This window comes from Xenopus laevis, chromosome 4L (assembly GCF_017654675.1).
Source record: "Xenopus laevis strain J_2021 chromosome 4L, Xenopus_laevis_v10.1, whole genome shotgun sequence".
NCBI classification, from domain to species: Eukaryota; Metazoa; Chordata; class Amphibia; order Anura; family Pipidae; genus Xenopus; species Xenopus laevis.
In genome coordinates, this window is record NC_054377.1 from 102374088 (window position 1) to 102446176 (window position 72089).

Genomic DNA, 72089 nt, shown 5'->3' on the forward strand with positions numbered 1-72089 from the left:
AGAATGCAAGGGAACTGGCCTATATATTATATGATCAAAGTAATGCATATGTTACAAATTCAAGGTATAGATAAGAAATATCAGATGAAATTCAGTGTATCAAATATTAGGACATTTCTGTAAAACATAAACATGTGTAAAAAAATAAATAAAGGCAAGAAAAGTAGAAAAGTTGTTGCAAGTCTTAAAAAAAAAAGGGGGATACACAAAGCCATGTATCTAACATTCTGTAACAACATGGAAGCAGAAATACATCTATATGAATGTCACAGCAAGTGATTTCCTATAATAGCAAGTATTAAGCATTAAAGATCCCTTAATATTTTAATCAATGAATTTAATGTAAATTGAAACGTGTATCATCTGTTCCTCGGCTCGTGTCATACGAATTCATTTTCTCGCATGTCATATGCCATCTGAAAGTAATCCCGTTTTGGTAAATCTTCTGGATTATGTTAGTTAACTGGTATGAGTTAAGCTGGTATATATCTGAATTTCGTACAAAAACAGCACAGATATATCAACCTGCTGTATAATTACACATTTACACACATGCATGTCGGTATAATTTTATACTGGCGAACTGCATTAGCTTTCATCATTGTGATTCTGAATGTTCCAGAGTGGAGGATAAAGTACATAATGAACAAGGCTGTTGGCTGGTGATATGCAACACAGAATATAGAAAGAAAAAGATTAGAGGTTTTCGAATATTGCGCTTGTTGCTACTGCAGCTTCTCAGAGAGGAGAGAGATTTTGCTTAATCTCTGTAATAATGGGAAAACTTCCTAAATCCCAAGAACCTGAGCACAGTATTCTTTATTCTTGTTTTCTTTATACTTATAACCAGAACTGTCTTTAGGGCCACCCAACCCGGGTCCCTTTCCCAGTTGGTGGTCCTAAAGTAGAAGCTCTGTACAGAGGGAAAATAAACTCCTCGGTGCCTTAACAGCTTGCAACTGTGGTAGTGTATAGTAAAGCAAGATGGTGTTAGTAAAGCTTTAATATTACACAAAGCCATTTTCAACCTGTAAACTGTAACCTCTTAAGCAGTGTTTATTATCCCCGCCGAATTGTGTGAGTTACCCTCCCATTTAGACGGTAAGTCCTATGGGGTAGGATCCTCCATCCTTTTGTCTCCTTGACACTGAGCACTTAATCTGTATTGTAATTATATTTTATATTTAGGTGAATTGTATTTCTAATAATGCACTTATTGTTACCTATTAGTTTTGCTGTACAGTGCTTTACCCTTAAAGGACAAGTTAAACTAAAAACGTAGACTAGAATTGTTGTACATTATGTTTTGGGCTTCTGTACCAGCCCCAGGCAACCAAAGCCCTTTAGCAGTAAAGATCTGTGTCTCAAAAGATGCCCCAGTAGCTCCCTATCTTCTTTTCTGCTGATTCACTGCACATGCTCTGTGCTGCTGTCAGTTACTGAGCTAAGGGACCGACACAAAATATACAATACACATAACTGTCGCAGTATAAGGCTGATTAGTAATTAATTTGAATAATTACTACATAGCAGCACATAAACCAGTGCAACTAGCATCAGAATTTAATAATCAGCCCTGTAGCATCAGCTTATATGACAGGCCAACCTCATTTTGTGCATGATAATTTGCATTGACATCTAAGCTTAGCTTCCCAACAGCTGCTCAGAGCCCACTGAGCATGTGAGTGTCACAGACACTTTCCAAGATGGTGACCCCCTGTGACAAATTTGAAGTCCTGGATCATTGCTGCTATTGAGAAGCTGAAACTTTAGGCTGGTGCAATAAGTTCAATATATAAAACATGGCATTTTAAGCCCTATTGATTTTTAGGGTTTGGTTCTCCTTTAAAGGGGATGTTCGCCTTCCAGCGCTTTTTTTAGTTTAGTTGATTTCAGGTAGTTTACCAGAAATAAAGATGGTTTCCAATTACTTACTATTTTCTATGTGTGACTGTTTGTCTAATATTGAAGTGTAAAGTGTAATTTTTCACCTTGTAAAGCAGCTCTGGGAGGGGTGTCGCCGACCCTGTAAACTGTTCTAAATTGATACATTTAGTTGATATATGTGTTATCTTTGTCCTTGCATCTGAATTACTGAGCTGCCAGACTGAAACACCAGAGACAGGGACATTAAACTTTAAAGTTAGATTTTGGAAAATTGGTAAAAAATAGAACGTAATTTCAGGAGAACAATATAAAAACAATTAAACTGAAAAAAGTGTTTGGAAGGTGAACAACCCCATTAAGGAGCGCTATACAAATAAAAATATACATACATGCATTGATGTCATCAGTGTTTAGTGTCACATAACAAACTTGACATGACAAACTTGTATATTAAAAAAATAATGCCCCTTACCCAGGTTAAAAAAAATAGATATTAAACGCCCCCTTGGACATGCAACTTCTTGGATCCAACTTCTTGGATACTTATAATATTATTTTTCAAAGAGGAGATCAGTTTTTCCTATATCTGAACAGTCAAACATGCAGCCTCTAGTTGTCATTAAACTACAACTTCCAGTATCCACTAAGTTGCCAGGGTATGTTGGGAGTTGTAGTTGAAGAGAACTGGTGATTGTATTAAAATGAATCCACTGCATATGTTTCTATGGGCCTAACCAACACTAAAGACAGGCGTTCTCATACTTATTCTATGGAATATAAATTTAAAACTCCTAAAATACACTGAAAATTAAGTGGAAAATGAAACCCTCATTTTTGTATCTGTAAGCAATCCTAGTTACGGACCATACGATGTTTTTGGTGATTCATCTATTCCTCACATATACAACAATTAAAGTGTAAACAGAAAAGCAGTTGCTAAGTGAGAAATCAGCAGAAATAAGGATGTAATTAAAGGTATAATCTGTTCCGTTTGAACGGCGTCTGGTTAGCTCTTCTTAAAATGACAATTAATAATATTAAGTTGTTCATTTGCAATATATTTGCTTCATTTATCAGCCTATAAAGACTGACTGGGGCAGCAAAAACAAAGTGGGAAAATAACAGTGGGGAATGCAAAGTGAAAAACAGCTTCTCAGCATCATTAGCTCATGTAATACAGCACATTGTGGCTCTGCTCTTACAGACACACAGAAAGAACATTTTTGAAAAAGAAAACAATGTTGTTTTATTGATAGTGTGGCTATTTTGTAAAATTAATTTATTGGTCTCATTTGTTAGTCATTCTGTAATGGGTATTACTGATGTCAAATTGTGGCTAGCATGTTGCTCCTAAAATCCCAGTTTAGCAGCTATACAGTAGAGTGGTTAAACTCCATTTCTTAAAGGAACTTGTGTCAAACTCCATATAGGTACTTGCTTCAATTCTCAGTCCTTCCTGCTTTCCATTCCAAACTAATCACTGCTGCACCTATTGACACAGGGGAACCCAGCTACTGCCACCTCCTAAACAGGAAGTAGCTCCGGGGTTCCCTTTGCACCCAGTGTCAGTAGGCGCAGCACAGTAAACCCTTTCTACTAAAATCCCCTACTCCCCTACCCTACATAACCCCCCCTGCTCCCCCTCAGCCTAGGTGCTACCTTTGCTAAATGCCCTAACTCTTTACTTAACCCTCAGTACAGATTCTGTCGATGGTTCACAGCAAACCATATTCTTCTCTTCGGTAATCTTTGTGAAGTAAGTGCCGTATCGGCACATGCAACAACTGTGCATGCGCCGAAAGTCACGGAAATTGCAGAATCGCCGCTCTTTTCCCGAAGATTATCGAAGCAGCTGAAGATGGTGCCCGTGAACTCCACTGGACAGATTCTGCACCAAGGGGTAAGTAAAGAGTTAGGGCCATTTAGCAAAGGTAGCACCTAGGCTGGGGGGGAGCAGGGAGGAGGGTCTATTTAGGGTAGGGGATTTTAGTAGCTATGGTTTGTTTCTCCTCTAAGAATCTCGCATGACAAACACCAGAAATGACAGGCTTCCACACAATTGCATCCATTTTGCAGCAAAGTGCATATACACTTGTAATAATTTTGGTGAATCAGATACATTAGCACCAGGGACAAGTATTTGCATCAGCAACACCCCTTTGCTCCCAAAACATTGCTGGAATTCTGGGACAAAACACTGAATTATGGGGTAAAAAACATGGCGATTACTCATGAAATCGCACTACGCTCACTGCACTTGCAACCGTAAATGAGTCATAATATGTTTATAGGCTTTGGTACTTCTTGCTCAGTTTATGGCAGTGGTTCCCAGACCGAGTAGCAAGCATGCCTTTAGTGACCAAAAGAAAGTTATGGGGCCAAGCCTAATGGTGAGATTTAAAATGAGATTGGAGGTGGGCAGTTGTTTTTGGGGATGATGGCTTAATTGTATGCATTTCAGGAAAAATGCAGCAATTATACAATTTCTCTTGGGGAGTAGGGCCTGAAGAAACAAGGCCAGAAGCAACTAGTGGGCCCACGTGTGCATGCTTGCACCTAGGAGCACATTTCGTATTTTGTCACTGCGAATTGTGACATATTTATATCATAACTTATATAGGCTAACCATGTAATAACCTGGGCCACAAACCCCTGGCCTCTAAAGTCAATGTCCTTCAGTAAACACAATATTCTAGGGTATATAGTGGGGAAAAAGAATGCTGCTTTTACAGTTTTCAAAAGGAAGGGCGGGAAAACAAAAGACAAGAAAAAAGGCTACAAAAAGAAAAACATAAAGATGAGAAGGGTTCAGGGAAAATTGGTATTTTTATTATGAAATCATATGCATCAGCTCTGGAAAAATAACATGTGTTGCAACATCAATTTCAATTATAATCTTTCAGCATGACATATACCAAGACCAGGTCACAAGTGTCTACCATCTGTAGATCAACAGCACTTACCAAATGAACATCAGCAAATCCTTCAAAGCTCATCAAAAATCTATATCTGGTAAAAATATGCAGGATGCCTGCCAAAGCCATATTCATCTCTATTGGTCAGAACATTAACCAGAGGAAAAAAAATATTTTACCAAGATATTTCCTATCATGAACCACCTGCAGTTTCTGTGATTCAGATTTTGGATTACACTATGTTTGCAACATTAAAATATATCACAACTCAAGGTCACTGCATGCTTCATCTTTAGGCAACAGCAAAAAATACATAGTAGCATAATTAACTAGTAAAGAGAAAAGTATTTAAAGAGCCTCTTTACCAGCCGAAACACAGAGTGGGTTTCAGCACAAAAATGCATACTTTTGTGTTTTTGCACCAAAATCTGTTCCATGTGTGTACACACAGGCCAACAAAGTGCCTGTTACTGCATAAGTTTGAGCAAGTAATTTACTAGCCAAGAAAGTGCTTTTCTTTTATTCAGAATAGGTAAAAATGAATTATAAGAATTGACTCGTTTTAAAAACTAAATTCCCCAGTGTAAGGTCTGATTTATTATAGATCTAACCAAGGAATTCTGCAGGATTCCCAGGTCACTGGTTTAATTTCCAGACTGTTTTAATGAATTGATACATTTAGCAAAGCAGGTACCGCTGTTAGTTCAACAGAATGTGTTTCACTACTTTAAGAAGTCAAATGCCTTTCTGCTCTGCGGGATGGTAGTGCTCAGTGCTTATTACTATTACTCATCCAAATGTTTGCTCCCTGATGCATATCGCTTTCATGGTGATATGAGTCAGAAAATTATTTTGTTCCTGAACTAATTGTTTCAGTACAGAATGTAAACTGTTAAATGAAATCATTAACTTTTTCACATAGGATACTTATCGGTAATGCTTCTATAAAAATAAAATGATAAATAAAGCACCCCCCAAATGTCCCTTTACAAAACTGACCTTACAAAAATCAATAAAGTAGATATAATCTTCATTGAACTACAGGAGGTCATACATCAGTGTCAGACTGGGGAGCCCAGGGCCCCCTGGGATTGCCACCTCAGGGGCCTCCACATACCCCTGGGCCTGACTCCTTAATCATGGAGTCTTCCACTTACTGGTGCTGCGCCCCTCCCCTTCCATGTTCTCTTCACTTTCAGCCGCAATCAGGGAGAGGTAAAGCTGTTGTGTCAGGGCCAGGGCCCACTGGGTTTTTTTCCCGGTGTCCTGCCAGCCCAGTCCAACTTTGCCATACATGGACCAATATTCTCTAGCAGTTCGATTTTTTTGATTACTATTGTAGGGGACATGAGGAATCCTACCCCTTGTTGTCTGCCTGTGACATCACCCAGCCCAGTTGCATGCTGGATAGCGACCGATTGGCTGGGAACCCCAGTGCATCCTTGGGAGAAAGGGTGTGCCTGACTTTGGAGCAAAAAGCACGGGGTCTCCCAGAGATAGGGTTGCCACCTTTTAAAAAAATCTCTACCGGCTGGTGGAGGGGGCGGGAATAAAAGGGCGGGCCCTGGCTGCAAAGGGGCGGGCCGCAACAATTAAGGGGGTTGATCCATGGCGCATGATTGGCTGGGCCGGTCGCGACGTCAAAGGGGGCGGGGTCACAGCACGCGTTTGGACTCAAGCCAGCAGCAAAAAGGTTAGTTTTTACTAGGCTGGGTGCAGGCCACGGTCATTTGTTTGATGTATTACAAATTTACCGGCAGCTACATTGCCAGTAAATTTGTAATTCTGGCTACAGCCTTGGCTGGTGTTTTACCGGCTAGGCCGGTAAAATACCAGCCAGGTGGCAACACTACCCAGAGAGAGAGCCAGTGTGAGTAGCTGCAATACTGTAAGGTACAGAGAAGAAGCTGCTGAATCTGGGGAGATTGAGCCCAGCCTGTGATCTCCAGTGTGTGTGATCTCCAGTGTGAATTCCTCTGAAAGCACCCCGGTGATTGAGCCACCCAAGGGATGATACTGGCACGGATACAAGCGTGGGGCCCCATACTGAAGACAGCGTTTAACCATTTACCTGCTGCGAGGGAGCTGCTGCCAACTTCAAAAGCGAGAGGTACTTTTTGGGAATAAGGTAGCGCTACCTGCGGAATAAGAGCTCTGGGGAAGGGACAATCATTTGAACTGTGTGGTTATTAACCCGTTCTGGAGGATTGGACTGTGATATTTACCAAGGACTGTGTTAAGCACCTAATAGTGGCTTAGGTAGACTCCCACGTGTCCCCAGTGTAGGAGTGAAGTCTGTATTAGTTTGCCCTAGTGTTAAACTGTTTATATAAAGTTTATATTTGTTCATTTGCAAACTGTGTGTTTTATTATTCCTAGTGGAACCCCCTGAGGTGTTTTCCTCAGTGTTCACTAGGTGGAGGCACTGCGCTGTAATTCCCAGTTCCCAGTACTTTTCATATGCAAAAGGGACTCAGGGCCCCTGGATTGCCACGGGTAAATTGCTATTTAAAGAGACAATAACCAAATTAGTGTTACACTATCTTATTGCACAAATGTTTAGGCTAGTGCCATAAAGGCCCGAAATCAACCTGCTGAAATCTGAGGTCCGATTTCAGCCCATACCATGGGCAGTAGCCTCCAGTTTCTTGTAACCATTACACACTTGGCGGATTTTGGCAAAGAGACTTTGAGACTTTGCAATTTGCGCTGAATTCTGTTGAGTGTTTTATTCCAGACGTGAAATAAAAAGGAGGCTACTTCCTGCAGTAGAAGCTCAAAATGGTCGGCGAATTTCAGCAGGCTGATTTCAGCCCCGTGTGGCTTTTGCCTTAGTGCTTTAGTGAGCAGTTTGGACAACCTTTGCTACAGTCCCACTGAATCATAATCTGATCTCCTGATAATTTTTTGAAACAATGGCAGAACTGCTCAGATATAGTGATGGGTGAATTTGCGAAACGCATTGAAGTCAACGGACGTCAAAATTAATTTGATGCACGTCAATTTTGACGCCCACGACAATTTTTATACACGAGTCTATTTTGGCCAAATGCATTAAAGCCAATGGGTGTCTGAATCATTTTGATGCGCATCAGTGTTTATGCACACAACTATTCTGAAGCGTGCCCAAATATTTTCGGTGCGCCGGATTTTTCCGTGGCAAATTTTCGCAGCAGTTTCCCAAATTTAGTCGTTTTCCCAAATTTAGCGTTTTGTTTTTTAAAACTTTGTTTTCATACAGAAATGCATTTTCCCTTTAAATGCAATTTAAAACCCAAATATGCCAAAATAGGCCATAATTATTCACACAGACACCTTTAAATCTGTAAAAACGGATTCTTTTCTTTTGTCTGATCTTATCCAGTTCCCATAATAATAATATTGTGGTTCATTTTTTCAATATAAATCAATTTCATTCCATTAAATGCTTTATAGTTGTTCAATATCATAGTCCTTTTTTGATACTAATATTACATCAAGCACGAGCACAGTGAAAAGACATTTTCTACAAATTTCTCACAAAACATTCTACAGCCTATTCACGTAAAGGGTATTCAGAGAATTTTGTGAAGAATTGCTCCTTCATTTAAAATCCTATGGCAGGAGGTAAGTACGCAGTTTCCAGTTGCCTTTCATGTACCAGTTCTTTTTAGTATGTCTGTCTTTGAAGGAATTTCAGGAGAAGCCCTTGTGCCACCTCCTCTGGATAAAACACCACCAAGAAAAGAGTGCGGTATTCATAGTAAGACACTTTAATTTAAGAGCACAAAGAACTGGACATCAGGGTGACACCTGTAGGGTGAGGTGTAAAGTGAAGGATGAACAGGGTGCTTGCACTTGCTTTTTCGCACACTGCCATGCCAGGGGTTTGTAAATGAGGCCTAACAATTCTCCCGCCTTCTTTGGAAATGTTTTAGTCTGGTGGTTAGTTCACTTCTTTCTTTATCTGGCAATAACATGCTTTAATAAACTAAATAAACAAGGAAAAGAATGTACTGTTAGATGGTTAAGCTTGACAGTTTTACATGTGCAAGCATGATGGGAATTATTTAATCTTAGATTCTTCCTGCCTCACTTCATGAGCACAGCCTAACCACTTCAATTTGTACCACATGTTTTTATTGGTAGAAGTTAAATGAACCTTAGTTTGAGGAGCATTCAGGTTTTACTCTGCTACTCATTATAAACAATTTCAGCACAGGGTTAAAACATGCATCTGCTTTCATAATAGCAACGTGCATGAACCTGCACCGTCTAATTGACTGTAATTCTTTTGCTTCCAAAATCCATCTGAGGTTTAACATTTTTTCTGTGTGAGCTGTAAGGAAACAGCTGCTAGACACTGTGTGGAGCTAGGGAAAATATGCGAATGGTTAAACATTCTATGATTTGAATTTATTTTATTTTGTTTCACTGCATATCAGTCATCTTTCTTTTTCACTCCTTCAGAATGGAGTTTTCAAATAAATAAGTTTGCTTTAGTCCAAGTACCCACTACCAGCATTTGCTGGTTTGCTATTTTATAGCATATATCTGATTGTTTTGCCATGGGTAAGTACATATATATTGAGCAAACTTCCCATCTGTAATATATTGCTTACTTGGGGCAGATTTATCAAGGGTCGAATTGAAAATTCGAAGTAAAAAAATTTGAATTTCAAACTATTTTTGTATACTTCGACAAGGGAATAGTCCAAATTCGATTCGAAAATTTGAATATCGAAATTTATCATGAACTGTCTCTTTAAAAATTTGACTTCGACCATTCACCATCTAAAACCTGCCGAATTACTGGTTTAGCCTATGGGGGACCTCCTAGAACCTATTTGGCATCAATTGAAAAATCAAAGTTTTTTTTTTTTAAAATACTTTGAATCTAATTTGATCGAATACGACCTTACTTCGATTCGAACAATTAAATACAGCCTATTCACCCGCAAAAAAAAAACTTTTTTTTTATAATAAATTTCAGTTGGTCTTTTTTTTATTCAAATTTCGAAGTTATGGGAGTTCAAAAAAACTCCCATTACTTTGAAATTTGACCCTTGATAAATCTGCCCCTTAATGTGTGAAAAGATAATTGCATTGTGTAGCAATCTTTGTGTAGCAATCTTTACAGTGATTGTGCTCCCCATGTATAAGCAACATTATAGCAGATTCCATATACCTGGTATGTTCCAAGAATTGAACTCCATCCAAGTTGGTTCGTGCTATATGCTACTGCAGTGACTATTACATATTTGCTTCCAGATATTGGTTCCTTAATACACTTACTGAGTGGCTCTGAGCCACTATAATTATGCATAAAAGCATTTTAGCACAGGCACCAGTGACCTCTAAGGGATTAAGAGAGATATTCATCTAGCTTTATGTAGTGCACCCTCTTATAATTGGAATGCTAACACTGCATGATGTATGGTATTAAAAACATGTACCTAATGGTGATATTTAAATGTTTGATTTTGTAAACTAATAATTATACTGGTCACCTTCTGACAAATGACTTGCCTCTCAATGACAAAACCATGGCACCATCTGCAAGGAGTTTGTATATTCTCTCCATGGTTGCCTCTTCAAAAACATACAAACATGCTTCCATTGTACCACCTGTTATGTTATAAAAAAAACTCTCCTGCTTAGAGAGGAGTTGTCAGCATGGAGTCTATATTTTATTCAGTGGAGGCATATTTCATAATTTTCATATTTCTGCATTTAAGATTATATGTGGAGGTGCATAAGACCCAGAAATTATGTTTTTGCCTCCACTGAATAAACTATAATGCTCTGTGCCTTCCACTCTTGATAAGGGAAATGATTGCCCTGCTTTTGTCAGTTATATAGTGAATAAAGTACCCCCTTTTGTAAAATATAGGGATATTATAAGTTACCGAGGAGTTTCATGACCATATAAAAACACGAGGCCGAAGGCCGAGTGTTTTTATACAGGTCATGGAACTGCGAGGTAACTTCTAATATCCTCATATTTTACAACAGAGGGTACTTTATTTATTATAATACACAAATTTCAATGAGTCATGTGACAGAAATGACATCAGAACTCACCGTTTATAACTGATGACATCAGAACTCACCGTTTATAAGGATATAATTTACAGGATATTCATGGCTTTTGTGTATTATAATAAGTTACATGGTCGTATTAGACTGGACAGTTTAGGAGCACCTGGATATCACTGATGTGTGAAAAATGCAAGTCGTATTAAAACATAACAGCAAAAAGTTGTGAGTCATCTATTTTTTATCTGTATGTCCTAATAAATTCTTTGATTTTTTTATCATAATTTTGGTCTTTACTTTTGGAGAGAACTTTTTGCTGTTTTGGATTCTTGTGCCCATGGACTGGGGTGAACTGTCAGTATTCTCTCCCTTTATTTTTTATCATTTTTGGATCCTTTTTCCTTCTATTAATAATGGTACAATTATTGACATTGTGCACGAATTTCTTTAATTTTTTGTCATATTAAAACATACACTTATGCCTCCTTCCCTGTGGATAACATAGCACCCCCCAGCACATTATTAAAGACCTTAGGAGCCTCTAACAACAGTTTCCAAATGCTAACAAACCCCCAGAACAAACCCCAACCAGGCTCAAGTTCCCTCGGGAAGCATAGGGCAGGCAGAGTATGGCACACAGAGGGAGCATTGGGCAGGCAGAGTATGACACACACACACACAGAGAGCATAGGGCAGGCAGATTATGGCACACACAGGGAGCATAGGACAGGCAGAGTATGACACACACAGGGAGCATAGGGCAGACAGACTATGGCACACACAGGGAGCATTCGGCAGGCAGATTATGGCACACACATGCAGCATAGGGCAGAGCAGAGTATGACACACACAGGGAGCATAAGACAGGCATAGTTTGGCACACACAGGGAGCATAGGACAGACAGAGTATGGTGTACACATGCAGCATAGAGCAGAGTATGACACACACAGGGAGCATAGGGCAGGCAGAGTTTGACACACACAGGGAGCATAGGACTGGCAGAGTTTGGCACACACAGTGAGCATAGGGCAGGCAGAGTATGGCACACATAGGGAGATTAGGGCAGGCAGAGTATGGCACACATAGGGAGCCTAGGGCAGGCAGAGTATGGCACACATAGGGAGCATAGGGCCTCCAGAGTATGGCACACACAGGGAGCATGGGGAAGGCAGAGTATGAACCCACAGAGAGCATAGGGCAGGCACACTATGGCATGCACAGGGAGCATACTGTAGGTCTGGAGCAGGAGACAGGGAAACCTAGCACTCTATGATGAGTGCTGCATACAGTGACACAATGCTGGTGCCCCTCCAGTTTGTATGAGGGGAGAACAGGTGAATAATGTGGGCAGTTTCAGTATGGGTCTCAGGTGTAAACAGTACGGGGTTTTAGGGTAATGAACAATAGAGGTGTTACGAGTGTGAACAGAGGGAATTACTAGTGTGAACAATGCAGGTGGTATTACAGGTGTTAACAATGCAGGATTTTACTTTCTGAAATTGAGGGGTAAACAATGCAGGGGCAAATTAATCTCAGTACTGATACATTTTAAATCTTAAACAAGGTAAGCAGTCATAGCAGGCAGACTTTCATGGGGAGGGGGGCCCGCGGGCTGCCAGTTGGACAGCACTGATCTACATCATACATTTTACATGCCCTAGTTTAAAAACATTTTTTATTTACAAATATACCTGATATTATAAACATAGTTTATTTATTCAATTTGATGGACTGTGAGTGCATAGCTTATTTCCAAATCTGCATTTATATATACACAATGTTGCTTGCTTCCGTTATAGACTCCTCAGTAAATAAAGGAATGTATTTGATCATAAGGGACACTTTTCATTGCCTATCTCTCGGATATGGCTCTTCAAATCACAGTTTCTACTAGTAAGTAAAATGAAAATGTTCATAAAAGGAAAGGTATGCACACACAATAAGCCATGTCCTCTCTTTAAACTGTATTTAGAAGCCTTTTATCCCTTTCTATTATTGGAGAAAAAAATATATGGTGCAGACTTCTAGCTCATAAAGACAATAGTGTCTGCCAATTCTGGCAGATGCTTCATTCAAACATTCATCAGTTTCAAACACCAATGTTTGGCAGCATAAATCAGAATTTAGCACAGTTCAGTTAAAGCCCTATGAAAAAAGTCAACAAACCTATTTTTCAGTAACTGTAATAATTTATGAAGTATCTCCCAGAAATGCCAGCGCCCCCTTGTTCTGGAATGTCTGTGTAAGTTAAGGTTACCAGATCATGTTCAAAATTAGTGCCACCTTCTAAAAATGTAAGTTGCTGGCCTGCAACAGGAATGCATTAAATGTAAATACCATTAGTATTGTAGCTGGACTTTCTAGTAGCATCCCAGATTTTGCATATCAACTTGGTAACCCTGATGTCGGAAAACTAGTCATAAGTTTGTCATAAATCAGTTATCGGTCCATTGTCCTCAAATGTCCACAAAAAATATAATTGTACATAATGTAGGAATATTTAATTATAATATACAGAGATTAAGAGTTTATAATGGTTTTAAAGTTATTTTTAAATGTACCTGCTATTCAAAGCAGTATTTGGCAGTATTCACTGCTGGTTTTGACTTCTGAAACAATGAAACAGAAGCTAGCTATTAGTGGACCTTGGCTGGGGGGAACAGACTTATGCTATATTGTATCAATAGACAGAGCCATAGAACAGAAAGAGATATAAAAAAAAACAAAGCACTGCTTTCGGGCCGGATTCTTCGGGCGGGCGCCGCTAGGCCGCACTCCCCGCGAGAGCAAGGGCCGGCGAACGGGGGATGCACAGGTCCCCATAATGTGGCTGAGCGACGTGCCCAGTCGCATTATACAATACAAAACTCTTTTGGGTGGACGTCCCCTTTAAAGGAAAACTTTACCCTCAAAATGAATATTTAAGCAACAGATATATCATATAAAGCAGCATATTAAAGAATCTTACCAAACTGGTATATATATATATAAGTAAATATTGCCCTTTTATATCTCTTGCCTTGAGCCACCATTTCGTGATGGTCTGTGTGCTGCCTCAGAGATCACCTGACCAGAAATACTGCAACTCTAACAGGAAGAAGTGTAGAAGCAAAAGACACAACTCTGTCTGTTATTTGGCTCATGTGACCTAACATGTATGGTTTGTTTGGTTTGTTTGTGTGCACCGTGAATCCTACAATCCCAGGGGGCGGCCCTTATTTTTTAAAATGCCAATTTTCTATTTATGATTACCCAATCGCACATTTCAGTTAAAGCCCTATGAAAAAAGTCAACAAACCTATTTTTCAGTAACTGTAATAATTTATGAAGTATCTCCCAGAAATGCCAGCGCCCCCTTGTTCTGGAATGTCTGTGTAAGTTAAGGTTACCAGATCATGTTCAAAATTAGTGCCACCTTCTAAAAATGTAAGTTGCTGGCCTGCAACAGGAATGCATTAAATGTAAATACCATTAGTATTGTAGCTGGACTTTCTAGTAGCATCCCAGATTTTGCATATCAACTTGGTAACCCTGATGTCGGAAAACTAGTCATAAGTTTGTCATAAATCAGTTATCGGTCCATTGTCCTCAAATGTCCACAAAAAATATAATTGTACATAATGTAGGAATATTTAATTATAATATACAGAGATTAAGAGTTTATAATGGTTTTAAAGTTATTTTTAAATGTACCTGCTATTCAAAGCAGTATTTGGCAGTATTCACTGCTGGTTTTGACTTCTGAAACAATGAAACAGAAGCTAGCTATTAGTGGACCTTGGCTGGGGGGAACAGACTTATGCTATATTGTATCAATAGACAGAGCCATAGAACAGAAAGAGATATAAAAAAAAAACAAAGCACTGCTTTCGGGCCGGATTCTTCGGGCGGGCGCCGCTAGGCCGCACTCCCCGCGAGAGCAAGGGCCGGCGAACGGGGGATGCACAGGTCCCCATAATGTGGCTGAGCGACGTGCCCAGTCGCATTATACAATACAAAACTCTTTTGGGTGGACGTCCCCTTTAAAGGAAAACTTTACCCTCAAAATGAATATTTAAGCAACAGATATATCATATAAAGCAGCATATTAAAGAATCTTACCAAACTGGTATATATATATATAAGTAAATATTGCCCTTTTATATCTCTTGCCTTGAGCCACCATTTCGTGATGGTCTGTGTGCTGCCTCAGAGATCACCTGACCAGAAATACTGCAACTCTAACAGGAAGAAGTGTAGAAGCAAAAGACACAACTCTGTCTGTTATTTGGCTCATGTGACCTAACATGTATGGTTTGTTTGGTTTGTTTGTGTGCACCGTGAATCCTACAATCCCAGGGGGCGGCCCTTATTTTTTAAAATGCCAATTTTCTATTTATGATTACCCAATCGCACATAATTTTAAACAAGTAAATCATTATGAAAATGGTTTATTTACATGACTCAGGGTTTTAGAATGAGCTGTTTTGTGCTATATATTTTTATAGAGACCTACATTGTTCGGGGGGGGGGTATAGTTTTCCTTTAAGTGTTACATTTAACCTTGTGGTCTAAATAACGTTCAGCAACAATAAAGGGCCATGGCTTGTTTCATCTAGAAACACGTTCAACATAAGTTCAAAATGTTTCACTAACAATTCCAATATCATCCAGCCTGCCACGGAGATAGGTGAGAGTGTCTCACTAACCCATTATGCATATTTCAGCCTTTAGAGCAACAGAGCTGTTCCCTATTTAACATGCATCCAAAGTATTTCTCAGCTAAAGTGGCTTCTCAGCATTCCCTTAATTATGTCTTAATGGAAACAAATTGATAGTTATCTACCATAAGCATTTCTCTGATTGGGATGACCTAACAACAGGTAAAAAAAAATCACTAACTACATAATGAAACTTGCTCTATCTATTATGCTGCAATTTAGCTTAAATAAAGGGGAAAATAAAGTAGAAGGAAAAAAAAGACAATCCTGCTGCAGTAATAGGGGAATAAGAAAAAACAAAGCGTGCACAGAGATTTTAATGGTTGATATTGCCATAGAAGGCATAGGATTCACAGTATAAAGGAATAATATATTAATGAATGTTTTCTTTAATTATATTAACATAGGGATTATTACAAAATGCATATTTTCATATAGATTATACAGGTATGGGACCTCTTATCTAAAATGCTCTGGACCTGGGGTTTTTCGGATAACAGATCTTTCCATAATTTGGATCTTCATTCCTTAAGTCTACTAGAAAATCAGGTCATATAACCAATGAAAAAATAGTAGAATCTGCTTACATATATGTGTGGTGCTCAATCCGGGATCCCTGCTGCAAACCTTGGCATCCGCAATCCAAACTTTAGTCAAAAAATCAGATGGCACTCACATTAGCATTCGTGCTAAACAGTAGAAAATATTTATTGAGATCCCCACAACGTTTCAGAGGCGCAGCCTCCTTTCTCAAGTGCTCTCGCTACTAGAAAATCATGTAAACATTAAAGGAAAACTATACCCCCCAAATAATGTAGGTCTCTATAAAAAGATATTGCATACAACAGCTCATATGTAAAATCCTGCTTCATGTAAATAAACCATTTTCATAATAATATACTTTTCTAGTAGTATATGCCATTGGGTAATCATAAATAGAAAATTGCCATTTTAAAAAATAAGGGCCGTCCCCTGGGATCGTAGGATTCACTGTACTCACAAACATACCAACAAACCATACTTGTTAGGTCACATGAGCCAATTGACAGAGTTGTGTCTTTTGCTTCCACACTTCTTCCTGTTACAGTTAAAGCTGCAGTATTTCTGGTCAGGTGATCTCTGAGGCAGCACACAGACCATCACGAAATGGTGGCTCAAGGCAAGAGATGTAAAAGGGCAATAGTTACTCCAGTTTGGTAAGATTCTTTAATATGCCACTTAATATGATATGAACTATCTGTTGCTTAGGGGTTCATTTTGGGGGTAAAGTTTTCCTTTAAATAAATTAAACAGGTTGTTTTTTTCCAGTAAGCATCAATTATATCTTAAGTTTGGATCATGTACAAGGTACTGTTTTATTATTACAGAGAAAAAGCAAATCATTTTTAAAAATATTGATTATTTTGATAAAATGGAGTCTATGGGAGATGGCCTTTCTGTAATTCTGAGGTTTCTGGATAACAGGTTTCCAGATAATTGAGAAAATGCAGTTGCTGCTATGCATGTTGGATTATTACAAAAACACATGGGGGTAAATTCACTAAAGGGTGATTTTTTGCCTGCGAAGGCTTAGCCATACTTCGCCAGGCGCAAATTCGCTACTTTGCAAAGTTGTGTCTCTGCAGTCAAACACTGGCAAAGTTTTGTTAGCGTTTTAATTCATCAGTGTGAGCATTTCATAGTGATCTTTCGATAACATTCATTCCTGCCAATCGAACTTCGTTGGTACACTTATGCTTAGGTCAGTTTGAATAGGGCCGGTGCATATAGGTCATATAATACACATAAACCATGAATATCTTGTAAATGATATCCTTATTAACGGTGAGTTCTGATGTCATCAGTTATAAACGGTGAGTAGTGATGTAATTTCTGTCACATGACTCACTGAAACGTGTGTATTATAATAAATAAAGTACCCCCAGTTGCAAAATATGAGGATATTATAAGTTACCTCGGAGTTCCATGACCTGTCATGAAACTCGTCGGTAACTTATAATATCCTTATAATTTACAAGAGAGGGTACTTTATTCGCTATATATATGTCTTTATTAGAGATGTTGGTGCAAATGCTTGAAGTGGCCACTTGTTAAAAATGTTCAAGGAAGCAAAATAAAGGCAAAAATCCTCTAATGCCTTAGACATGAGCCCACCTTAAAAAAAATGTGGCATGCCCCTCAAATGGTAAAAAAAAAAGTTTTAATAGTAACAACTTTTTTAGCTTCCAGTCCATGACACGAATAGAGACCTCAGATTTTTGGGCTCAATATTGCCTGTCATTGCTTATGATATTACATTCCACTCATGTCAATGAAAGGGATAATGGGGGTTTGGCATCAAACATCTCATCTCTGGTTTAAATGTTCTGGCAGAGAAGTGCTCAACAACATGGTCAGCAACAGTTCCATGTGAGAAAACCCCCTTTAAGAAAAGGCACCCTTGCTTTCCATTGAATGGAGACTGATTTTGAGCATTTTGTCCACCACCCATGAAGCTATAACACACCTGAAAGAAAAAATGCTCAGAATCACCCCATGTGCCTTTCCTTTATAGATAATATTAAATGATCAATATATGGCACCATCAACACCCTGTTTGGATCTCCGTGCTAAATACTGCTTTTTGGGACCTTTGGAACTCATGGAATAGCAATAAATATTATTGTTAAAGTAGTACTTTCATTACCATCCTACCCTGCAATCTACTGAAATATATGCACTCTATTAAATATAACATGCTGTACAACTGTGAGAAAACAAATTGTGCTTGTGATGTCGAATCATTCCGATACATTCTATCCCTGAAGCAACACAATGTTATATGGATGTTTATTGTTACTAGGCCTTTAAATTTCTAGACTAAGCAAAAGAGCAGAGACCCATGTGTGGAGTATAAAGTAAATGGATTCAAGCCAGATGATGTTTGGACTTGGGTATGTTGCCAAGCTGGCTAAGTAACTACATGCAACTAAGACATGTAGAACTAATGCACAACAGACACACTTTGCAAGAACCATTACTACATTTTGTATTTTTTTATGTCTCAATTGAAGGTGCAGACACATATAAGAATGAGTTTCCAGCTTCCATTCATTATTCTGTATACATAGGCATGCATATTGGGAGGTTTATCTGGATAAGTCTATTCTGAGTAAAATGATAAAAAATAAACATGGCTAACTTCTGAACATTGCATGTCGATGCTTAGTGGAGCCATAAGATGCGTGAACTTCATGGGTCCATGAATGTCAGGGAGCCGGGAGCCCCCTCTGGGGAGTAGTCCGGATCTAGGAGGAAGCCCCTCAGGAGGGATCAGGATCGTGGTATCCAGGGATTAAGCAGAAAGGGTAATCGGGTTCAGGCAACAGGTCACAAGGCAGGCAGAATATAATCAAAGTCCAAAGTCCAGGCACAGGGTCACAACAAGGAATCAGGCAGATATAAGTAGGGAAAACAGCAAGGGAACCCAGGAAACTCTCAGGGAACAGAATCCTATTTTCGGGCGCCATCTTGGCGTCTCAGGCGTCCTTTTATGTTTGAATTTGGCGCCCTTGCGCCAGCGTCAGCGCGCCTGCGACCGTCGCGCCGCGCTGACGTCACGTCGCCGGCGTCGGAACCCACGTGGGTTGACTGGGCGCCGCCATCTTGAATTCTTCGCCGCCGGGAGCGGACGCGACTCCTCGCGCTCCCGGCGGTCTTGACAGTACCCCCCCCCTCACGGGGGGCCTCAGGACCACCGGGACTTGGTTTCTGGGGAAACTTGGAGTGGAAGTCTCTTACCAAACGAGGAGCATGCACATCACGATGTCCCTCCCAAGAGCATTCTTCGGGGCCAAAGCCCTTCCAATGGATGAGGTACTGAAGGGACCCTCTGGAGATTCTGGAATCAAGGATTCTCTCCACCTCGAATTCTTGTTGACCCTCCACAGAGACAGCAGGAGGAGGAGATTGGACACCAGAGAAACGGTTGGAGACGGTGGGCTTCACCAGGGAGACGTGGAACACGTTGGGGATTCTCATCTCTGGTGGGAGTTGAAGTCTGATGGCTACGGGGTTAATTATCTCCAAGATGGGGAACGGACCCAGGAACTTCGGACCCAACTTGGGAGATGGCACCTTCAAGCGAATATTCCTGGAAGAGAGCCAGACATTATCACCCACCTTGTAGGGAGGAGAGGGCCTTCTACGGCGATCCGCGAAAGTCTTGTGGACTAGAGCACACTTCTCCAGATTAGACTTGGTTGCAGCCCAAATAGCAAGCATATGGGCTGTCAGATCATCTGCAGCCGGGACGTCCGACAACACGAAGTCCTGAGGAAAGGCTTGAGGGTGCTGTCCATACACCACCATAAATGGAGACCTTCCTGTGGAGGAATGACATGCATTATTATGAGCAAACTCTGCCCACGGGAGGAGGTCAGACCAATCGTCCTGGCAAAGAGACACGTGGTTCCTCAGGAACTGTTCTAAGGCTTGGTTCACACGTTCAGCTGCCCCATTCGTCTGCGGGTGGTAGGCAGATGAAAATTTAAGTGTTATTCCCAAGTCTTTACATAGAGAACGCCAGAACTTGGCGGTAAACTGGGTGCCTCTGTCGGAGACGATCTCCACCGGGAAACCATGCAGGCGGAAGATGTACTTAATAAAGAGTTGGGATAATTCCACCGCAGAGGGTAACTTCTTCAAAGGGATGAAATGGGCCATTTTGCTGAAGCGGTCAATGACAACCCAGATCACAGTATTCCCACCGGAGGGAGGAAGTTCGACAATAAAGTCCATAGAGAGGTGCGTCCACGGACGAGAGGGAACCGGCAAAGGCTGTAACAACCCGCTGGGGCGGGAATGGCTAGGCTTAGAAGTGGCACAGACATTACAAGCAGCCACAAAGTCCTTTACATCCTTGCGGATATCAGGCCACCAGACTAGGCGCCTCAAGAGTTCAAGGGTCTTGGCCGGACCAGGATGTCCAGCTTGTCTGGAGCAGTGGGTTTGTTGCAGGATGGCCAGGCGAAGTTCTGGAGGGACGAAGGCCATGCCAATCGGAGTATCTTGAGGAGCCGAGGACTGCCCAGCCAGAATCTGGTCGGCAAATTGGGGATACAAAGAGGCAATGATCTTGACTGGTGGAATGATTGGCTCCTGTCTCTCAGGGTCACGATCCACCGGAGTGAAGCTACGAGACAAGGCATCGGCTTTCAGATTTTTGGAACCTGGGCGATAAGTCAAAACAAAGTTAAAACGGGAAAAGAAAAGGGCCCACCTGGCTTGTCTGGGATTTAGCCTCTTGAGGGACTGTATAAACTCCAGATTCTTGTGATCAGTGAAAATCTGGACAGGAATTTCAGAGCCCTCCAGGAGGTGACGCCATTCTTCAAGGGCAAGCTTGACTGCTAAGAGTTCTCGATTTCCGACATCATAGTTCTGCTCTGCGGATGAGAACTTCTTGGAGAAAAACGCACAGGGGTGCAATTTTCCATCAGTGGAGTGTCTCTGAGACAGGATAGCTCCGGCTCCGACTTCAGAAGCATCGACTTCGATGCAGAAGGGTAGTGCAGGATTGGGATGTCGGAGAACAGGAGCGGACGTGAAGGCCTCTTTCAAGGACTGAAAGGCTTCTATGGCGGATTGAGGCCACAGGCTGGGTTTACCCCCTTTCCGGATGAGGGCCAGGATAGGTGAAATGCGGGAAGAGAACCCCCGGATGAACTGTCGATAATAATTAGCAAATCCGATGAACCTCTGGATTGCCTTGGTACTCAGTGGGAGAGGCCACTCCTGGATGGCCGACACCTTCACGGGGTCCATCTCAAATCCCTCTGGAGAGATAATGTATCCTAGGAAGGGGATCTTGGATACCTCGAAGACACACTTCTCCAACTTGGCGAAGAGAGAGTTCTTCCTCAGACGAGAGAGTACCTCCTTCACCTGGGAGCGATGACTTTCAAGGTCCTTGGAAAAGATCAGGATGTCGTCCAAGTATACGACTACGAACCTTCCTAGGAGATCTCGGAACACATCATTAACAAACTCCTGGAAGACGGCAGGGGCATTGCATAGGCCGAAGGGCATAACGAGATATTCATAGTGCCCATCCCGAGTGTTGAATGCCGTCTTCCATTCGTCACCCTCCCGGATGCGAATGAGGTTGTAGGCCCCCCGGAGATCCAACTTGGAGAAAATCTTTGCCCCTTTCAGCTGGTCAAAGAGCTCGGCAATCAGGGGCAGGGGGTACCTGTTTTTCACGGTGATCTTATTCAGACCCCGATAGTCTATACAAGGCCGAAGGCCTCCGTCCTTCTTCTCCACAAAGAAGAACCCAGCCCCTGCAGGAGAGGTAGAAGGGCGGATAAACCCCCGCTGGAGATTTTCTTGGATGTACTCCTTCATAGCGGTAGTCTCAGCAGGAGAGAGAGGGTAGGTGCGCCCTCTGGGGGGCATAGCTCCTGGCAGGAGTTCAACCGGACAATCGTAGGAGCGATGTGGGGGAAGGAACTCTGCCGACTTTTTACAAAACACATCGGAAAATCCCTTGTAAGTGGAGGGCAAAGTCTTTAATTCCGCAGAGGAGACATTCACCTTCTCGAGGGGTTTTGACGGAAGGCAATGTTGCAGGCAAAATAAACTCCAACGAGAGATCTGCCCAGTGGACCAGTCTATGGTGGGGTTATGCAGACGTAACCACGGAAGACCCAATATTACTGGAGTAGAAGGACAGGGGATGATGAAAAATGAAAGTTTTTCTTGATGCAGCGCCCCAACTTGTACAGATAGTTCCGCCGTGAACTTTGTGACGAATTCAAACTCCAGGGGTTTGTCATCTATGGCGGTAATTCGCAGGGGTGAAGATAATGGAAGCAGGGGAATCTTCATGCGTTCGGCAAAAAAGGCATCCATGAAATTGCCATCCGCTCCGGAGTCGAGGAAGGCCCTTTCGAAGATAGACCTACTTGCCAGGTGAATCTGCAAAGGAAGAAGAAGTCTGCGTGAACTTTCTTGATACTTCTCCAGAGGACCTCGAGTGATGCCCCCTACATGAGAAACCTGAGACATACCTCGGGGTACAAAACTCTTGGTTTTGGCAGGACAGGCGTTGGCAAAATGGGAATGCCCACCACAGTATAAACAGAGACCTGCCATACGTCTTCGGAGTCTTTCCTGCTCGGAGAGGCGAGTCTTTCCTACTTGCATAGGTTCCTCCAAGGGGGACGTCGACACATGAGTCACAGGAACAGCGGGTGTTTGCAGAATCGGCCTTTGAAAGCGAGGGGCCAACAAGGGAGAAAATCGTCTGCTGCGCTCTCTCTCCACCTGGTGCTCTCTGAGACGAGTGTCCACTTTAATGGATAGAGCGATCAGCCCTTCCAGGGTGTCAGGAGTCTCTCTGGAGACGAGATCATCTTTGATGCGGATGGATAGGCCTTGGTAGTATACAGCCTTGTAAGCGTCATCACACCAGGAAGTCTCCGCCATCAGTGTTCGGAAGTCTATAGCATAGTCATTGACACTGCGGCTTCCCTGCCGGAGCTGCAAGAGACGGGCAGGGGCGTTCGTAACCCGACCTGGAGCATCAAAGATTAAACGAAAAGCTTGGAGAAAGTCTTTAACATCAAAAGTCAGCGGGGAATTCTTCTCCCAAAGAGACGTTGCCCACTCTAGTGGCTTGCCTTCCAATCGAGACATCACATACCCCACTTTGGAACGCTCACTTGGAAACTGTGTGGGTTGGAACTCAAATTGAATTTGGCATTGCGTGGCAAACCCCCTGCAGGCTTGTGGGTCCCCACTGAAGCGAGGGGGAGGTGGAATGCGAGGCTCACCTGTCGGGTAGCTTGCGTTCGTAGGGGCTGCCGCCATGGGGGGATCTCCAGTAGGTGGAGCAGTGGAAGGCTCAGAAGGCACTTGAGCTAGCAGGACATCGAGTGCTTGCCCAATGCGAACCTGCTGGTTTTCGTAGTCCTCCATGCGGGATGCCAGTCCGCGGAGCGCTCGTCCGACATGAGGTGTGGCTTCCTCAGAAGGATCCATGGCCCGAAAATAATGTCAGGGAGCCGGGAGCCCCCTCTGGGGAGTAGTCCGGATCTAGGAGGAAGCCCCTCAGGAGGGATCAGGATCGTGGTATCCAGGGATTAAGCAGAAAGGGTAATCGGGTTCAGGCAACAGGTCACAAGGCAGGCAGAATATAATCAAAGTCCAAAGTCCAGGCACAGGGTCACAACAAGGAATCAGGCAGATATAAGTAGGGAAAACAGCAAGGGAACCCAGGAAACTCTCAGGGAACAGAATCCTATTTTCGGGCGCCATCTTGGCGTCTCAGGCGTCCTTTTATGTTTGAATTTGGCGCCCTTGCGCCAGCGTCAGCGCGCCTGCGACCGTCGCGCCGCGCTGACGTCACGTCGCCGGCGTCGGAACCCACGTGGGTTGACTGGGCGCCGCCATCTTGAATTCTTCGCCGCCGGGAGCGGACGCGACTCCTCGCGCTCCCGGCGGTCTTGACAATGATTATGGGTTTAACTCCTTAATATATGCAAGTGCTAAAACAATACTAACAATAAAATATGTATATCTGGGGTTCATACTCCATATAAAGTTTTTTTTAAAGGAAAGTGTAACGGTTTAAACAGTGCCTTGAGTCCTACGCATGAAAATGGCTATGAGATACTATCACTGCACTGAATGTTCTGGGAGGAACTGGCAATGCCTACTCTTACAATTATATAGTCTATTTGAAACTGAGTGTTTGAATAAGGAATATAAATTCACAAGCCCTGAATTAACTAGATTTTATTTTATTAGCCTGTTGAGAGGGAAGGGCCAAATAAGCTCAAGGAAAAAAGCTTTTGAGCTCCTGAGCTCTAGGGTGAGTGGATTTCGGATCCAAAATGCATACTCACGCATTTCTGCATCAAAATCCTCTACGTGTGGCTGCACCCGGGCCAGCACAGTGGCTTTGGGTGCAGACACAGAAGAGCGCTGATTCAAGCATAGCTGCTTATAAGCCAAGTGTGACCATAGCCTTAATATTTTTAAAGGCATGCTAACCTTAAGGCTTGGGCCACACCTAACGGCTCTTGGAGAAATGCAGGCCAAGAACCCACTCTCCCACTGCTCCTCTTCTGCACTGCTGCCTGCAGCCGGAAACATTATCTCGGGTGCAGGTAAACGCAGTGGATTTTAGCACAAAATGCTAAATCTTGCGTTTCAGCGCCAAAATCCACCAGCCCTAGCCTAAAGGATACATACAACATAACTAAAAAACCCTCCAACCATGTAGGCAATAATGAACAATATGTGGTGATAGTTTCACTAATACTTCCTTTACAAATGGATCCTGTATTGGAGCTTTCTATAATTCTGCTACGTTCCATGTCTGTGTATCAAATGAGGTGTGGACCTCCATTTGTAATATTAAGACATAAACATACAACTATTACACCAGGAATTACTGTTCCTTCTGCAACACCTATGGTATATGGGGACAATAGAGATGTATATTTTTGTACCATGATTTAGTAATTTCCTCATGTCTCCCACTTTAATCCTTGCATGCAGTGCCATATTTCTATATAAGCACATGAGGGCAGTGTCTAAGGCAGTGATCCCCAACCAGTAGCTCGTGAGCAACATGTTGCTCTCCAACCCCTTGGATGTTGCTCTCAGTGGCCTCAAAGCAGGTGCTTGTCTTTGAATTCTGGGCTTGGAAGCAAGTTTTCATTGCATAAAAACTAAGTATACTGGCAAGTATAGTCTCCTGTAGGCTGCCAGTCCACATAGGGGATACCAAATGGCCAATCACAGCCCTTATTTGGCACCACAAGGGACTTTTTCATGCTTGTGTTGCTCCCTCACTCTTTTTACATCCGAATGTTGCTTACGGGCAAGAAAGGTTGGGGACCCCTGGTCTAAGGCAACAGCGATGGGGGGGGGGAGCCCTCAGGTGCCTATATAGTAAAAATATTCTTAAAAAAAAAATAATTTCCCCCTACCCTGTTGCCCAACACTTGTGATCTGGCATAGATGACCACTTAGATTGGGATGCTAACAAAAAATAATAACAGCTTTGAGGATGTATTTAAATTCTTGCTGTTTAGTAACACACAATCATCTTTGGTTAAAGGAGAGGTCCCTTGGCCTTGTTAAAGTGGCTTTCGCATAGCATTTGCTGTAAATGCTGCTTTATGTGCCTGCTGTTAATGCTCCCTAGTGAGTTTAACATTCTCGCATCATGACACACTGGTGTGGTGGCACATCTCAAGTGAAGCCACATTATCTGGCCTTACATGGAAGCTTTCATGTAAAAAGGCAGAGTTCAGCTTCATTTTCTAATCATTTCACTTCACTGAGCTTATCTCGCCAGGCACTCTCTATGTTTATGTGTCTCCTTATATAGAAACACATATAATACCTAAATACAATAAAGTCCTTCTCCTGACAAAAAAAAGGCTTGTATCTGATTGTAGGCCTCAGGCTGTAATATGGTTCCTTAAACTAAAAAGGGCAAAACAAGGCTTGAAACCAATGCAGCCAGTGTGTAGTGTTTATTTCACATTAGATATCTGTCAAACACTGAGCTCCGTGGTATAGTGGCCCTTCACAAACAATGCCATGTCCGTCCATCAACTGGAGACAGCTGAGTTTGCTTTTTTTTTTAAGGAAGCACTGGATTTCTAATAAATAGAATGCAAGATTTCACATATTTGCAGCAAATAAAAACCGAGCAAATCATTTTTACAGACTACTTGAATATGCACCATTGTATATTAATAGTTCCATTAGCCCATCTCCAATTTAGCACATCAAAGCAAAACTTCATCTCCAGCCCGTGGATTACATGATCATGACTGACATCTGTAATCGTATAGGGCTGCAATTTAAGAAATGCTTTTAAATCTTACCATTAACAAAGTGGCAGTTCTTAAAGGCTCGGAATATAATGACTCATAGAACGCATTATCTGACCTTCGACCCCGGCAACACTAAATCCTTTTGTAGGATACATACTAATTGTTACCAACCATTTATAGGATCCCAGTTAAACAGCAGATTGGATTCATATAAATTACATACCAGGCTTGTTACTGGCACAGCATGACAATAGATTTTGAGAGAATTTCAAAAGTACACTTTGATTCAAAAGAGGTTAGTACAATACATGAACCTCATGGCTTTATTTGTCTACAATTTCTGTTAACTGCTAAAAGCCATAGGATTTTCGGAGTTCGTTGATAAGTTTGGAGTTCAATAGGATGAATATTCCTAATTAAAAAGAAAAAAGTTTTCAGTAATTCAGGTTACTTCAGCTCTGACTGAGAAAGGACACCTAAAGGAAATGCATATATAAGAAAAAATACAAGGAAATGTGATCCCTTCTTAAAAATAAAGTACGTGTCCCTTAAAAATTCTCAATGGTGGAAGGGGGGGGCTTAGGTACATCAAGCTGTAGAACAAGAAACAATTTGTACATTAATACATTGCCTAAAGGTTATTGATTCAATATGAGGTGGTAGTGGTAGGACCTTCCTAAGTGCAATTTCATTAAAAACATCTGTTGAAGTGAAAGGATGGAATGCGTTTAACAGCTTACGTGCCAAGGTGGGGGATAAGTTGCAGATTCCTGTGGTACAGTAATGACTGCAGTAAATACAAATGTTTTCTAAATCATTTTAAGTTCTATCACTTGTTATATCAAAGCCTAAGTACAGAGGTGGAATTTTGTGTTATTAGGTTTAATTGCTTTACGACGTGTGCAGATAAACTAATTTCCTTACAGATAAAGGAGGTCCTACTATGCTGCATTCCATTAAAGGTTTATGATACCATATTAAGTAAGAGGGCTGGCAGTCCAATTGGTTCAGGGCTTTGTGTTGATATTTTTATGTCACCACTAAAAGGACAAATGGCAGATTTCCTTGCCTACAAACGATTTTCACTCACTTGGTATAATCAGGTGTTACTTTTGCACCTTTACAACATTCCTAGGCTCAGCATGTTTGTAGAAATGCAAGAGTGACGGTTGCTTTCCCAGACAAATGGAAACATTGGGAACTTTTGAAAACAACATATGCCTGTTCTAAAACTATTAGGAAACCAGCATTTCACTTCCGTGGGCCACAAAGGCTAGAGAATGTAAGGCCACAATATTTGTTCTAGTTTATTCAATAAGCTCATGATAAAAGACACACTGGTTCATTATGAAGGGGCTGCCCAGATTTAAATGATGCTGATAAATTCTTTGTGTGTTACCAAGTCTGCAATGCGATGATCCCCAATGGGGCTCTGGGACCAATGATTGCTCTGGATATTACTTTTACCATTAAGAATGACACACAAAGAACTTGGTGTTGCAATGGAAAATAAAAATTTACTCTACTTTAACATCAATTTTGGGCCTTTAAGTACTGATGAGATCATCAAAATCAACTTGCCACATAATGCCAAGCAGTGATAGTCATGGACAGGAGCGTGAGTCAGAGCACATAGAACACAACACTAACATTAAAAAAACATAAATGTGCACTGCCTCATTCTAATTGAGTTAGGTGTAGTTGGTTAAAATCCCTAGCTGCGCAGGGCCCATAGCTGTAGGCCTGTAGTCACATGGAAATGTTCTAGCTTGCTAAAATAAGTTTCATGCTACATGGACTACAAAAAGTAGCAATTGATCCTGGAGAAAACAAAAACGATGCCTCCATAAGGCTTGCTACATAAGGGCCTCTTTAGCAAAGCAAGGAAGTGCTCTGTTAGTGCAACAATCCTAGGTTCGTAAAACAAATGGAGATGTGTTTCTCATTGGAAAAACATTGCAGCAACAAAACTTTTTGGACAATTATCTAAATGATATACAGGCTGTACAGCTCTGATGCCCCTTTCCATAATTAAATGCCTTTAAAGGGGTGGATCACCTTTAAGTTAATTTTTGGTAGGTTATAGAATGGCTAATTCTAAGCAAGTTTTCAATTATTTTTTATAATGATTTGCCTTCTTCTTCTGACTCTCCAGCTTTCAAATGGGGGTCACTGACCCCAACTACAAAACAAATGCTCTGTAAGGGCTCTTACAGACGAGTGTTTTTACCTGGAGTAGACACACAATTCTTTTCAATGTGGCTGTACTCACACAGACGCATGTAAGCGTCGAACGCAGGTGGGGATGAAGCATGTTGCATTTTTTCTGTGTTCGGCGCTTACATGCATCTGTGTGAGTACAGTCACATTGAAAAGAATTAAGTGCATCTACTCCTGCGCTCTACTGCGGCTGAACGTATGAAACCGGAACGCAGGGGAGCGCAGGTAAAACGCTTATCTGTAAGAGCACTAAGGCTACAAATGTATGGTTACTTTTTATTCTTTTTTGTATCCTATGTTCATTTGGACCATTTAAAAGTTAATGTAAAGAACCCTTTTGATTCTTTCAGCAACATTCACCTATTATGCAACTTACCTGTTGTAGCAAAAGCACTTTAGTACATTTGGGGCAATAAATCAGTGGTGCAGTTTTCTGTAAGAATCCCAGTAGTATATATTTTCAAACGGGTTTCTTTTATTATTTAAATCTTAGGATAGTGGTTTAAAGTAGAAGGAAAGGTATTGGTGGTGGTCCAGTTTGTGAAAACTGCACTGGACCAGGATACTACGATAGGAGCACTTGTTCTGTCTCCCAGGAAACCCTTAGGGCCCATGTATGTAAAGTGAAGAGCCTTTTTTTTGCTTTGCTGTGCATGCACACACAGCCTGGGGCCATACAGGGATCCATGAAGAGCATGGCAAATTTACTCTCCTTCAGTAGTACCCTGGAACAATGCAGTTTTTAATCAAACGGAATCACCAGCCTAGGGCCTTAAGGTGGCCATAGATGCGCAGAGTTACCATTACATCGGATGAACAATCAATCGGTGCCATCTCCTGACCCGTCACTAACCATTCAGATCAAAAAAAGTAGTAAAAGAACAGATCAGTCAATGTTCTGCCCCTGACAGCAATCTTACAAAAGTTATGTCCGACAAAAGCTCGTGACAGTCTCCCTCTGATATCGTCAGATCGGCAATACATGCAGAGATATTATTGGTAGCCAACAGAAATTTTCTAACCTGTCGGATCAACTGAATGACCGATCGTCATGGCACAAAAAATGTCAGGACACTCCACACACGGCACGAAAATCATACGTAATAACATTACTTCTCCTTTAAGTCATTCATGGTGATCTTAGCTATGTTTCAATCAGTGAAAATTACTTCAGAGTTCACTGGTATAATATTTACAGGGGTTTTATCAAAGAACAACCTCTTACTTTTATCACTTCATAACTTAATCAGTAAATGCTGTGAACTGTGTTTATACTCTATGGATCAATGGTCACACATCAGTCATCTATATATTAAGTAGTGAAATTGGAGTACACATTGGGACATTTATCAATAGTGAAAGCACAACTATCTATTTACTTGTATGGTATCTATTTTCACCTTTTGGTAATATGCTCCTAAAATCCTACACAAGTGAATACAGAGCTATTGAGCTCTATTCCATATTATTTAATGAAGATTTTCCAAAATTCCAATAGAATCTCCCTTCTGTCTTGTTGCCGCTAAAATATAGAATTCCTTAAATATCAATGTGCTCAAATCACTACTGAACAATAGCATTTATTCTTTTATTATTTAAATACACCATACTAGAGCAAATGTCTCTGAAAATATCACAAATAAAAGATTTCTTCAATCAGCAAGTAGGTGAAAATTTCTACACAATAGCAGATTCTCTCCCCGCCCATTCCCTTCTTTTTTTTCCATTTTTTTTTTTTTTGCTGTGGGAAGTAGCAACAAGACAAAAACAAACAAAAAAATATATATATAAAATAAAAAAAATCCCACATACATGCATACATACATTGTATTTTACAGGGATACAATAAAAGTGTTTGTGATAAGAGTACCACAAAAGTTACAGCTCTCCTTTTATCTTATGTTCATTTGATTGAAACAGATTTCCTTACAACACGTAAATATACAAAGAGCAATTAGAATGTTGTCAAGATAAAACAGAGGGTGCAAACTCTGGTTAGTTATTGGTGAGAAGGGTAGAAAGTCTTCTTGTAATTCGCTTCATCAGTCATTTATCCCTCCCAAAGAAATCCTCTGGTGAATCTCCTTATTTTATTCAAGAGTCTCTCCCATAAGCCCAGGTTTATGGCGTCCTTAATGTTCAACAGTCAACTTGAAACACCAAAAAAATGTGTGGAGGGCAAAGGAGAATAGAGAAGGTGCAATGGCATGAGGCTGGCACTAGTGCTAGCTACAAAGGTGACTTGTCTACTGCAGACACATGGGATCCATCTGCAATGAACAGAATTTGAGATGAAGGCACGCATTCTGTATTACTGGGACACTTTAACAGACCTGCAAATGAAAGAGAGAAGCATATTAATTATACAAAAAAGTAAGCTATGGTCTGTGTTAGCTAGTGAACATCATGGGAGTGAAGCTTAGAAAGTAGCTGGAAGAGGTCAGTAAGGCTAACATAATAATGGATAAACATGTACAGTAAAACACATACACTTTTTTTAAGTATATCATCCAGGCACTGGGACAACAACTATTGTCAAATAACAGTGAATCCCAGCTGGTTAGTAAAAACATACTGTCACAGCCTGCAAACCATACTCCACGTAACCAGTCATTTGAGTTTTTTTGATATTTTGGAAGAAAGGATTTAACTGGATTCTACAGATAATGTTTCCTTTACCAAAACAAATATGTTGTAGGGACAGTTCCTACACATTATAAGTTATATAGAAATGATCCTCTTTGTGGATTACAATAAACTGGGCACCTTATACAGATATATTTATTAGGGCCATTCATTAAGCATACCTTAAAAATAATTATTAGCATGGCAACTAGACTAAATAGCACTAGAATGCACATCCCTTTCAAAAAGCACTGGTTATAGTTTCATTTGTTCTTTGCCTTTGTGTATACACGTGAATTAGAAAAACATACAAAACAAAAAAAGGGTAGTATAATGTTCTCGTTGTAGCAACAGAACAGAACAGAAAGTACAAGAAGCACAGAACTAGTTGTTATGGGTACTGGCCTTATTTAAAGAGCTCTAATTAAAACATCTATTTATTTTCATGTACAAATAGCCTTTCCATGGATTGCTTAAAAAGTGTTTTAAAATGACATTCTAAACTTCTAAAAGTTTAAAGAATCCTAAGGTCTCTGAATAAGCTCAACCCATCCCCACTTTCCAGCTAATTAAAGTGGTGGAGGATTGGAGGTTCAATTCCCAAGAGTTGACTCTCTGTGTGAGAAAGGTAATTTGGCTGTCCAGAACAAAGAGATTAGAGAGCAGCCAGTGAGCATATTTAATAAATGAGCATCAATTGTCCTCTACTACGGACACAGACAACTCCAATTATATAACAACCAGGGAATTGCTGAGTGATATGTAAACTAGAAGATATTCCTTCTGTAGCCAATACAGTGAATAGCAAGGACAAGCATGTTAATGCAACCTGGAAAAGATAACATAATACACTACATGCTGATTGATTGTACAGGTGAGGCCACTTGCCTTGACACTCTGTACGGCTGCCCCCTTGCCAAACAAACTATAACAAAGAATTTAATTAGTAAGTAAACACTTAAAAATGCTATAGCCTTGGAGATAAATGGGCAGATATAATAGTGATGATATACCAGTGTGACAATATGTGCACACAATTCAATCTTGATGGATTAAGAACAACAATGACAAATTTTATAATTTACTCACATGCTTTTACTTTAGAGGGAGATCACTGGACTCTGATGTCATGCATATACATTCATATATATCCGGTATAATATTCACACTTTTTTCAGGAACCCACAGATCTCAGCCTCACAATATGACATCACTCCTGTGGCCACTGGAGATACTGAATTCTAAATGTAATATTTAGTAAATACTTTTCTTTTTTACTTTGATTTTTGCAGCCCTTGTGAGTGCCCCTGATTTCTTGATTATCGAGTTATCAGTTAAACCACATTTTCAGAGGCCATATCATATTACAATTACGATTTTAATGAGGTTTTCGAGTAAGACCAATAAAAAGGAATCACAAAACAGAATTACACAACAGCAGTTTTCCATGGTTTGCTCAGATTATATGTATAGTCATTCATTCATTCACACACACACACACACACACACACACACACACACACACACACAGAGCCAGGGTTGCCTCATACTGAGTGCCTGCCATGACATGGGGGTATGCCATAAGAGTTCCATTTTTTTTTCAGTGTTTTGACACCTGCCAAGTAGAAAATGTGCTGGTGGCAAAATGGATTGAGTGCCATTAGCCTTATGTATTATTTGCACTGACACAGGATACCAAAATCATTAAAATAAATCTTAACAGACAAAACAGGATTTATTTCCCCACACTGGTATTTGCAAAGCATGATTGAAAGATCAGGACAGGCAATGTGCACACACACAGACTTTTTGAGGCTAAACTGAACCCCAGTTGTGGTTATAGGCTAGTTGCCCAGTAAGGCAATCCAGTCAGCTGGGTTTGTGAGCTAGAGTAATGTGTAAAATTTCTTTGCACTAAAACTCTCAGAATCCATCTGTAGCTCATGGGCCAAGTCATAATGGCATATAGGCTATGGACTCAATAAGCCACATTAGTGGCCTAATGAGCAACATATTGCAATAAGCCATACTGCTGAACCAAACTACTTTTGAGCTGTTGCCTAGTATATTGTAAAAAAATAAATAAATAAATAAATAAATAAATAAAAACAGTAGCCTTTTTGCATTTTACAAATCTTAAAGGGATATTGTCATGGGAAAAGAATGTTTTTAGTGATGCTCCAGCAGAATTCTGCACATGACATCTGTTTCTCAAAAGTGCAAACAGATTTTTTTTATATTTAATTTTGAAATCTGACATGGGGCTAGAAATATTGTCAGTTTCCCAGCTACCCCAAGTCATGTGACTTGCGCTCTGATAAAATTCAGTCACTCTTTACAGCTGTACTGTAAGTTGGAGTGATATCATCTCCCCCTCCCCAGCAGCCTAACAACAGAACAATAGGAAGGTAACGAGATAGCAGCTTAAGATAACAGCAGCCTGGTAGATATAAAAACAGCACTCCGTATTAAAACCCGGGTCCCACTGCGTCACATTCAGTTACATTGAGTAGTAGAAACACCAGCCTACAGAAAGCAGTTCCATCCTAAAGTGATGGCTCTTTCTGAAAGCACATGACCAGGCAAAATGACCCAAGATGGCTACTTACACACCAATATTACAACTAAAAAAAAAAACTTTCAAATTTTTATATTGTACAGCGAATTATTTAGAAATAAAAAAAACATCTTAAAAATAATGACAGAATCCCCTTAAAGGCCCAATTAATGGCCAGAATGGCACATATTACATACTATCTTATTCTTTAATTTTTTTTTTTTTTTTTTTTTATAGATGCTACCCTTTTCAGAAAGCACGTTCTCCTCATACACAGGCGCAAATCCACCCCCCCCCCCCATGTGCATACAATCTTCTTACATTAATGATGTTTCTATTGCAAATCTATAGCGAACCAGTAACTGAAGTATGCACTATTTGTTTGAATGCTATAATTCAGTGCAGCGTGATTGCCTGGGTTAATGATGAAAAAGTCAAATACGCTATCAGAGCTGATGGAAAAATCTATCACCAATTTGAAATTAAAATTCATACGTGGTCAATAAGATTTACTATCCATGCAAGTGGAGCTGTAAAGAGTAAATGAATCAATGTCATCAATACATAATCAGTATGAAAGATGATGTGAATAAAATTATGTGCAGGAGTTGAGCGATTTTTTTCCCCTTTCTGAACCAGTGTGGAATGAACAGACTTCACTGAAGGCTGTGACAGTAATTGTTACAAATTAGACACAGCAGTTATCAAAATGCACTCACTAGCATAGCAATAAGACTTATTAGGAAAATGAAAATAGATCTTAAACAATTTGGTGCTGGGGAGATTGTACAACTGTTGATCTGATTGTGTTGGTTTGAATGCATCCCATTCATTACTGGGAAATGAAAAAAAATATTATGTACATAGATGCAAATTTAGAAGCCTGCCTGTAAGATTTATTGTACTGGAGCATAACCATTAGCAAGTACTACATTTTCATTATATTTGCAGACCACCATTCAATAAGCAATGGTTGTTCAACAAGCACTATGGGAATATTCTGTAGAGAAAAAAAATAAGACAAATGTTCGGCTTTATAGAAAAATATACTCAGAAGACAGCCAATATCCATTATAGCGGTAAAAATATCTTGCGGTTATAAACCAACCACTAATCCTAGCAATGATTTACATTCATTATAGAGTTACTATGAAAAATAAAGGGTTTATCTTATCCAATCATAATTTAAATCCATTCAGAAAAGTGGAAGTTAAAAAGTAGACCAATAGGAAATACAACCCTGCTTAAGGGGACATTTGGTCGACCACACTAAATATTTTCCAGCCCAGGTGACAAAATGTTAGAAAAACCCTTTGTATAGAAGGCAGTGCAGAGCTCTAGCACCAAAACATCTGAATCGTGCAATGACATTTTTTGGACTGAAGTATATAAAAGTTTACCAAAAGAGCAGATATTTCCCAAATATTTCCCAAATATGCCTAGGTTAGTGATATCAGGCGGATCCACTTGGTTGGTCCTATGGCCAAGCAATTCGATCATGATGATGGGATACAAATGGTTGTGGCAAGGACCACATCAACAAGCCTATATGGTCACCATCCCAAAGAGATCTTTAAACCAGTCTGATTTAAATTTGGTCGATTTTGAAAGTGTCAAAACATGGGCAGATAAGCTGCTGACTCAAACAGAAATTAAGAGATTCACACTGATCTATGCAAAGCCTTTTTTTTTTTTTTTAAATCTTATTATTTATTGTGTTTTTTCAACAAATACATACATAGTATCATCATATATTTCTCTAAGGAGTAAGATCTAGTATTTTCCATAAATCTAACAAAACAACAGACAAAACAAAAGGGAAAAAAAAAAAATAATAATAAAAAGGTCCAATACAATGTAGGTTTGCAAAGCCCTTTTCTGATGATTTGTAATCTGCGCTGGAGATGATTAAATGCCTGTTTATGGGTTATATAGCAGCTAGGGATGCGCCGAATCCAGGATTCGGTTCGGGATTCGGCCAGGAATTGGCCTTTTTCAGCAGGATTTGGGCGAATCCTTCTGCCCGGCCGAACCGAATTTGCATATGCAAATTAGGGGTGGGGAGGAAAATCTCGTGACTTTTTGTCACAAAACATGGAAGTAACATTTTTTCCCCCTTCCCACCCCTAATTTGCATATACTGTAGGGTTCGGATTCAGTTCGGTATTTGGCTGAATCTTTCACAAAGGATTCGGGGGTTCCGCCGAATCCAAAATAGTGGATTCGGTGCATCCCTAATAGCAGCAGAAGCTGTCCATTTGCTTGCATTAATAGGCATTCTACATATATATCACTGTAGAGTACCTGTTCTTTAAATGTGTATGGCCACTCATGCCAGGGCAAGCAAGATGCTTTTACCTCTAATTAAAAGAAAGAAAAAGGGAAGTAAAACTGGATTCCTATTAACAAAATATATGTTCACTTATAGTACAGCATTATAAATAACACACTTCTTTAGACTTACAAAGCAACTGAAAAGTTAGCCAAATAGGTATAATTCTACAGAAATTTGTGAAAATCATCCTGTAAGTAGACTTATTAATAAAGTACAAAGCATTCACCTTCTGGTCTGGCAGTAGTGGATTGCTCTGAAGTGAATTCAAATGACCATTGATGAGAGCTGTAGGTCTATCATGCTCACAGAATAAACTGCCATTGATATAGTGAAACCGGTCCCCAGGGACAAGGCGATTCCGACAGGTAGAACAGGTGAAACACTGCAAGTTAGAAAGTCACAAGCAAAAAAAAAAAGGAGAAAACTTAATAAACTGAATGGGAAAAACATTTTTTTTTAACAATTTAATCAAGATTGGCTTAAATACAAATAAAAATATTATGAGGGGTTTAACACCCGTGTTCTGCATAAATAGGTAATGTCCCAAACAACCAGGAATGGTAAACGGACAGCCATCTTGTACTTCAACCTACTACTTTCAGAATTGCTTAAAATCTTTACTATTAAAAAAACACTGGAGACAGCCAGTAGGCCACTAGTTTTAAATGCATACATATTAAATACTATTTAGCCTCAGTTTCCAGGAACCAATGTCCCATACCCCCACCCTAATAATCTGATAACCACATTATTATTTTAGGAATAGAAAGTAATAGAACCTACTTTAAGGTGATAGACATTTCCCTGTGCCCTCATGACCAATTCGCTGGCTGGAATTGACTGCCCACAAGCGCTGCAAGCTCCGCTATTTCCAAATAACCTGTAAAAAAAAAAATCAAAACACACATGAAACTATGCAGGTCTTTGATTACACTTTTAATTTCATTCCCAATATATATTAAAGAAAATTAACAGGCAACCATATTTAAGTTCTCATAGAGGAATCGTAAAAAGAAATATACCTTTTCCTGTACAAAAGGAAAAATACGACCTTCCGTTTCCTCACAAGGAGCCAGCAGAGTTTAATCAGAAAAATAGTGACTTATACCTCAAGCAAATACAAAACAATTCTGTTCTACACACATTTTATCAGATCTATCAGGTTCATCATAAAAAAAAAAAGATACAATTCATGACTGGGGTTTAAATGCATTGTGTCCTTGAAATTATATGAAGAACTCTTATTGTACTTTAATCATATCTAGTGATATGAGTCATCAAAAGGGTTAAGAGGATTTGATTGTATATCTAAGAAGACATCATGCTCTGTGTATTGAAACGCCAGCAAACCTCCATCAGAGCCTAGTTTCCATTAGAAACTCACTGCTATCCAGGTTGATATATAATGTGTATGGGTTAACCTTTTCAATCATGGTGTCAACACTCCAGGTTTAGCTCTGCTCATCTCTTTCATCCTAACCTTCTCTCTCTCTCTCTTGATAATGAAATACTTGCTCTGACTTCCCTCTATCTGCTCCTCAGTCCACAATTTAGATTACTTCATCTCTGCTAGCAACAAACTGAATGAAATTTCGATTTGAGCAGAAAGTAATTTACCGGGATCTGGATCCATTTGTCATCATATCTCTCTGGGTGTTTGCTGTATCACTGCAGTTTTCCTATGCAATCAAATGAGACCACAACATCTGCCATAGGAGGGGCGGCTGGTGGAGGACTAAGTGGGAAAATGTGTATATGTTTTTTTTAACACATTAAACTAAACAATGGGATCTTTTAACTCCATTTTTGACTGCACATGGGAAAGATACTTCAGCATTGGGATAATGCAGAATAACAGTAATATTTACAGGGATGGAACATTAATATAAAGTCACACCCTTAATGCAGGAATAATACTATGCCTCCTTAACCCCAATTCTATTCTAGTTAAGGGTAAGAGTCTGCCTTTAAGATAAAGATGTGGGGGAAGCTCAGTTGTGTGTCATTATCCCTTTCCTACATACATTACTAATAAGGGGGTTTTAATTACAACAGGAATATAATAAAGCTACACATGCGCTTAGGAGGGTGGAATGAAAGAAGAATTCTTCCCTTCGCTGGTTCTGCACGGGTGGCATTTACTTCGTTTACCTATTAATAAAGTCTAATCAAAGTTACTGGCTTATTGGGAAAAACTATTTAAATACATTTTTCTTTGTATGATATAGCAAGGCTGTCAAGGGATGATGGGAATGGGAAGTATAGTTTACAAATACCTGGCCTGCAGATTGAATAACCCAGGGCTGAAATAACTTACTGCAATACTGGAAGGCCTAAAAGAGACAGAGTTCCACTCTGTAAGAAGTCAATAACACTGGCCAATCCCACTGCAATTATCCTGCAAAATGAATGAGAGGGTTGTGTACGATGTGACACCACCACACATGGATGGCCAGGCGGCACTGCCTGCTCATTCTCCCATTAATAAGCATTTTGCGAGGGGGCTATGGAGAGGTGCTGGCTTCTGCCATTCTCTCGCTCAGCCAATGGCCTGTCACACAATCTTAAGCTGGCCATAGACGCAAAGATCCGATCGTACGAATCAACGTACGATCGGACTTTCCCATCTCCCGACCAATGATATATTAAGTGAGTGTAGTATATTGTAAATTAGTGCCTGGCTATTTCCCTGATGAGCCACATATTAAATGTATATTTTGGAACACAAAAAGGCCAGGAACACAACCTCTGTCCTCCAACCAAGATGGCCAACACAAACAGTGGCTGCTGGGCAATTTGATTGCAAACAGTTGACTGCCTGGAGAGATCTGAGATAAGGGTGCTTATCAGTTTAATTAGCACTAAAGAAATCAAAGCTAATTTCAAGAGAAATATATAGAAGATGTAGATACTTGAGTAAAGGTGGGTATAGACGTTAAGATTTTTCATCCAATTTTCGTGCGATCTGACAAATCCGTCAAATTATGGTGAGGTTAGTGGGCACTGAACAATGGTGTCTCTAACGATTTTCATGTGTCATCAGTCGTAGGGTTGCCAACTGTTCAGTTCTGAAATGTAAAAATGATACCTGACCCCAAAGTTATTAATAGGAATAAAATTTAAATATATAGGAAGGCCTGTATTTTTTTTTCCAAAAAAGGTGGCAACCCTAATCAGTTGACATCATCACCTTAAAACTCTGTGTCCCATTCCTTATCTATAATTACCAAATGACATGCTTAAGGGCCCTTTGGCAGACAAGGATGCAAAAATGTCCCCATTACTGAGACCCCACAGCCTGTACACAAAGCAGCACTTCAGGGGTTACTGTTTCTGCCAGTCTCCCATTCTCGCTGCTTCCTCTGCAAGTTGTTTGGTGAACAAACTAATTGCCCGGGGTTTTCTGCATCTGATCTTGCAGGAGGCTTGTCATGTTCAAGCTACTAATTTGCTGTCTCCACTTTATTGAAAATAGCCTGTAAGTTGTTATTAAATGTATCGACTGAACGACAGGGAGAGTAGTAAAAACTGCCCCTTAAGATGGCTTTTAATAGGAAGCCCGAGAAACAAATTTTGCAGCGGCATCGATTTGGAGAGTTCAATCAAAACTCCATTTCAAAACTAATTAGTGTGAGGCCCGGGATCGCACGCTGACACGCTCCTGCAGAGCACACGGGTGGCGAGGGGAGGAGAGCTCGGCACACGTGCTCTGCACTCAGCCTCAGGCAGGAAGGGTGCTGGGCCTGCAGCACGGAATGGGGGACAGAAAGGGTAGTGGTGGGCGACCTCACATTCGCAGGAACTGTCTCCACAAATTAGAAATAGAACTCTGGATGTTTTACAATAAAGATGCAGTACTCTCCACAAGTTAGGCACATCATGGGAACACCGTATGGCAAAAGGGGCAATGGGTTGTGGGTAAATTCGGGTACTTCCAGTTACTTTCCAGGAGAAACTCTACGTCCTATGTAAAATAACTGCAATAAATACACCATTGTTGCTTCTTTTAGGTGTTACTACTCAACAAAATGGTGGGAAACATCCTCTGACAGTATTTTATTCTATGGCTGCATCTATAACTACTTATACACAGTATACAGTGGACAGTTGGCCAAGGTTCCATATAAGGAGTGAGTTGCATTTGCTCCACCCCACATTTATCTTTTGATTTTGCTTTGTGGGTGTGTGGGTGTGTGTGTAGCAAGGATGGTCATATAACTGTAAACATTTGATTTAGTCTTTGTAAACACACTAGTCTAGTAGTCCCAGCCTTCCCCTCCATTTTATGAGTGAAATACCACCACTCTAAATTCATTTCTATGGGGTTTTAAAGGCATATTTATCAAAGGGTGATAGTGAAAGTTCACTATTTGATAAATACGCCTTTAAAAATCCCATAGAATGTGGAGATCTCTAACTTCACTCTTTGATAAATCTACCCCTTTGTCTGTGGTAAATACAGGGGACAGAACTTTCTACAGGGCATGTCTTTTCAGCCAGTCAGTGAATCACAATGATGTCCAATTATAACGTGTTTGCCCCTAATCTACTCTCTGCATCTATTGCAAAGTACCTTGGTAGGGCTCATTTACAAATACAATGCAGTGTGATATGGTTTATTATGCAATGCAGCATTTCTTCCCCAGAAATCCGGCATCCTTGCTGGCACGCACTTGCAACTGTCAAAATCTGTTCCAGATCAGCAACAAACTGTGGAAAACTAATCATAAACTTTTATTTTTGAGGGCTGATTTTATTTCACTTGTATTTAAATTGGGCGAATACCAGCTAAGTCAATACCGATATATAAGCAGTATACGATGTCTCCGAGGCATCCGAGGCCCAGACATTATCAGGTGCATTGATACTGTAAAAACTTTGCTTTATAATCTAACAATCCAGTTAATTATTTATAAATGGAGTTCAAAATAACTGGCTCTACTCCCCCTTATAAAAAGAATACTTTGGATTACGCTAGCAAAGTATAATATTAATTGTCATGCCAGGATGAGCACCATTGTATGGTCACTTATTGCAGTCCTAGGATGTTCTTAGCTAGTTATTTATTTGCTTTAAAGTTTACAACATGCCACAGTACTCCATTTATGAAATACGAGGCCCTGTAAAGTAACACCAGCCAACTCCCAAGATGGAGATGCTTAACCACACTACAGTACGCTGGGGACCCTAACATACTAAAGGGAAGGAAGACCCTTGCTGCATATGTATTACAGTTTCTGTTTGATGTAGCAAGGACACATATTAAAATGCCAAAAGGGCAGTGGTATGTTTATGTTGTCTTTCGCTGTTACAGATAAATGGGAGTCCTTATGGTTATGGCACATGCAATACTACAGCTATGAACATGGACCTCCAAGTTTCAGTGTCAAAAACCCACTGACCCTTATTTTAGAAAATGGAAGTGATTTAAAAGCTTCTTAGCCTGCAGTCATGTGACAAAAAGACATTATTGGACTTTAAAACTGGAAATTCCAGTCATTGTGAACTACAATACCCAGCATGCAACTAGAGGCATACATTTACGAATAATCACTCTCTGGTCCCATCAAAAACAAGTTAAAGCATAAAAAAAAGAAAGTCTGTTTTCTGGGCCTAAATACTGAAACACTGCAAGCAGTATTCAATATGCCAATAGGTATGGGAAGTTGGGAAATCGGAGCCGGTTACATATTGCGATCTTCAAAGGGAGTGGTTGTTATTTCATGCACAGTTGTCTGTAGCCCACATGATTAGCCATAATTGAGCTCAGGTAAGTGACTGATGACTTCATTTGTTCTCACACAGATCCTGTTGCAAGATGTACAATACCTAAGGCAGGGATAGGAAATGTCTGGCACTCCAGCACTTAAGACTGATATAGGGATTCTGGGATTTAAAATTCTGAATCAGCTGCAGTGCCATTTATTTTCTTGCCTGTACCTAAAAGGCAAATGTGAGTTTTCCAAGATGTTCTGCTTTTATATATGTGCATTTAAGACAGAATGCCTTAAAAATAAAGTTAAAGCACCTTTGTAACAGAAACAGTAACACTTTATAGTGCAGGGTGATGGTACATCTGCAACTGGCACAGAGCCCAAAACTGGCGCCTAACATTTCCTGGCTGAAAAAGTTCTGGGCTTTTAATATGCCATCAGCCTTAAGGAGTGTCTCGGAAAGTAATTAATCGCTTCAATTCCATGTCCCACAGTTTGAGGCTCAAACCCTCAAGCCTAAAAAAACAGCAATCATGTTTAATTAAAAAATCAGTTAACAGGTGGCCATTGGTAGCGTTACCACCTCGTCCCTTTAAAACAGGAGGCTTATTGAATCCACATTCATTTCTGTGCAGTATTGCAGCATGTGGATTCAATGTGGTCAGTTTTAAAGGGAAGAGTCAGTGGACAGAAGGGGGCCCAAAGTTATGAAACAGTGGCACTTAAGAGTTTAGTGCTCATTAAATAAAAAGCCTCCAGCGATTTAAACTTCAAATGAAGCTTAAAAGCTGTCAGCAAACAGAAGGAGTTGTAGAGGAATAGGGCTTCAAGTTGTACTTCTCTGCACTAGAGGGGAGGCAGCAGAGAAATAATGAAGCATGTTGTGCTATTGTCACTCTGTATATGCCGAATATCAGAATGTTTGGACACAGTGATAAATATTTCATAAAGTATGAAAACTCACTTTATCTCTGATTTAACAGCAGTATCTCTGGGGCTTTGATCATTGGCTTTGCTTGTGTACAGTATCCCTATTAACAGACTGTGACAGGAACGTGCTACAATAAAAAAAAGTCAATTCCTCTTTATCAAAAGAACTAATTCACTTTCACATAATTGGACAGAATTACTTCCCGAATGTCAATTCAATTCCGCTAAGAAAATGACATACTCGGGAGCTGCAGCTGAGCAGAGCTCTTACTATAACCTGTTGTGCCATGGGCTCTATCCTACCAACCTAATGAATTTCATGTAACAATTCCCCTCTGAAAATATACCTTTTATCTAAGCAGTGGCGATTATTCTGTAGCAGCCTTAGGCTTGGACGTGTAGTTTAATATCTCATGTGTTGAACTACAACTTCCCTGAACTGCCAGTGGGATGCTGGGAATTGTAGGCATCACATGACTGCTATAGATCAGGTTCCTTTAGCTAAACACCCTTTAGACATAACAGGGCATATAAAGAAATATTTGTTTAAAAAGGGCGTAGTCTCCATTTTTGCTCGCGTTTGATATCCGTATTTACATACCCCCCCTTCTTTATTTCCTCTAATAGAATCACCTGAAAGAAAAGAAAGGCCATTTCATTTTCTGCTAGACTACATATTGTTTGCTTAAGTTCTTTCATAATTAAAGGGAATCTCTACTTATAGGAATTAGTGTCTCCTGAGGTGTTTAACAGAGGAACTTGCTGATACAGCAGCTCTTCATCCACTCGCCTGCTGTAGGGGTGTTATCTTCATTAGTATCACAGTGAACGACTGCAATACACAGGACAACACCTGCATCAAACTTGAATATCTTTATATTTTGCAGAATCTACAGATCTCGATCTCGTCAGAATTTAATGCAGTACCTCCTGGCATTCTCATGTCCCAAAGCAAAGCCAGGCTTATAGGGAACTTGTAACGTACTGGTTGCACCCAAACAGTAACCCATATTGAACATACATTTGTTCAATTTGGTAATTGTTTAGTGACTGCTCTTCTGCCCAATGCGGAAATACAAGACTGCGAACTATAGGCAGCTACAGACATGCCTGGACTGACAAAATGTGGGTTCTGGAGTGGCTCCTGTAAGTTGCCATAGACAGTCACTATTTATTAGGTTATTTGGTCCTGAAATGCCAGGGAATCTCAGTTCAAACCTGGCTACAGACTTCCAAGACCTGGCTACAGACTTCCAACATACTGGGGGAAGTCACATAATGCAATGTTTAGGCTACTGTCACATTGTGTAGTTTATGTGCTGGTGGAGAGGACGCAAATGCGACCAGATGTGGTAACGGCACCACACAAATGTTTTTATGCCAGTAGTAAAAACACTTGGGGTGTATTTAATAAAACTGGAGACAAACCAAACATCACCGGTGATGTTGACCATAGCAACTAATCAGCAATTCGATTTTTAACAGTCCCCTACAAGTTAGAAAACAAAACCAAATTGCTGAAATTGCAGTTGCTGTCCATTCATTTCTGTACTGCTGGTTCTGTCTCTTGAAACAACGTAACAAAAGTCAGCTGTCCTTAACCGAGACCAATTCCCACAATGCCTCGCATGCTTCTTCTCAGGTCGGCTGGCTTCGGCTACATTGTTTTAAAAGTCAGAATCTCCAGGGTAAAGACTAGAAAAAGACAGACAAGGTACAGCTGTCAGTAGCAATTATTGATACAAATTAGGTTTAAGCCATTGAAGATTATTTTTTGTGGTTTATATCCTCTTTAATAAAAACACTGTCCACGTGATATGAAACCGAGTGACATGCCCAAGTCACAAGAATAAGTGATATACCAGTCTTGGTTAAGCAGTGTGAATTAAAGATTGGTTTGTACACAAGATCATATCCGAAATGCTGCGGCAATCAGCCATTTGGTAAGCATTATGCCTTCATTTGTGTGAAGCCGACAGCCATGCAGCACTATACAGGCAACTCAATACAATACTCCCTTTTGTTCTCACTTAATTGCCTAGATGTTGCTTATCAGTCTTACAGCATTAAGGTCATTAGTAGGTCAAACCCAATTTCCCTAATGTTGGCCAGAAAGATATGTTTGCGTTTCCCTTTCTCACGCTCCCTTATATAATAAGACGGAGGGACGTGCCTTTGTGGGAATGCTTGCGCCACGACTGTATAGGCCCTGAATATTCAATTATATCATATTCTAGAAATGGAAAGAAATCTCGCTGAATGTAAAGCTTTGTAAATGAAGGGAAGTAATTGCTTTTCAGTGGGAGCCAAGAATGAAGGCAACTGAGTAACTGTAGCCCTTTCTGCAAACTTGTTTTCACATAGTTTCTGTGAGGCTGGAGAGTTAATTATCTAACCAGGGGATTGTGCAGGACAGTGTTTGATTTAAAAGGCTGGAGGCTTTAGGTGCTCAATTAAGTAGCTATCAGTCTCAGTCTGGACTTTAATGGGCTTTTTTTTCCCTCTCTTCTCCTCTTCAGTTCCAGCAATAGGGGGAAGAGACACCCCAGGTCAGGCTAATTAAAGTCAGGGGACTCCTTAATTGTGATGACAGAAATGGTTTCAGTTTTCTCTGTTCAGGTCTTCAGACCAGAGGAGATCGTTAATATTTTAGCATTTGGGGAACACAATCAATCACAAACGGCAAGATGTGCCTAATACAGAGAAGCCATTTACAATTACAGACAGATCTTTGTTTGGTGGGAGATGTACCCATCTGAATAGCTCACTTAATGATCTGCACTAATTTAAAATGTGTGCAATGTGCAGGTCTTGCCCAAGCGTGCCATGGAAACTACTGCCATATTTTTTGGGATATAGGAATTAGAAAGACTAGACCTACTACAGGCAAATACATATAGATATAGATAATTACACTATGCAAAGATCAGAAGTTACCCACACATTATCTAATCCACAACAATCCGGATTATGTCATTTAGGTACCAAGTTATCAAAATGCAAATGTGGCAAGTGATATGGCAGCAAATATACAATGGATATTTTTCTAAAAAGAATGTGAATTAATTTTCAGCATTGCTTCTTTTGTACGTTAGAGGGTTAATAAAGCATTGACCTTTTTCTATACATTATTGCTGTGGCTTTAAGCATACAAGGCATTTCAAATAAAATGCTCTGCTACAGAGATAACATCTCGTCTTTAAGGTCACCAAAGGCATAAAAATGTACTTAAATGATATTTGGACTTGGGCAGTTTTGAATTTTCCATGCCGTTTGTACAGTCTGTCCTTGTGTTTAATGCAATGTGCCGCTCCGGAGAGGAAACGTAACCTCCAGCATGCCAGGGGTTAATGAGGTGTATTAAATGCTACAGTGCAATGCCAAGAGCCAAATCCATTAAAGGTGCTTCATAGGAGCTGAAGACTAAGGCACCTTAAAAGCACTAGAAGCTATTGATACTTGGAAAAAGGCTTGTGCATAATGGCTGGAGCTGCATTAGAGAGAGAGAGAGAGAGAGAAGAGAAAAAAAAAAAAAACCTGCCAAATTACGCTTGGTTAATTCAGAGTAACAGATCTGCCCCCAAGTGAATTGGAGGCCTTGAATTAATTCTGTTATGACAAATCAAGATAAACGTTCCCCCTAAATTGCATGCGATTTAATTAATTTTTGAGATCCAGGTTTTTTTTTCCCCTCTCTCCCAGCTAATAGTTCACATGCTCCTGTGCTGTCATTGTGCTTGAGTGGGCAGACTTCAAAGTGATATTAAATAACCAACTATTAGATTTACCTAGCACGTCCTATTGGAAAAGCGCCATTTAATTACCTACCCTGTTCAATTAAAGGGACAGCATTCCCTGAATATAGCAGCTTGCTGTTGATTACAAGGGAAATTAACTCTCTGCATGGTGTCTCTTGGAGACCTAGTAAACCACTGCAAAGAATAAAAAGGGGGAAACAAATACAGCTCTTATACTAGTTATTAAACAGGGAAAGCAGGGACTGGAATAAAAAAAACAAAAAAACACACAGACTGAATATTTCCACTGGAGTCTGAATAAAAGGGAGACAATGCTGGTACAACAATGTAATTCACCCAGAATCTAATAGAGTGTGTGCTCTGCTGAACAGATTCCATTTGAAGTGTTTGTGAGCTGCCATAAAGCACTCTGGGAATAAAAAAATGTCTTTTGGAAGGCAGGAGGAGTCATTCAGACAGCCAGAGGGCCGCAGGTTAGGAGTCCCTGTTATAAACATATTAACCTTTGGAGTGGGAGAGAATGGTCAGAACTATATAAGGTGCTTCATCGCATATCGGAGGTTAAACCTAGATGTATATACAGCTCAAAGCAAGTAATGACATTTGGAAATATGCAGATTGTGGATTTGAGTAATCATCTCAGCATCTCCCCTGCACCCAAATCCTTTTAATGTTTTCCAGTGCTCTGGCTCTTTAAGAGCCTAAAGCCTCCGTCCCAGTTAATAATCCCCTCTCTTACAGGCCAATTTTGTTAATTAAATGTTTTGTTTGCGATGCAGCTCTCATTCATTTCGGACACGTCATTCCAAGCAGATCTAAGCCAGAGCCCAGATCTCATTAGATAAAACCTATCAGGACTAAAAAGAAAATGGAGGAGTCACTAATTAAAGCTTTTAATTGTGTGTATTCACTGTCAGGCTGTTTTATCTCGAATCTATGATTGTGAGCTGCATGTCAGTCTCCCACCAAAAGCACTTTCATTAATGGAAGAGAGGTGGATTCCCTCCCCCTCTCGTGCTGGAAATGAAGGGGAAAGCAGGAGCACTTTACTTGGCCTTGTTCAGAAGGTGCTTTTCAAAGGCACAATCATATATCCTCACATCACAAGCTCCAAAGACATTTGCCCAGTGCTATACTTTACTTCATGGCGTGCTATTAAAACTCCAGCCCCCAAATCCATTTGTCCTTTGTCCTGCCCGGACATAACATTTTTTTGACCACATAAGGGATTTGAAGAATAGGAGTTAATGGTCATTACAGTTATTTTGGGTAGAGTACAACAATTCTAAAGCATAAAAAGCAAGGCAGGGTGGTGGATATTCTATTGCATAATGCTGTCGCTTTATAAATAAGCTTTAATAATAATAATCAGAGCCCTAAAGTTTGCCTGTCTGTATTTTGGCATTATATCGGTTTAAAAACCTACTTTACTAGTACTGTCTGAGGAAGCAAGATTTTCACTAAGACCAGAAACCCATTTTCCAGGCTTAGGATCCCATATGATATGGTTAAATAGAAGAGGCACAGTCAACCTGCTGCAGCCATTATTAAACTCCCAGCAAAGACCAAGGACACGAGAAATCATTTGACTGCTGTGGGGATCCAGGTTGGGCATGCCTTTCACATGCTAGCAAACTCTGATATTGTGCATCTAATGACACTTTATTTGTGAACAATATAATGTAACATGCACTAACCCCCATATGTAATACTATGTTTGCCCAGGAGCAGCAACCCATAGCAACCAATGTTTGCTTTTAAACAGGTGACCAGAAAATGCTGCCTGCTGATTGGTTGCTATAGGTTACTGCATCAGGGCAAATTTAGTGCCTTTTCATCCGCACCCAGTAACTTCACATTAAAAGGGATGGGATCAAACCCATGTATTGTTGCATCATATAGCTTATTGCTTTGGGTCCCTAACTTTTTTTTTACCTGTGAGCCACATTCAAATGTAAAAAAAAGTTGGGGAGCAACACAAGCATGAATAAAGTCCCGGAGGATGCAAAATAGAGGCTGTGATTGGCTACTTGGTAGACCCTATGTGTGACTAGCACCCTACAGGAGGCTCTGCTTGGCAGTATACTTTTTTTTTTATGCAATTAAAATTTGTTTTCAATTCTCCCTTATGTAAAGTATCTATAGACAAATGAAAATATATATGTTGACATTACAGTGTACGTGTCCACTGAAAAGCAACACAGTGACACAAAGTTAATTGGCTAATAACTGGTTAATAAGAGGTTTTCTAACAGGCTGCCTTGATAGGCCCTGAAGGAGTTTGTTCTCATATCCCTGCACTAATAACACACAGGTAAAAATAAATGCATGCCTTGGCTGCATTAGAAAAACAATGTTAAGATGAAGATGCCCGCAGGATAGAAAGCACACAAACTCGGTAATTAGTCGCAACTAGAAGCGAAGCTTTGCTTGGTGGTGTTTATTGCCACATACATCTGTAGCATGCAGTATGTCAGAACAGCAGTGTCAATTTTTCCCCACTTCAATACAAATGCCTTTTTCTTTCCAGAGTTCTGCTCCATTTAATTAAAATTCAGTCAAGCTCAGAGGAGCATCAGATGTGCCAGAAAGTGCCACTGCGGCCCCTGTGCCCATTGTCTGCGCTCATTAACTAACATTTAAACCTAGAAAAACCATAGAACTTTATTTAGCTTAATGGGACCCCGGGCGAGAGGGTTCCAGAAGAGCATCCAAATTATAGCCATTTATGTTTTTAAACTACAACTCCCAAAGTCCCATCAACCCAACAGGAGCTAAGCAGGGATGCAGATCCAAGGTTTACAACATCGAAGACAAAATATAATTTCCGCATAAATCACCTGATATATGAAAAAGACTATTTTCGCTGCCTGCTGTTCTTTTAAGATGAAATTACTTATTTATGAAAGAGAAGTAAATGAGAGGTGCAGAGCATTCAGCTGAATCACTATATTAAACGGTTTACTTACATTAAATATCTAATCCCTCAAATGCCTTTCAATTTAATGAGTTAAGAAGCTTGTCTGCAAAACCAACCTGTGGCTGTCCAGCCATAACCTACAAAATGCTCCACTTCCTTCATGGGCACGATGTGGGGGTTGTAGTTAAACTTAAACGCCTTTGTTTAAACAACAGGTTGGTGCAATGCTTAAAGCAGTTTATTTAGTATAAAACTGGACTGAATCTAATCCAACTGACCACACGTGATCCTTGCCAGATTATGCCACTTGCACAGATCCAAATGGGCTTTGACCAAATATTAAAATGATTGAAGCAGTGCCCAAAGCCCACTCTTCTGACCCTGAATTTGTTACTAGTGCCCTGAATGACATGTAATGTACAATGATGATACCTAGCTGCCTGGGCCTATACATAAAATAAGTATATTTTAGAAGCATGCTAATGTCCCAAATGACAGGGGGTTAAAGATGAGCACCCACCTTATGTAGTCATTTCTGCAGAGGATCATTCCACTCTTGGTGTAACAAGACGTCCCGATCTCTCCAAGCTGAGCCTGGCAGCAACTGCATTTTAAGCATCTGCTGTGCCAGTAACTATCCATGGCATACAGCAAAAACCGATCCGCAATCTTGCCCCCACAACCTGCACATCTTTTCCAGGAGAGGGTGCTCGCGGTGACAGGGGGTGGCTGTGAGCTGCTACCTGGATTCACCATGATCTAAAAACAAACAGAGAGAAGAGAATAGGCAGGTCATTAAGCATAGCCCAGCTAGCAGATAAGTGTGTAATTAGCCCCATTCCAATTTGTGCTACTGGAGTTTAACGTAAAAGAGCTGGACATTACCACTTGTTTACTCTGCTTGGGGTCAGTAGGTTCTCTCACCTAGACGGTGCCACCTAACAGATCCCACTTAGATAAATCTCCCACTCCATCTGATAGCAGGTCAGGGCTTCAGGAGGTGAAGGGAAATGAGTTGCACTAGTCAGGAGCTGTATGATATTCCCAAGTAAACGGAAAGGAATGAATAATACAATCACCTAGGTTGTGTGCAGGGAATGTAGGCTGAGTGCAAACTTGCTGGGCAGGTTCTTCAAATTTCAAAGGTTTGTCTCTCGTTCTGGTGGCTGCACTAATCAATCCCTCGTTATTGTTGGATCAGCTCAAATCTCATTTGATTTTATAGCGATCAATGGTTTGCTTTGAAACAAGGTTACAAATAAAAATAAATGTGTAACAAGAGTGCAGTCCTTATAGACCTAAGCCCCCCACAGTGTGCAGGCACCACCAGGTCTGTGTATACACAGAGGTGCAGCCACCTTAAAACTCATTGGGGAAGCCGAACTTGTGCATCTGCCTTTATGGAGATTTCAACATTTCCAATCTTCTCCGATCCCACCTCGAATGCGATCAACAGAATAATGAGCCCACCACCACGTATTTAAACCATATCAACCTCCACCTAGGGGCCAGGCTAAACTATCAAATTACTATCAAATATCAAATAGAAGTTTCTGCTACTGCCCACTACAGGACTTAAAACTTGCAGCTTATAGTTAAAATACAACAACATATGCTTAGATTTGCAACCAAGTTACATATAGTAACATATATAGTGTTACAGATCATCAATATCCTTTTGATAACACCACAAAGGATAGAGGCTATTCCATCAATAGTCCTTAGTGGTTTAGTCTATCATAAAGTCCATGTTAATTCGCTTAATAAAAAAAGAACGAATAGTAACTTTTAATTTGAAAATACAGGCGTAACTCAAGGTAATGAAATGTTTCCCTACAGGTGTTTATTTTGTGTATGGTTGAGTGCACCAATGGATTATGCACAATATCTACCCTGTAGAACCCTTGCTCTGGACATTTTAATATATGAACGAGCCTGTGTAAAATCCAATTTTAACTGGAACAGCATGGTCCTCCGTGGGTGCACTGACAATAAAGGCAGTTGAGTGGAGTTGCACAAAAGTTCTGCTTATCCAGTCTTTTTTTAGGCTATGGAGCACAGGCTGTTGTCAGCCGGCGTAATTTTGGCTGAGAACCAGGTTCAATTGATTTGAATCTGATCCACTTGTGTGCGGTCACACACAGGTTGAGGTCAGCCCAAATACGCAGGCTAAAAACAGCCGCTGACAACAGCCTGTGTGTCCATAGCCTTAGTTGCTGCGCAGTTGAACCAAGGAGCTAATAAATAGGAGATGTAAACTTTGACAACCTGCTGTACAAACACAAAACCACTTTTGCCTTGCTAATCTGTCCTTGATCAGCAATTTAAATGCAATGGGCAGACACCCTCGAAAGGCTTCCCATTTCCTGATAAAGTCAGAGAAGACACAATGGAGGCTGCTGCTGCCCGGCTGAAGCACATCTGACTGTCAGTACACTTTTAGTGGATACAGCAGCCCATTACATTAGATTCAAGCAGAGCTGATAAACCTCCATTAAGCAGTTGTGCCCTATTTAAACAGAGACAGTGCACTTGAGGAAGCAGGCGGATGCATGAAACTGCTATCACTGCTAGATATCCAACCTGTGGCCCTAATAATGAATGCCACCATGAAAATGCGGTTTAATAGCTGAAGGGCTAAATTAACCTTGAAAGCACCAACGTATTCCATGACTGTTATTAATGTCCTCTCTTTTTACAGCGCTGTCACATTACACAATGCTTTTAGAGAGCTGGGCACATCCACGGAATACATATGGCTTCAGATGGATACAGAGGTGGAAGAGTTTACCCCTGCACCCCATCAATAGTCCACTCAGGGGATGATGTGCCATTTTCAATAACAGAACCCCTTGGCCACAAGATCACACAGCCTCAAAGTATGTGCCCAACCATGCCACGCAGCAGCAGTCTATAATATACCGAATACTATGGAATGGGACTTTTTGACTGATAGTGACAGAAGCCTCTGCAACTCCCTCCACCCCTCAGTGATTTGCCCAGGGCAGTAAATACACCACAGAATTAGCCATAATCAGAAGTGTACCTATTAGGCTGTAACAAAACACTAAGACTTGGGAAAAAGAACCACTCTAAAAGCCATTATCCGTGGGTACCCAAATGCATCATACCTTTATGTAAATTGATTTATCTGATGCATTACTCAACAAATTGCTTTTTGTAACAATTTCATCTCCAGACCCTAAATGAATCTGCATTTCCTGCCATGAGTCTATCAAGGGCTTTTTCTCTCCTCAACGCCTCGGATTTCTCTCCAGCAGATTCCTAGTGACCTGCCCCAATCTCGCTTGAAAGGTAAATGGGGGGGGGGAAGGAAACGTTAGACTGGCGCGAGGCATCCAGTAACCACATTACCCAAAGCTCTTAAGGACAAGCAATACCTTAATGCTGATTAAATCTGCTGGAGATGAATCCAGAAGGACAGAGCAGAAAGTGACTCTCCAGATAAAGCGCAAGGGAGGCTTCTCATCAAGTTTCAATGGAGTTGGAAAGGGGGGAAAGCTTTTAAGTTTAATAGGGCTGTCCGTAAATTATATTGGCAGGCAATTTAGGGAAGGCAGCGCTGGCAGCTAGAGGCAACAGTTACAGCAGCAGCGTCTCTGGCATTTAATGGAGATCTCGATAGGGACAGAAGGAAGGTGATGGTGGTGGGGAAGCGGTTTTTGTAATTAAAAAAAAAAAAGTAGATTCTTGAAGTGGATTTTAATGAGGCGGGCAAGTGGATTCCTAGGCACAAAGGAGCAACAGGGTTCACTTTGATCTTCCTGCCACTGTTTCTTAAACTTGGGAGGGGAAGAAAGGGGCTTTGCAGGCTCCTTGTGTAGTAGAAGAAAAGCCAGGAGGCGGGTGGCAATTTCCCAATTTACAATTGAGCCAGGGAATCCTTTCCATAGGAAATGAGAAAAAGCAAAGGAAGGGGGGGGAGAAAGAGAAGGATAAATAGTTATAGCCCAGAGTGTGCTTGCGCTGGCTGCCCCCTAACTGCGACTTAATCGTTGCAACTCGTCCGCAAAGTAACATTCACCCACAATAGTAGATTTTTTTTTTTTTTGGCGACAGTCATGTGGCACAGTCCTGATTGTAGTAGAACACATGTGTGACTTTGTATCCCTGCCCCCCGGTAATGACAGCTAATTGCTACAGTCCATGGCAGAGATCATGTCGCTTAAGGCTAAACTAACAACAGTGTTTGCGCCCGCTCTGCTGCCTGTAAGTCTGACATCCCTACCGTAAAGTGAGCCCCAAGCTTGGCAAGAAGGGGAGACCGTTGCTTACCTTGTCCGACCCCTGGCTCTGTGTAGGGATATGAAACGTCGCAAGGTCCGATCCCCTCTCGCAGTGCAGTCGCTGCAGACACAGATCCAGTCAGTTCCACAAGCCCAGTCCCTCCCTTTCCTTCTCCCAGTAGCAGCAACTTTGCTTCGGATCAACTCGGCGCTATTCTCGGGCCGCACGGGGAGCGCTCGCAAGTAATGTACAGTATTAATACTGAGCTGTCCCGCCGGGTCTCAACGCTCTCGGGCTGTCAGAGAGGGGAAGAAGCGGGGCTGCTGCTGCTGCTGCACAAGATCACACAAGCGAACTGGGAAGGCTGAGCTCTCCTGCGTCTCTCTGCAACTCTCTGCTCGCTCTACCCTGACATGTGTTACTGACAGAGCGAGAGCTCAGCGATGCCGCCGTGTGACTCCTCCCAGCCCAACCCCCTCACTGATTAATTCTATCAGAAAGTCTTGTCCTATGTAACATTCCCCTCTCCAAACGCGACTCTGGGAGACGCTACTCGCCTAGACATAACATTGGAGCGCCCTCTGCTGGATAACGTCGCTATCACTTGGGGGGGTAAGAAAAAGGAGAACAAGTAAAAACAAAGAATATATAAAGGATAGAAGGAAATGTATTCGCCTTTTTCATCTCCAAATACTGTCCTGTTCGCCTTAAAGTGGTTGTTCATCTTTGCATTAACTTTTAGTATGATGTACAGAGTGATATTCTAAAACAATTTGCAATTGGTTTTTCTTTTTTTTATTGTTTTTTGGGTTATTTGGCTTTTTATTCAGCAGCTCTCCGGTTTACAATTTCAGCCATCTGGTTGCTAGGGTCCGAATTACCCTAGCAACCATGCATTCGTTTGAAAAAGAGACTGGAAAATGAACAGGAGAACAGGCCTGAATAGAAAGATGAGTAATAGAAAGTAGCAATAACAATACATGTGTAGCCTTTCAGAGCATTTGTTTTTTAGATGGGGTCAGTGACCCCCATTTGAAAGCTGGAAAGTTATGAAGTAACTATAAATATATAAATAATGAAGATCAACTGAAAAGTTACTTATTATTGGCTATTCTATAATGTACTAAGGGCTCTTACACATGGGCGCTTTCTGCTGCATTCCCCTTCCATTCAGCCCAGGGCCAGAAATAGGGGTAGGCAGTGTAGGCACGTGCCTAGGGCGCAAAGCTTGGAGGGGGCCCAGCACGTACCTCTAACTGCTGCCTACCCCAGTCCGGTCTGAAGAATCCTGGGCTATGCACATTGCAAGCACACCTAGGTGAGAATAGGGTTGCCACCAGGCCAGTATTTTACCGGCCTGGAACGTAAAAATGATGGTTGATCTAAATGTTATTAATAGGGAAAAAACGAAATATATATAGGAAGGTCGGTATTTTTTTCCAGAAAAGGTGGCAACCCTAGGTGAGGAGAGGGTGGTGTGCGCGGGCTGACACAGCCTGCCAGTGCACACGCAAGCTCCCATACGTGTGCGCTGCCGTACATGTGATGGGTTGGAAGGGGCGATGTGACCGGTCATGTTGCCTAGGGCACCCAGCTCTGGTTCAGCCACAGGGAAGCGTAGGAGTAACCGCACTCAATTATTGTCAAGGGGGCTGTACTCACACAGATGCATGTAAGCACCAAACGCAGGTGGAATGCAATGCAATGCTGCGCCCCACCTGCATTTGGCGCTTGCATGTGTCTGTGTGAGTACAGCCCCCTTGACAATAATTGAGTGCGTTTTCTCCTGCCCTTCGATTTCCGAAGTCACCCAAAGTTGTCTCACGAGGAAACTTTGGGCGACTTCAAGGCAAGGGGAAGGCGGTTCGGGGAGATAGTCGCTCCGAAAAACAGGCGATTAGTCTCCAGGTGACTAAATCTCCCCGAATCTGCCATGTGCTTGAACCCTAAAGCTGGCCATAGACGCCACGATCCGATCGTACGAATCGTGGATTCGTACGATTTTTGGACCGTGTGTGGAGAGTCCCGAAATTTTTCCTCCAACGGAGATTGGTCGTTTGGTCGATCGGACAGGTTAGAAAAATTTTTTCGCCTGCCGATAATATCTCTGCGTGTATTGCCGATTGTACGATTTTCAGAGGGAGACTGTCACTAGCTTTGGTCGGACATAACTTTCGTACGATTGTTGTCAGGGGCAGAACATTGGCTGATCTGTTCTTTAACTACTTTATTTGATCGGAATGGTTAGTGGAGGGTCGGGAGATGGGAAAGTCCGATCGTAAGTTGATTCGTATGATCGGATCTTTGCGTCTATGGCCATCTTAAAGGTGAACCACCCCTTTAATTACCTATGGTTCTATCAGCATGCAGTAACACATGGGAAGGATTCACACATTTCATAAGAAAGTTGTCAGCTCAAAAAAAAACAACAACAATCCCTGTACAACTCAGTTTAAGGGCTCTTACACATGAGCCATCTGACCTGCGCTCCCCTGCGTTCCGTTTTTTGGCGTTCAGCCGCAGGGGAGTGCAGGAATAGACGCAAGTCATTATTTGAAATGGGGCTGTACTCACTCAGGCGCGTGTAGGCGCCGAACGCAGGAAAAATGCAGCATGTTGCGTCTGAACCTGCGTTCGGCGCCTACACGCGCCTGAGTGAGTACAGCCCCATTTCAAATAATGACTTGCGTCTATTCCTGCGCTCCCCTGCGGCTGAACGCCAAAAAACGGAGCGCAGGTCAGAACGCTCATGTGTAAGAGCCCTAAATATGAGTAAAAAAATTAAGTAAGTGTGTAACTTTCCTTATCTGATGGTAAAGGAATGAAATGAATAATAAAATCAGACAGGTTGTGTGTAAGGAATGTAGGCTGAGTGTAAACTTGCTCTGCAGGTTCTTCAAATTTCAGGCGTTTGTGTCTGGTTCTGGTGGCTGCACTAATCAATCCCTCGTTACTGTGGGATCAGCTCAAATCTCATTTGATTCTGAAGGCGATCAATGGAGGTTTGCTTTAAAACAAGGAGCTAATAAATAGGAGATGTAAACTTTATGACACCCTGCTAACCTGCTGTACAAACACAAAACTACTTTTGTCTCGCTAATCTGTCCTTGATCAGCAATTTAAATGCAATGGGCAGACACCCTCCAAAGGCTTCCTATTTCCTGATAAAGTCAGAGAAGACAATGGAGGCTGCTGCTGCCTGGTTGAAGCACATCTGACTGTCAGTACACTTCCAGTAGGCACAGAGGCCCATTTGATTTGTTGCAAGCGGAGCTTATGAACCTCCATTACACAGTTTTGTGCTACTAAATGGATTCACTGCACCTGAGGAACTAGGCGGATGTAACTGCTAATAAACTGCCATCATTGCCTGATGTCCAACTTGTGACCCGAATTCTACTGTTGTCAAACTAACACTAATTAAGGGGCTAAATTAACAAGCAGTGCTAATATTATTATAGAAGATCCTTGAAAGCACTAACACATTGCACAGCTGTACAACTGTCATTAGCATCCTCTCTTTCTATAGCGTTGTCATATTACACAAAGCTTTACAGGACACATACACAGAATACACATCTATTAAGTGATACAGAGTTTGCCACTAGGGTTGCCACTTCACAGATTTAATACTGGCCAGCCACATATTGAATCCACATTTTGCATGGCTAGTTAGCAATTAATAGATGCATGCTTGCATGGCTGCACATAAATCTGCTTAGTCTGCAGCATGCATTGAAATTACCTTCATGCATTCACCTTCCAAACACTTTTTTCAGGGCCGGGCCAGGCCAGCTGGGAGCCCCAGGCAACCCAGCCAGCCACATCGCCCCTCTGCCGAAGCCACTACATGAGCGCCGCGTCACCCCCTCCCGGTGAGCGTGCGCATGCGCGCTGACACATGGGTTACTCATTCACCTCATAGGCGCACCGGAAAAAGCCGGATTCAGAGGCCCAGACTGGGGTAGGCAGTATTAGAAGGTACGTGCCTGGCGCCCCCCAAGCTTTGCGCCCTAGGCATGTGCCTACTCTGCCTACCCCTAGTTTCGGCCCTGCTTTTTTTCAATTCAGTTGTTTTTAGATTGTTCCCCAGAAATAAAGACATTTTTAAATTACTTTCCATTATTTATTTTTTAATTTTCTTTCCAAAATCTAAGTTTAAAGTTGAATGTTTGTGTCTCTGATGTTTGAGTCTGGCAGCTCAGTAATTCAGGTGCAGATTCTAAACGGTTACAATTTTGCAACATGTAGTTGATACATTTCTCAGCAGCATCTCTGGAGTATTAGCAACTATTGTATCAATTCTAACAGCTGCCTGTAATGAAACCCAGAGATTCTGCTCAGCAGGGACACAGATAAGAAATGTATCAACTAAATGTATCCACTTAGAACAGTTTACAGGGTCAGCAACCCCCCCCCCTCCCAGAGCTGCTTTAGAAAGTGAAAAATGACACTTTACACTTCAATATTAGAAAAATAGAAAATAGAAAGTTATTGGAAAAAAAATATTTCTGGTGATCTATCTGAAAACAACTAGTTGTTTGAAGGTGAAGCACCCCTTTAATTGCTAATTAGCCATGCAGTATGTAGATTCCATATGTGGCCAGTAGGGGGTGATCTGGTAACTCTATTTACCACCCTCGTCTACAGAATTACCCTTGAGTACTGCTACCCTTCACTAGTCTGCTCTGAGGACAGAATAAAGGGGCCATACACAGGCCAATCAGCAATGCTCTCCAAATGATCGGACTACAGGCCAAATAGCCAGAGAACCTCTGCTCTACATCTCCAGCCTTTCTTCTGCTCCTATACATTTAGTAACCCCAGGGGTTGCCTTTTGTGGCTTTATATGCAGTCAGATACCTATAAAGTGCTATTGCGATTGAGTCTAATAAATGCTAATGAAAGCGTCATGTCTGGACTGAGATTCAGAAGAGGCCCTGGCATTTTAAGTACACTAAGACCCAAAACAGCCCCCCACAGGTCCAATAAATAGTGTCTGTCTATGGCATTTTAATACAGCCCCTCAGGCAGAATTTGCAGATTTCAGATTTTCAGTCCAGGCCTTCTAAGTGAAAACACTCTGGCCTATGACTGTTCTCAGGTAGAAAACAGAAGCAATGGAACCATCCTTTCCCACATGGACATTTAGGGGTGTTTTGTGCCTAAGCACAACAGGCCTACAGCTGTCTGTACACTGAGAAATATGTCCTGGGCCCTCAGCTCAATATTCTAAGTAACTTTCCAAAGGAATATGGTCCTTCACGCTAAATTTAAAAGTCTTCTTTTCAGCACAGGGTGATCAGCTGAAAATGCTAAGGAGAGCACCACACTGTTCTATCCATGGTCCATCTGATCTGATCCAGGGTCTAATCAATTGGACATATGGAGGTCAAATCACACAAATTAGATTGTTTGGCCTGTGGGAATAAATATTACATTGGAAGTTACTCAAGTGTGTCTAGCTTTAATAATGTAAAAAGGGAAATATTACATATAGAGCAGGGTAAAAGACCTATTTCTGTAGGTTCCCATTGCTGAATAGTTAATCCTGCTAGACCTACAGAGAGTAGATGTAAAGGAATATTAGCCCAAAGGAGAATTAAGAATCCAATACATACACCCACAACTAAGGGCTTTATCAGCTACTCAAAACAATTATAAGTCCATGGTTTACTGGACTTGTTACATCAGGCTCTTGGATATAGAGCAAAGTAGGTGGCACTTATAGGCATTTGGTGCCGCTCCTTTCTTCACATATTTTTCACTTATAATACCACTTTCCCTATTTGGTCAGAAAAGTCCGAAACCAGGGCATCAGGAAAGACACAAATTCACGTGAGACCTACACACACAAGGTCACCTATATCAAATACAGTATGGCTGTGAAAAAAAGTTCTTTGGTATAAAATGGGCTGACATTATGTGCTAATTGTGGTGCATAGACAGTCTTTGGTGATTCCTATGTTACATATCCACAAGTTTTACTGTATGCTTTCATTTTACAAAGCTGACAGACCATGCTAACGCCTGTGTATAGGGTTGCCACCTGGTCAGTATATTACCGGCTTGGGCAGTAAAAATGATGCTTGATAACAAAAGAAAAAATGTATATAGGCTAGTTTTTTTTGTCAAAAAAAGGTTGCAATCCTATCTGTGTAACAGGGTCTTTTAAACAGATAAGTGAATGAGAAAACTCCCTTGGGGTCTTCTTCTTATATGTGACCAAAACGGTCACAACAAGGGGTGAATGGAGGGGAAGTTTATTTAGAGCTCATTATCTCTAGTTAAACTTAACTAATTACATGGAAGTCAGTAAGAAAAATAAAGAATATGTGACTGTGAGGTCCACTGGGCACCGCAATCCTCCTCTGCCCCCCCTTTACCCCAGCACATACCTTGGTCTCTATTTTTTGCAGCTGCAATTGGGGCCGGGAGGAGGTCCTGCAGCAGCACCTTCAGCAGGAGTGGGTCTGGCCGGCAGGGCTCATGAGGGCTGGGCCCTCCAGGATTATACCCGGTGTTACATCAGTCCAGTCCCACCCTGATGAGATCTATTATACAGAATACTTGGGACCTGGGATTTTCCATAATCTGGATCACCATACTTGAAGCTCAGTTATCTACAAGGAATTGTTTTATTACTTAGAGAAAACAAAGAATTCTAATTATTTCTGTAATGTGACTCTCTGGCAGATGGCCTTCCCATATTTCAAATCTTTGATGGGGTTCTGGATAATTGTTTCTATATGTGTACTTCTGCACAGTATCCGTGCCAGACCAAAAGTTTAATGCACCCAAGACAGTACCCCGCTTGTCACTTCCCCCACCACCACTTTGCACTCGGCATGTTCCCTGTCTTTTGTCTACCCCTATTTCCAGCTCTGCACAGTATTAAACAGCAACAGCTAGCTCCTGGGTACATAACATGCACATGTAGATATCTTTCATTTCAGCTGTAGAGATCACCGTGACCAGACAGGCCTCCTTTATGGCCAAAGCTGCTCCTTGCACTTCTGCATAGTTGAGCTTGGTGTTAGTGCATCGTCCAGCTTCCTGTTGACTATTGTGCACATATGTGGAAGGGACTGTGGTTCCATAGTGGCCAACATCAATAGGTATATTGTAAATAATCACATACATAGTCATGTATGTCATTTTGATGCCAAGAGACGGAAATTATGTAATTCCCATTTCAAAAAATTTCAATGCAATTGCAGCCAGTTCTGCATTGAAGTGCAACTGTGTGCATTTTGTGTGCAACACAATCATGCCACTCACATCTCCTCCTCGTGGCTTCAATTACTGTGGTATTATGAGAAAAAACACTGCTTTGTGGGTATAAAACATGGTAACGTGTCCAAAATTGCACTTGCACATTGTATATATATGATATGATGATTATAGGTATAGCTATATTTTAATAGAATCTGCATAGCAACCATGGGTACAATACCATAGGAGTATAGCAGCAATGCCACCAGAGAAGAAGGGCTGCTGGACACCAGCATTGTCATGTACCAGGTATAGGGAAACAGCACTAGAATTTTTCTTAAAATGATTGTGATATGTTGCTATGACAATATGCAATATAAAACACCAACTGTAGTTGTCAAAGGTACCTAATTGTATTTACCTTTTATAGATAAAGTCCCATTGTCCACATTTAAACCAGTTTTAGTATCCATTGTGCATGTCACCTTTATTAGACATTATTAGATTGTTATTAATGGTCATGTTACAAGTTCCAGCACTGAATCTCATTCCTACCAGTATATGAACATTAATATTGTCATATATAATTGTATTCTGAAGCTGCCTTAAGGTACGTGTGAATTTAAAGTAGGCTGCTCTGGATACAAATTTGAAACCCTTGCCTTAATATTTTTATTCCAAACATTTCCAAATGTACTCAGGGGAGATCTGTGCTCATTTAAAGGTATTCAGTGTTTCAGGTAGGGAGGGGACACATTCTATGTTTTTCGCCTGAAGTTATGTCTGTAAAAATTCACCATCCCCTGGAAATATTTGCCATCCCTTAATTGCAGTGTCAATAAGCTATCTGTTCTAACTATTCCTACCAAGCATTATTATAGTGCCGTCTGGAACAAGTGATGGTGAATTGCTGACCTCTTCATATCCTGAGGGGTGGCACCAAATCCTCTTCAATTCGATTTTAATGAAGGATACATGTTTGACTAAAAAAGCACTAAGGATATCCTGCGGGCACACATCTACATAGATCCAATAAAGGGGCTTTATTATTTTTTATTCAACCACTTGTTAGTTTTCTCTTGACAAATTGAAACTAATGAACAGTCAGTGCCTTAACAGGCTTAATAGTCATTGGCCTTTCCTCAGGCCTTAAATCTATCCCACTACAACAGTTTCCATAACTAAATACCCACTCCTGCGGGCAGCCACATTATGCTTAATTAATAGCACTGCTCTGGCACCCTAAGAACGCTACGGTGATGAGGCTTTGGGGACATTTGTTAACACATAAAATGGAAAATGGCTTTATCTATATAATAAAGGAATATTGATGTTGTTTAAATGAGACATGAATAGCAGAGGTGCATTAAGTAAAAATCCAGCGTGCTATAGACAAATGTAATGTTTATATCGCTTTGATTACATTAGGAAGAAAAAGAACCTGTCACTTGATTCCAAAAGGTGAGAAAGCGTTTGCCTTTCTGACTGTCCTTTTACAACAGCGCCATCTTTTGGTCTTTTATGTTCAGTAGTTTTCTGTGCAGAAATGTGTTTTAAAATATTATGTTTTCCTGAAAAATCACAGCAGTTTAAATGTCTGAAAAATCACAGCAGTTTAAATGTCATTTAATCTATACATTGTCACAGATATAGGATGTTGCACAGAGATGTTTAAAATTAGTATCTTGAAAAGAAAAGTAGTCAACCAAAACATGGATGAGTTAGTTGCACAAACTAAGAACACATTGCTGTGTCTTACGGAGCCTCGAAATCTCAATGCTGTGGAACAAATCGCAACCTAGGATTGCCCTTGCTACTCTCCAACTCCCTGTTAAAAGTGGAGGGTTGGCAGCACCTAACTTATTCCTGTACTATCTGGCTGCTCAATTGGTCAACGCCTGGCGTTGGGCCTCCCCCTCCCCGCAAGATGCCACCACACAGCTGGAGGCGCAAGTAGTGGGCTCATTTGAGGGACTTAAGAACCTCCTGTATAGGGGTATAACAGATGCTCCGCATATCACCCCTCTCATGAAGGCTACAGTGGGGGCTTGGCAAGTGGCTCTTAATTTTTCACCCTCCATCCCTGCACACTGTTCTAAATTTACCCCCCTCTGGTGTAACCCTAAGCTGAAACACCTTGCTATGATCCCAGACCCTCAGTTAGGGGGCGAGATTTGGCATCAAGTATGTCATGGATATTCTTATTGATGGCAAATTACCCCCCTTCCAAATTCTGAAAGATAAATTTACTTTGCCTAATGTGATGCTTTTTCGTTTTTTTCAAGTGAGACATGCCATAAGCTCGCAATTTCCGGGTGGGCAAGTGGACACCACTCCCAGGAGGCTGGAGACCTATATCCACAACCCTGAACTCCGAAAACCTTTATCAATATTCTATAATCATTTAATGTCAATAGGTAACTCTAATCTTAGAAAGACCCAACTGAAATGGCAAATAGATATACCCTCGCTAGATGATGAAAAATGGAAGGATGCTCTGGAGTCCTACTCAGATGGGATGATATGTAGTAGGGATAAACTAACCCAACTTAAATACCTCCATAGGACTTATCTCACCCCTCAAAGGTTGCATAGGATGAATCCCACTTTAGCACCGGCCTGTCCCAGATGTTCTGAACTGGTGGCCAACTATTATCATATGGTGTGGACCTGTCCTGTGATACACCTTTTTTGGCAGCAAGTGTTGCAGACCATTCACGGGAAAACGGATTGGTTAATCCCTGTGGATCCACTAATAATCTTATTGAACAGGGTAGAGGAAGTGTCTGTTAGAAGTGCAGAATGTACTCTCCTTTCTATTTTACTAATGCTTGCAAAAAAAGCTATAGCCCTCAAATGGAAGGATTCCTCTGGCCCAACTGTCCCTTTTTGGTTGGACCTCACCAGGAAAGCAATGCCCATGTATAAACTGACGTACATGAGGAGGAACTGCCCGGAAAAATTTCATAAAATATGGGGGATCTGGCTGGATGAGGAGGAGGGATGATGATCACGGTCCTACACTAGTGTAGTTACATTGCCAGCTTAGTAGTAGTTGGGTGGCTCCTATAACCCCATCCCCCCGTACGCGAGTCTGTTACACATGTATATCCTGCATATGTCTGTTCTTTATGTGTACCCTTCTGAAATAGGTCACGGTCTCATGTCCTGATCATAGGTTGGACCTCACGACTACACTAGCAGTTATATGGTCTTAGATTCGCTGCTTGCAATAACAGAGATACAATTGTAGCAACAATTTTCAACATGTCAATTTTATTGTTCTTTTTGTTAACTGCTGTTGATCCTGCATATTGATTGTAAACTCAGAAATGTATTTTAATTACCACTGTACATTCAAGCCTCTGTTATACTTTCAATAAAGCAGTAATTGTTAAAAAAAAAAAAAAAGAACACATTGCTAATTGTAAGATGATTGACACTTGTCTGTGCATTGGAAGGAGAACAGAGGGTTAAAAAAGAATTAGGCTACAAACGCAATACATTGGGGGTCATTTATGCCCAAATGTCTTAGCAGATTTGCAAGACCCTAAACAGAACCCTAGTGTAATAAGGGCAGGGACAGATTTACATAGCAGGCACCCCTAGGCCCGCTGACGTTGGTCGCCCCTGTCCCCTTCCTTTTATTCGTGCAAATTTTCATCATCGGAACTGGAGCAATGGGTATTGGCCCACAGGAACTTTAAAAAACAATTGTGTCTTCTGAGCATCCCCAGTGTTTCTAAACCAATGTGGGTGTGGTTGGGCAGCATGCTGCCCTAGGCCCGGGCCTTGGTGGCCTTTCCATAAATCCGGGCCTGAATAAGGGAATGTATTAGTAACTCCTCTTTTCTGTACACAGTCTTTCCGCCAGTTCTTTACACATGTATGAATAGCACCATCAAGTCCCAAGATTTATATAGGAAGCAAACATTCATGTGGTAAAAGCCTTTGCAAAATCAAAGCAGACTAGGTTTAAAGTACATTTGTTTAACATAATCTTGAATATTATTTCTTATCAGGTTGAGACTGTAATCCATGTGAAAATGACACAAACTTTCCTCAAGTTCATTGGTATTACACAAGATGAGATGGCGTCGGAAAAATCAAAACTTTTCTCCTCAGTACTCAAGTGGTATAGTCCATCAGGGCCTTGAGCCTTTTTCACATTAACTTTGCTTAACATTTTGAGTATCATGTACTCTGACAACTCTCTTGAGCTGAGTTTTCTCTACTACTACAGAATGAGTCATTTATTGTTTATCCATTGTGACCATAATTATTTAATTTCTTATGGACCTACATTCTCAATCAGCATGTTTTTTTTATATTTGCATTGGTGAAACAATCTCGAAAATGTACCTTTTCAAAGTACAAGAAAAAGCCAACAACATAGGGGGTGCCAACTTTAAAGACTTTAATCCTATGATGGTGCTCCTCATCTTTAAAAAAAATGTAAATTTTAGTAGGTTATAGATTGGCCAATTCTAAGCAGATCTTTGTTATTTATTTTTTATTGTTTTTTAATTATGTGCTCCTGACTTTTTCCAGCTTACAAATGGTGGTCACTGACCCCATCTAAAAATGAATACGCTGTAAGGCTACAAATGTAGTTATTGCTACTTGTTATTCCTCATCTTTCTATTCAGGCCTCCCCTATTTATATTCCAGTCTCTTTTTCAAATCAGTACATGGATACTAGGTAATGTGGACCCTAGATTGCTAAAATAGCAAACCACATATAATAAAAAATGTCTCATAGTAAATGTTTATTCAAAGGTGAACAATATCTTTAAGCATACACAATGCAATGAGGCAAAGAGCACTTGAAGATAGGGGCAACCCAAACACGTATTCTGGGATCTCAAATAACTACATGTTGTTTTGCACATTGCTGAATTGAGTAAGTGCCATTTGGTGAGTATTTTTTTCAATGAGCCAAACTGGCAGCAGAGATGAGATCTCTAAAAGAAGAGGTGCACCAACTCAAGACCTGGGGTCATGGGATAGGGTGTTAAAAATGACCCCAACTAGGGATGCACCGAATCCAGGATTCGGCTTTTTTCAGCAGGATTCGGATTCTGCCGAATCCTTCTGCCTGGCCGAACCGAATCCGAATCCTAATTTGCATATGCACGAGGAGGGAAATTGCGTGACTTTTTGTCACAAAACAAGGAAGTAAAAAATGTTTTCCCCTTCCCACCCCTAATTTGCATATGCAAATTAGGATTCGGTTCGGTATTCGGCCAAATCTTTAGCGAAGGATTCGGGGGTTCGACCGAATCCAAAATAGTGGATTCGGGGCAACCCCCAAGGTTGTTCGTTTTTTTCTTTTCCTGATATTTATATTCCTTGCCTTTTAAATTAAAGTTATACTGACGCTAAAAAACTACTTTTTAAAATATGAATGTATATTAAGGGGATTATTTATCAAAGTCCGCATTTATCTCATTATTTTCAGAAAAAAACTCAGACCAAATCCGCATGGATTTTTTGGGCCTATTTATTAATTCACTTTCCCAAAAATTTTGTTTTTTTTGGATCTTTCATCCACTTTTCATGGTTTTTCCGATTTTTCACAGAATTTTGCCCGAAAACTCAGAAAACTTCGGGGTATTACCAAAAACCCAGCACACATAAAAAAATCATTGGGACTTCTCCCATGGACTTATATGCAAACTCACAGATGCCGGATTTTCAGATTCTGACTTTTCCCATCCTCGGGGTTTGATAAATTCCGAAAAATTTGTGATTTTTTTTAAAAGTCCCAGCCTGTCAGTTAAAGTTTCTAATGCTACCAGACTTCTGCTGCACAAATATGGAAACCCCCTCATAGACAACAACGGTGAGTCAGATGGGTAATGTAAAAGTTTTGAGCAAATACTTTATGGCAAAATTAAAAGTTGCAAACAAAGCCAATACTATGAAAGATGTAAACAGGGTTTAATTTCTGGTGTCCGTATCGCTTTAAGAAAGTGCCCTTAGCAAATTTCCTAGCAGACAAGATAAATGAAATTAAAAGGAATGTATTCACTTATCGGCCTTAAGTTTCTTTACTCCCACTTAAAGTGATACCAACACTAAAAATAGTCTTTTCAAAATATTAATCTACATTAAAAGTTACATATGTGACATATATGATTGTTTTTTTGCTGATAGTTCTGCATTTGTAAGTAATTATTACTTGAAATTCCTAAACCTGACTGTTTTGCCAACCTGTCCCATTTCCGTCTGTCAGTTAGTTTCTAATGCTAACTGACTACTGCTGTACAAATATGGCAGCCCCCTCATGGAAGAACATGGGGTAAGAAAGGTAATTTAAAAGCATCAGGCAAATACTTAAAATTATAAATAGCATTAAAAGATAATGTTATGATTGATATAAAAAAGGTTATTTTCTGGTGTCAGTATCTCTTTAACGTCAAGCATATACTGAGTACTAACAAACTCCTTTTTGTTTTTTAATTAACACTTATATTAACATTAACACTTGGGGGCAGATATATTAAAATGTTTGATTAGCATTTACTATAGAAAACTCAGCCCACTTTCTATTCATTCCTATGGGATTTTTATGTGGATCATAAATGGGTGAAAGTAGGAATGAATAGAAAGTGAGCGAAATTTTCTATGGTAAATGCTAATCAAACATTTGGATAAATCTGCCCCTTTCTGTACATCCTCAGTCTTGTGCCTCTGGTTCAGCTTTAACACTTTTTCCATAATGTACTTCAATGATAGTTAATGAGTGCTATTACCACTAATGCTAAAAGTTACCATTTGTTTTACATTGCTTCCATAGCAATAGTGACTTTATGAGATGGCAAGATATCAGTTGTTCTCTCTCAGCCTACAGCCAAGTGATGTGTACTGAATACCCTTTAAACAGAGTATCACACATCAATACTATACAAAATTCCCAGAAGGTAAGTTATGCTTTTTAAAACTGACTTCTTCTTTATTAAAGTATTGTTGCATATTTTAGATCACCTGATCTGCCAGTAAGTGCTTGATCTCATGAGAATTTCTTATTATTCTGTTTTCCTTTCTGGAGATTTTTGATGGGGACAATGTCTGATTTTTAAAACTAACCAACTTCACATGATGACTTCAATGATCTTCAAACCAGCAATGGTGTTTATTTTGACTGTATAAAAAACAGTTACTGAAAAGGCTTGCTTTTAACAAAGTCATTATTGTAAGTTGTGACCACGGTGCAGATGATTTGCTGCACATCGTACCTTCATGTAAGTGTTCTTTTTGTATTTCCCAAACAATAGTATCCCTGGATATGATTTTAATATGATAACAACTATAATTTTAGACAATATGGAAATAGTTTACCAAATTTTAAGTCCAAATTAACATATTACCATTATTTTATTTGTTCTAAAAATTATGGAATACCATCCTATAATGAACCAGGATTGTTGTCCGATATCACTATAACTACAGTAAGTGCTGTTGGCAAGTGGTTGCTTGATTGAAATACTCTGTATGACACAAAGCAGAACATAAAATAATACAGTAATGTGAAAATAAGACAAGAAATTATATAGAATTTGGCTATATTTTCAGGCAAAGGGAATTTTAAGTTTTGTCTAGAAAATAATGATATTCATTTATATGTTTACAATGCATATAGTAAATTTGCCTGTTTCTCATAATATATAATAATTGTAGAGAAATGAAGGTATTTACACATTGTTGGCGCTGACTCAACTCCCAGGCCATCCTGCACCTCCAATATTTTTCTTCAGATGTAGCGGAAATGTCAGGGCCACAGGGAAAACAGGCTGTCTTTGAAGACCATAAAGGATTAGCTGAAAAAGGAGAATGTTATACATATATAATTATATTTCTATTAAAGCAATTATTCTGAAGTACCCTCATAGCATATGACTTCTCCTGTGTATAACCTTTCTATCATCATATTCATATTTCTGGTGCTGAAGGCTGTAATTAAACCAATCCATTAAAAAGTGTCACATTCCTATTTCACTTGATATCCTTCACCAGAGCAGAGATTATTTTGTAGCTATATACAGGTAGCAAGGAACTGCCGTTTCAGCCTGTGCTCTGTGCTAATTGCCTGGTTGTTCACTGAATCTTGTAATTCTCTGCTTGTATGGGCTACTGATTGGACTACAAAGAGGCGTTATTACTAAAGGAGAGAGGAGTTTTTTGTTTACTTATTCAAACAAAAAACATCATAGAGTGAGAAGGACCAAAATGAGCTAATGAGGCCTTTACAATGCAAAACATGCACTGAAGCCATTTAACATCTTCACATGCCTCATGCTTAAGACATAGCACTGACTTAAACCCAAAAACAAGAGGCTTTAGCCCTTACTTAAGGAGTCAAGAATGGAAACATGCACATTACTCCGTAACATCCCTATGGCTAGCTTTGTACCTAGCTTTGTACCTAGAACCACTAGTTTAGTAGCACAGATACAGCCTAATATTTCAGAGCTATACATCCAAATGTGCAAATAGCCTATTTCAATTCACCTATCTGAATTCTGAGACCCCAGTGCTAACTTTTTTTATGATTTGTATTCATAGGTGCCAATCATAAAGCAAAACAATGGTGGATAAGCACATGTGCATTAGAGTAGAATCTGAAAATGTTACTCTATTGTGCATGCAGCAGTAAAGTCTGCCTTTTGGAAAGGTAAGTGAGATAGTGGCTTAGGGCTGCTTTCTTTTTATCCAGAGCCGGCCCGCCGGCCCAAGGAAAACAATTAGCAATTGAAGTCACTTGGGAGAGAAGGGGGTACCTAACAATGGCACCCCACAGTGAGTTCATCTTTACTTGTTCTTTAAGGCATGTGCATGTGTGTGTATTATCACATGATAAAACTATCTACTATGATAAAATCTACTTTTACTGCTGGTAGTGTATTTGGTAACTCAAGGCTCACCCCACAGTGGATCAGAGTTACCACCTCCAAATTAAGTAGTATTCCATTCAAAAACACACTGCAAGCATTCTTCCTCTGGTGCAAATATTCACTCAAAAGTCTCTCCAGTCTCCCTTTGTGTAGATGCAAATTACATGCACTTAAAGTTATCCTGCTCTTATTGAGTAGCCAGTAGCAATGTCCATTTATTTATGATTCACAAGATAGCAGTAAAAGAGAACAAACTAGGAGACCTTACTGTACAAAAGAATATTTTGGGTTCAGGACCAATGTTTGAATAAAAGAATAAAATAAGTCCTGTAATGCTATAAATTACTATTTATTTCTGTTTATCTATCAATGTAATCTATCTATCTAGTAATGATTCATCTTATACCTAATTAAATATGTGCAGCAGAGTGACTAAGTGGGTAGCACAACCGGCTTTCAGTGATGTGAACTACACGTTTGTTTTTTTAACCATAAAAGAAAACTGCTTCATTATAAAAATAAATTAATTATATAAACACCAATACACTGAATAAAGCACAAATAACCACAACAATAAAGGGGAATGCTTACATTCATACACATTCCCAAATACACACACACTTTTCCCTTTTCACTACCATACACACCTTCACATTTCACTTATACATGTATACACACTATTGCACAACTGCACATATCACTCTACTTTGTTTTTAATTACAACACCTTATCTCTACTTTTCTAAAATGGGCGTTGGTTAAGGCAGTCTCCCCCTCTTAAAAGCCGCTCAGCAGTTGGCGGGGGAGGATTTAGCACAGAGTTTGAAACCAAGGCACAGGAGATGTTTACATAAAGAATTGGTACTACACAGAGAGGTAATATTCCTTTTTTACTATGATTAGTGATAAATAAGTTAGGGACCACCATGTGGGGTTTTACTTTGACGTGGTATGGTGGCTTATCAATATTATGATCATAACTTTGTATCAAAAAAACCCTGTTTCAAAATTACATGCACTTGCATATTTACTTGAATCATTTAGGGCTCTTACTGACGAGCGTTTTTACCTGCGCTCCCCTGCGTTCCATTTTTTCTGCGTTCAGCCGCAGGGGAGCGCAGGAATAGACGCATTACATTTTTTCCAATGGGGCTGTACTGACACAGGCGCGTGTAGGCGCGGAACGCTGGAAAAATGCAGCATGTTGCGTCTCAACCTGCGTTCAGCGCCTACACGCACCTGTGTGAGTACAGCCCCATTGGAAAAAATGTAAAGCGTCTATTCCTGCGCTCCCCTGCGGATGAACGCAGAAAAGGGGAGCGAAGGTAAAAACGCTCATCAGTAAGAGCCCTTAGACAGGGCTTTAAACTTTTTGAAATTGGCCTCAGGTGTGCATCCACAACCCCCCTACCTTTGTGTTAATAGCCAAAATGAAGTGACTGACATTCATTTGCATTTCGATCCAAATTACTGTTGCACACTGACAGAGCGATTCAGCTTTTAAGTTGTGCAATTTTATTGGCTAAAACAAAGTAGACAAAAAGGCAACGTTTCCGGCCTCAGAGGGCCCTTTATCAAGGAGTCATTTGCATTTGGAGCACCCATTTGTGGTCCAACCTATTTTCAGGTCCCATTAAGCTCATTAAATGGGTATAGATGATAGTAAAATATCAGTGTATCAGACATTCACCGCAAACCTCCCTCTATCTGACATTCAAAGGGATTCTGTCATGAATTTTATGATGTTGTTTTTATTTCTAAATTATACTGTTTACACTGCAAATAATTCACTCTACCATATAAAATGTCATTCCTGAACCAGCAAGTGTATTTTTTTTTAGTTATAATATTGGTGTGCAGGCAGCCATCTCAGATCATTTTACCTGGTCAGGTGCTTTCAGAAAAAGCCAGCACTTTCTGGCAGGCTGTCGTTTCTCCTGCTCAATGTAACTTTAAGGGATACTGTCATGGAAAAACATGTTTTTTTCAAAATACGTCAGTTAATAGTGCTGCTCCAGCAGAATTCTGCACTGAAATCCATTTCTCAAAAGAGCAAACAGATTTTTTTATATTTAATTTTGAAATCTGACATGGGGCTAGACATATTGTCAGTTTCCCAGCTGCTCCCAGTCATGTGACTTGTGCTCTGATAAATTTCAGTCACTCTTTACTGCTGTACTGCAAGTTAGAATGATATCACTTCCTCCCTTCTCCCCCCCAGCAGTCTAACAACAGAACAATGGGAAGGTAACAGGGGCTCTCCACTCGCCTCAGGCGGCAGCGCCCCCCCTGGTTACCAGGGGTGGCAA

At 40.6% G+C, this 72089-nt stretch overlaps 1 protein-coding gene across 2 annotated transcripts; it reads right to left on the reverse strand.

Annotated features, from left to right (window-relative positions):
• Nucleotides 1-30156: 30156 nt before the first annotated feature.
• On the reverse strand, nucleotides 30157-54160 carry lmo4.1.L (LIM domain only 4, gene 1 L homeolog). Of its 2 annotated transcripts, XM_018258596.2 has the most exons (6): nucleotides 53718-54160; nucleotides 50501-50660; nucleotides 49942-50180; nucleotides 36883-36979; nucleotides 36326-36481; nucleotides 30157-30915 (listed from the first exon to the last, which is right to left on the reverse strand). In XM_018258596.2, the coding sequence occupies exons 3-6, from the start codon at nucleotides 50175-50177 to the stop codon at nucleotides 30907-30909; spliced, it is 498 nt and encodes a 165-aa protein (XP_018114085.1). In that variant the 5' UTR covers nucleotides 50178-50180; nucleotides 50501-50660; nucleotides 53718-54160; the 3' UTR covers nucleotides 30157-30906. The 2 variants fall into 2 exon arrangements, with proteins under 2 accessions (XP_018114085.1, XP_018114084.1); XM_018258595.2 differs by lacking the exon at nucleotides 50501-50660 and having other exon boundaries at nucleotides 53718-54159.
• Between the last annotated feature and the right edge of the window lie 17929 nt (nucleotides 54161-72089).

What these genes read in the sequence shown, in the direction of transcription:
- lmo4.1.L (XM_018258596.2), bottom strand. Translation starts at nt 50,177, where the DNA reads ATGGTGAATCCAGGTAGCAGCTCACAGCCACCCCCTGTCACCGCGAGC. An exon ending in TGCAGAAATGACTACATAAG is followed by an intron (nt 36,980 to 49,941) that starts GTGGGTGCTCAT and finishes TTTTTTTTACAG; the next exon opens with GTTATTTGGAAATAGCGGAG. An exon ending in GAAATGTCTATCACCTTAAA is followed by an intron (nt 36,482 to 36,882) that starts GTAGGTTCTATT and finishes TCTAACTTGCAG; the next exon opens with TGTTTCACCTGTTCTACCTG.